Genomic DNA, 72,089 nt, shown 5'->3' with positions numbered 1-72,089 from the left:
ACTTATTATCATTATAATGAAGAGACAAAGCACTAGAAATTTCAAAAAATTACATTCAAACGCATAAAATTCATGAAGTAAGACACTTCGATATTGTTTTTAAATAAAGAAAATATTAAGCACCGAACAAGATTTGAACTCAGAACCTTTCACTTAGGAGTCTCTCTCTTTTTTTTTTTTTTTTTAATCTCGTTTTGGTCGATTTCGTTCGTTTTATCTGCTTGGGGCGGACGTCGAAAGACACCCATTTTAGTTCGTTGTTGATGCATTAACTCAGTTTTTTTATTACAGAGGGCAGCTAGCCCTCTGACCAAACACACTGAGTTACCATGCCGGCGCAGTCAATCATCTTAACCGTTACACTAAAGCAACTCGTCATTCAATAGAAATCCTGGAGGACTCTAAACTATCAAGCAAAATACTGACAAATACTGTTGGTATGCCTATGAATTATTATTCACGTTTCGTCGAAGTACAATAGGAAATAAACAATTACCACTGTTCTTTATTGCGAAAAAGCGGTTCGTGAGAATGGTACAAACACCTTTCCTTACTATCACCTGGATTAGGAGGCTTATTGCTTGTTTGGTTTAATGAATTAATAGAATATGAAGCAATTGCTCTAAAGAATGCTTTTTCCAAACTTTCTGTAAAAGAAAGAGTGCTATCAACACATTGCTTTTGTTCAATTACTTATTTTTGACTGAACGTTTCTAAAACTGAAGACACGTGTCCGTGCTGTGCATTGCAGTCGAGCTCTGGCAACGTCGTTCATTGGCTGACTGTGTTTTGAGACGTAAGATGTGCAGAACTAACCTAAACTCGGCCGCCGTCGTAAATGACGCGCACTATAGTCGCAGTCACGTCTTCCCACTCCAGGCACAGTCTTCCCGTGAACCAGATAAGCAATGTCCGGGCCGTTCTTCATGTGTCAAGTGGCGCACTCTCGGTATTGACAGCCTCTGACGACCTCTCTGCTTCGCAGACATATATTTGCATTCTAGGCCGTGCTACTGCACTCAGCAGGCTGCAGGAACAAGACAGCACAAAACGGCTCGTAACCGTGCTCCCGGGCCGCCTCCTCCATGGCCCCGGACCCAAGCTCCGGCCGATCAACCGGTCACAGCAAGCCTGCAGGAGTAGACTACCAGGGAGCCAAGTCAGCTCCGACCAGCGCAGCAATGGAGCATTCGACGCCACTTGCCTTGTATTGTCGGCCGGCTGCCAAAGTCATTTCCTTTCCTGTCCCATTCGCAAATAGAGCGAGGGAGAAACAACCGTCTGTATGTCCCCGTACGGTCCCTGATTTCTGTTATGTTATTTCCGTGGTCCTTACGCGATATGTACGCTGGCGGAAATAGAACTGTAGTCAGCTTCAAATGACGTTTCTATAAATTTTCTCAATAGTGTTCCTCGAAAAAAGCGTCGCCTTCCCTCCACGGATTCTTATTTGAGTTCTCCGTGATACTTGCCTGTTGTTCGAATTCACCGGTAACAAATCCCGCCTCTGAATTGCGTCGACGTCTTCCATTAATCCGACCTGGTGCGAATGCAAAACACTGGAGTAGCACTCAAGAATGGGTCGCACAAGTGTGCTATATGAAGTCTCTTTCACAGATGAACCACACTTTTCCGAAATTCTCCCAGTTAAACGAAGATGGCCATTCACTTTACCTGCTACAATCCTTACATCCTCGTTCCATTTCATATCGCTTTGCAACTTTACGCCCAGATATTTAGTCGATATGTGTCAAGCAGCACACTGCTAATCCTGTATCATATATTACGGGTTTGTTTTTCCTAGTCATATGCATTAACTTGCAGTTTTCTACGTTTAGCCGCGCGGAGTGGCGGCGAGGTTAGAGGCGCCATGTCACTGACTGCGCTGCCATCCCACAGGAAGTTCGAGTCCTCCCTCGGGCATGGGTGTGTGTGTGTTGTTTTTATCATATTTTAGTTTAAGTAGTGTGTAACACCTTAGCAGTTTGGTCACACAGGAAGTTACACACATTTGAACATTTTCTACATTTAGAGATCGCTACCATTCATGACGCAATTAGGAATTTTGTCTAAGTCGTCTAGTAGTCTCCTACAGTTAGTCGACGACGACACCACATTGTCCGCCAGATCATTTAACTACATAGAATACTGGAGCGCCCCCGTTACACTTGTATTACATATTGGCACCAAACCGCGACCAGAAGTATTTTACAATGCGCGGTATGAGTGAAGTTTTACTCACAGTTACAATAAAAATGCGGCTGATCTGCTGGCTCTGTCTATATAACATGCCTTTATCTTCTAGTATCACTTGAAAATGGATAAATTAGTAGGAAAAATACACTCCTGGAAATGGAAAAAAGAACACATTGACGCCGGTGTGTCAGACCCACCATACTTGCTCCGGACACTGCGAGAGGGCTGTACAAGCAATGATCACACGCACGGCACAGCGGACACACCAGGAACCGCGGTGTTGGCCGTCGAATGGCGCTAGCTACGCAGCATTTGTGCACCGCCGCCGTCAGTGTCAGCCAGTTTGCCGTGGCATACGGAGCTCCATCGCAGTCTTTAACACTGGTAGCATGCCGCGACAGCGTGGACGTGAACCGTATGTGCAGTTGACGGACTTTGAGCGAGGGCGTATAGTGGGCATGCGGGAGGCCGGGTGGACGTTCCGCCGAATTGCTCAACACGTGGGGCGTGAGGTCTCCACAGTACATCGATGTTGTCGCCAGTGGTCGGCGGAAGGTGCACGGGCCCGTCGACCTGGGACCGGACCGCAGCGACGCACGGATGCACGCCAAGACCGTAGGATCCTACGCAGTGCCGTAGGGGACCGCACCGCCACTTCCCAACAAATTAGGGACACTGTTGCTCCTGGGGTATCGGCGAGGACCATTCGCAACCGTCTCCATGAAGCTGGGCTACGGTCCCGCACACCGTTAGGCCGTCTTCCGCTCACGCCCCAACATCGTGCAGCCCGCCTCCAGTGGTGTCGCGACAGGCGTGAATGGAGGGACGAATGGAGACGTGTCGTCTTCAGCGATGAGAGTCGCTTCTGCCTTGGTGCCAATGATGGTCGTATGCGTGTTTGGCGCCGTGCAGGTGAGCGCCACAATCAGGACTGCATACGACCGAGGCACACAGGGCCAACACCCGGCATCATGGTGTGGGGAGCGATCTCCTACACTGGCCGTACACCACTGGTGATCGTCGAGGGGACACTGAATAGTGCACGGTACATCCAAACCGTCATCGAACCCATCGTGCTACCATTCCTAGACCGGCAAGAGAACTTGCTGTTCCAACAGGACAATGCACGTCCGCATGTATCCCGTGCCACCCAACGTGCTCTACAAGGTGTAAGTCAACTACCCTGGCCAGCAAGATCTCCGCATCTGTCCCCCATTGAGCATGTTTGGGACTGGATGAAGCGTCGTCTCACGCGGTCTGCACGTCCAGCACGAACGCTGGTCCAACTGAGGCGCCAGGTGGAAATGGCATGGCAAGCCGTTCCACAGGACTACATCCAGCATCTCTACGATCGTCTCCATGGGAGAATAGCAGCCTGCATTGCTGCGAAAGGTGGATATACACTGTACTAGTGCCGACATTGTGCATCCTCTGTTGCCTGTGTCTATGTGCCTGTGGTTCTGTCAGTGTTATCATGTGATGTATCTGACCCCAGGAATGTGTCAATAAAGTTTCCCCTTCCTGGGACAATGAATTCACGGTGTTCGTATTTCAATTTCCAGGAGTGTAGATATCTTCAACCTCAGTTTTCATCGTTTGCACAGAGTATTCGTAATGTCGAAACAGTGGTACTACCCCCGATTGAAACATAATTTTTGAGCAGTTCTTCAAAAAATTGGAATCTATACGGGAATACTGGAGATTTTTTGCAGTAGTCAACCACGGCAACGAACGGTGGGGGGGTTAAGTTTTCTTCTATTTAGCTGTTTATTCTAATGTTTTGATTCTATGTATCTTGAAACTGACAGAGTCAACATCTTCTTTCGGTTTCTACGTTTTTACAGGAAATACGGGGAACATAAACCGAAAATCGGTTACTTCAGAAACAGGCAATTTTGAGCGCATTTACCAGGCTGGTTAAAATGACGCTGACAGTAATCTATATAACTGAAAACTGGTGTTTTCAGCGATAAGCGCCGTCCCTAAGCTGCAGCTGCAGGCACTGCGGTCAGTCGCCAACGGACCGCCGGCAATGGTGTGGGGAGAAGCGTTGTCGCATTGGACTTGCAATTGGACTGCTTACGTTCAAAAATGGTTCAAATGGCTCTAAGCACTATGGGACTTAACGTCTGAGGTCATCAGTCCCCTAGAACTTAGAACTACTTAAACCTAACTAATCTAAGGACATCACACACGTCCATGCCAGAGGCAAGATTCGAACCTGCGACCGTAGCGGTCACGCGGTTCCAGCCTGTAGCGCCTAGAACCGCTCGGCCACTCCAGCTGGCGGACTGCTTACGTATCTTAGTGCAAGAAGAAGAGCATGACTTGCTTGTGTTATGATGGTTCCTCAACAGTAAGATCGGAAAGAAGGTTAATAGCAATTTGTGACCAGATGACGGTGACAGCTGTTATGACATTATGATTAACAGGCACCTTCTAAGCGATGACACAAAATATAGACTATTTCAGATTAAATAGCATTCATTCTGTTCAAGTTTTACAGCATACGAAAGTGAAAAACTAAAAATAGTGCAAGCAGACCAACAAACCAATCATCGCTCCTGAAGAAATCGCAGTGAGGACATTGTTTTATTCTCAGCTCCACAAATTTTTTGGGTGCAATTATTTAAAATAATTTTTTTTTCTCTTCGTAGCGGTAGACAACGTTTTCATACATCACGGAACGGTAAGTAATCATTTATTAAAAGGAAAGATTTTCATATGTTAATTTAATCCTTTCCGATTACATGTTTTCTTATTTCCCCATTAAAGTAAAGACTGTGAAACGTTTGGAAGGTAGCGATTTTTTGTCACTCTTGCATATTATTTAGAAAACAATTTTTGCATGGTGCTAAACCGCTGTGATGAAAGATCTTATTTACTTTCCCACGATCGACAGATTTACAGCAACAAAGAGGGGAATAATTTAATTAAATAATGCTCTTTACAACGTCAAGCTGCCTTTAACAAACTTAAAAAATATATAAAAAACCGCTTTAATTTTATACTCGGTGTCCCAGCATAAATTGTCAGTATGCAGGGACACGACAGAAATTTATTCCAATCAATTGTTCTTCTTGAACCTTAGATTGTGGTAAAAGTTACGTTGCATCTAGGACTGTTGTTTTTCAATATTTGTGACAGCAATATTCAGTTGGACCAAGGAAAGTCTAGCGCACATGGACTGTAAAATGCAAATTCTATGATTTATGAGCTCTCCTTCATCTGTGATACTGTGAAAAAAAATCTCTTCTCCTGCTTGCTCTTTGTTTCCATATTTTGGGAGGTCGTGTGTGGATCTGAACAAGAAAAAAAGGCTTGGAAACCTGAGCTCTAAAGTGCATATCTTAAGAGCTGTGAGCATTTTTTTCATTTTCGCTACTGTGGAACACATCTCTTCTACTGAACAAGTCCGAGCGGCCTAAGGCGCTGCAGTCATGGATTGTGCGGCTGGTCCCGGCGGAGGTTCGAGTCTTCCCTCGGGCATGGGTGTGAGTGTTTGTCCTTAGGATAATTTAGGTTACGTAGTGTGTAAGCTTAGGGACTGATGACCTCAGCAGTTAAGTCCCATAAGATTTGACACACATTTGAAATTTTTTTTTCAGCTGAACAAGTGCTCATATCTCCATAAATACACATTTTAGAGTCCATGTTTACTAGACAATTTTCTTTCGTTTTGATTTGTTCTACCTCCTCCGAACATATGGAAAGCAAAGAGCTTGCGGTAGAAGAAACTTGTTTCATAGTGTGGAACATGAGGAAGTGCTAATAGCTCTTAAAGTATACATTTTACAGATCATATTCACTTGACTATTTTGCTGCGAATCATCTTTCCTGTCACATCCCTGAATACAGACCATTCCTCCAGGGACACCCTACGTTAAAATAAAATATATCGTGCCCTTAAGAACACCAGTCTCAGATTATGTCGATATGTTGAAATGCAGTCTTAAACTTCTCATTTTCCAATTAGGATATCTTCATAGCCATGCCCACGCTCAGTTGAAATAAATACACAGCACCTTCTTTCGAAGTTCCCTCCAGGAGTTGTTCTTAGAATTGTGCGGATGCTCTCAGTTCGCCATTTTCTTTTCTCGTGCAAAATGTGTATCTTCTTCTGAGTACTGGTTCGAATGGCTCTGCGCACTATGGGACTTAACTTCTGAGGTCATCAGTCCCTTAGAACTTAGAACTACTTAAACCTAACTAATCACACACATCTACGCCCGAGGCAGGATTGGAGCCTGCGACCGCAGCGGTCGCGAGGTTCCAGACTGTAGCGCCTAGAACCGCTCGGACGCGCTGGCCGGCACTGAGTACTGGGATCAGGAGCCTCGTTTATGCGCACGGAAGTCGTTTGTTCACCTTAGACTTCTCAGGCCCATCCAGATGAAGTGGAATTAGTCACCATTTTTGAAGCAATGCTGTCGATCTTCGCTTCCGACAGGGAGGGTCAAATATTGAAGACAGATCTGCAACAAAAATATCTTATTTCATTTAGTTAAATATATCAATAAGAGGCTAAATTTATTATTCCCAATGACAAAGAAGTGAAAACAATTGGCTGACGAGCATGCCTAAAAGGAACAAATTTCCTTATTGTCTTTCATGTTGAGCTGTATCCAGGCGAGCCAAGGGATCGTACAAAACTCACCTTGTTCGAAATATTTTTCCTCTGATATGAATCTCTAATTATTTCACCATATGGCCTTGAAAATTTCGTTTAAAAAGTCTTGAGATATGCATTTATTAAAAATGGCAGCACACCAGCAAAATTCTACTTTTTCCGGATTTGCCAACAGGAGGATGTTACTCATCTACAGTATTCCACTTCCCAGTCTCTTCAGGAAAAATCGGTAGCATTGTGGAATAAGCACTCTCCTCATTTGTCTAATTATCTACTCCTGTTTATGGCAGTGTCTTCAACAGAAAGACGTTTTGAACAAATAAAGTAATCTCTGACCATATGACAGTTTCGCAGCTGTGACGGTACTGTAACAGAATGCTTTTGTACGTATGATGTTTAAAGACCAGGACACATTGATGAGTAATTCACAGAATATTACTCCCAATGAGCGTCGCACTGCAGTACTCTTTGGTTACATGTCATTCATCACTACGGAGAAAGCCTCTGTAGCATGACTTCTGCCGCAGCCCCATGAGTGAAACTCACTTGCGTACTTCTGGTAACACATCCTTAGTACACTGCCAGGCAACTTGGAGAGCTGCAAGCTTATCATTTCATCGTTTCGTTCCCTTATTGGGTGATTTCAGATCTTCCATGTTTGTTTCTGTTTCGTAGTAAACAGGAGCTATTTTTATCGCATTGTGTTCCTGATAGCGATTTCTTGTGTATATATCACTCTCTGAATAGCATTGTAGATGTGTTACTCGCATTCTGCTTCATTTTTGTAGGCATACGTGATATTGAGTGGGGTATATCATTACATGTTTGTTTGCTTGTTTTTTTGTTTTTCATATAAAAGAGACGCATAGTGTTCTGGGTACGTTTGTTGCTGCCTACGAAACCGTTTATGAACTGCTCAGTTTAAATGTGTTGTAGGTCTACTGTTCGTACTCTATTTTATTTCACATCCGTTTTCCTTACTTTTCCTCATTTAATGGAAAACTCCATGTTAGTAGCTTTTGATAGAAAGTATATTCAACTACATTACATCTTGTCACGGAATGAGTACGTATTTCTGCTTTGAATTGTGTCACTTATTGCACTGAGTATGCTTTGTAGTCTTAGTGACAAGGTACATAGTTAGTGTGCCAAGTAATATTTTGTAGCAACAATAGTACATCAAAATGCGTATTTGTACAAGGAGTAGTATAGAACTCCACTACTGCTACTAAATTTCGTAACCACCAGTTATACAGAACTCATTAGTAGTTCATTGAGGGAAGCAAGAGAGAGTAAATTATTAGCTTTTAAATTTTCTTTGAAGTGGGAGGATGACTATACTACGTTGATTTCGGTTAAAATGTATTGTTTGTATTACCCGTTCACAACACGTTTACAACCCGGCTTGACTGCTGTTTCATTTTTAGTATTTGAAAGGGAGCATCAAGAAGCAACACTATTCGGAGCAGAAATGCATACTCATTTCGTCATAAGATATAAGAGAGTTGAATATTATACCAATTCTGTAAAATGTTGCTAATTTGCAGTTCTCCGTTAAAAGTAAGAAAGAAGGAAAACATTATCCTTACTGAGTAAAGTAGAATACATGCATTTAAATCGAGTTGTTCACCGACGGATTAATAGGCAGCAACGAATGTGCACAGAATACCATGCGACAAAAGCAACTCACGTTTCATATGAAACAGAAACAGATATGCAGTCATTCAATCCACTCAGTATTACGAATGCACCCAACAACAAAGTTGAAAGCGAGCAAAATAGCCTCAGCGCAATTCAAAGAGACATTTACACACGAAAAGTGGTAATGAGGAACACGATATGATGAAACCAGCTTCTGTATCTTGTCAGACGATTCTAGGTTTCTGACGTCTGCTAAGACGCAGATCTTTCCGCTTGATTATGGGCATAGAATTGATGCTGCAATAGTGGGTCTTATAAATGAATAATTTATTTTTGTCAAAAGGTGAGCTTGACATCATTCACAAAATTTTCATGACTGTAATTTCTATCTACAAGAGGTTAATCTTACTTTTTGATTGACATTTATCGAATATATTACACTGCAATGTCTTAAAACCCTTTGTATTTTCGGGTACACACTTTACCACTAGTCTACGTGGACAGCTATGAAAGATAAATGAAAAACGCCCTCTGAATTGTGTATTTTGAATTAAAATTAAGTACTTTTCCACCATGTATTCTCATAAAAAGTTCCCTGCCAGCCATAGGCTTGCACAACGCCCCCATTTATTTGTATCAAGTAGCAAACGTTTTCAGTTAGCCAACTATAATTTCTCGCTGAATTGCAAGTTATTTACCCAATTTATTTCCTCTCCCTTTTTGAGTCATCAGTCAAACTGGTTTAATGCGGCCCGCCACGAATTTCTCTACTATGCCAACAGTTTCAACTCAGACTAGCAGTTTCAACCTACGTCCCCAGTTATTCGTTGGCTGTATTCCAGTCTATGTCTTTGTAGGGGATCTCCTTGTGGGGTAGTAGACGAAATTAAACATGAATAAGATATTTTACTGTGACAGTGACGGTCAACTACCACCTACTACTGAATCAAAAGCGATATTGTAAATAACTTGTATTTATTGTAAATTATCTCACGATAGAAATTAGATCATATTGAACAAATCATGAATGAAAACAAATTAAACAAATTGTACACTGTTCTTAGATATACTACTCTGGTAAGATTGGCCCTCAGCTCTTAATGCTAAGTTCATGCGAAGTTAGATTTAATTATGCCCCTGGATAAGCAAATGGTAAATGGGATCTGACTGTGTTCCTATAATCTCAATATTAAGTTGATGCGAAGTTAGATTTAATTATGCCCCTGAATAAGCAAATGGTAAATGCGATCTGACTGCGTTCCTATAATCTCATTTGTGTCTGAAATAATACGCACTTCGGACACCACCACCAAGAAACAAACCAAACAACATGCAAAAAGACAAAAAAACCAATAACGAACCGTAAGCAAAACTGCACGGACGCTCAGTGGATGGCAAGAACACGATCCAACAACTATTTCTGAACTTTACTGCCGCTGCTGCAAGTTTTACAATACCGCCTACCAGCGTGCTGGCTCCGTTGATACTGCTGGGGCGACGACTGCAGCTGCGAAGTCGCCGAATTAAGATGTTTCTCAAATATCTTTGAGCAGAATAAACTACTCAGAAACTACTAATACCACAAGCCCTATATTTCCTGTAAAAGGTATACAACGCTTTCAAGACTGGCTCAACAACCTTTAGGGTCCAGCCTAGTGTGTCTTGTACTAACGTGCGATACCAGTATGATAGCTCTGTGCACTGGCTGACTACGTTCAATGGTGACTGCCAGCCTATAAGGCGGAATCAGCTGCAATTGTACTAGCAGTCAGTGCAATGCCTATCGTGGACGCTGATGTCCTACTGTAGCTGCAGACACTAGATCATACACAGCACAGTATTCAGAATCTAAGTCCCTAACTCAGAGCTACCTAACTTCGTGACTGTCCCCTTTCAAGGCACAAGACGCTCTCAACCTGTCGCTCTCAGCACGATACCCTTGCGACAATCTTGCCACCAAACTCTAATCAGCCAATCCCGACGCTGCAAAGGCTTCCCACATCTCCCTCGCGGAGTGATATAATTTCTCCACCTATCCAAAAATTTCTCCGTCCAAACAGCGGGCGCTGACCCTCAGCGCTTCCCGCACTTTCTTATGAACTGCCCAACCAGAGCTCAGCCCATTTGCCGCTAAAACAGCGCGCGACCGGGCGGCGCCAGCGCGTACGTTGGACGCTCGCTGTCTGCTCCACATTCCCCCTATCTCTCTCTCACCTGGCACCCGGCGGCGTTCCTTTCTTTTGATGCTTGCAGGTCAGTGGCCGCATCCCCTGGGAACCCCGGCCGCTGCACAATGCTCTACATCTACATCTACATTTATGCTCCGCAAGCCACCCAACGGTGTGTGGCGGAGGGCACTTTATGTGCCACTGTCATTACCTCCCTTTTCTGTTCCAGTCGCGTACGGTTCGCGGGAAGAACGACTGTCTAAAAGCCTCCGTGCGCGCTCGAATCTCTCTAATTTTACATTCGAGATCTCCTCGGGAGGTATAAGTAGGGGGAAGCAATATATTCGATACCTCACCCAGAAACGCACCCTCTCGAAACCTTGCGAGCAAGCTACACCGCGAAGCAGAGCGCCTCTCTTGCAGAGTCTGCCACTTGAGTTTGCTAAACATCTCCGTAACGCTATCACGGTTACCAAATAACCCTGTGACGAAACGCGCCGCTCTTCTTTGGATCTTCTCTATCTCCTTCGTCAACCCGATCTGGAACGGATCCCACACTGATGAGCAATACTCAAGTATAGGTCGAACGAGTGTTTTGTAAGCCACCTCCTTTGTTGATGGACTACTTTTTCTAAGGACTCTCCCAATGAATCTCAACCTGGTACCCGCCTTACCAACAATTAATTTTATATGATCATTCCACTTCAAATCGTTCCGCACGCATACTCCCAGATATTTTACAGAAGTAACTGCTACCAGTGTTTGTCCCGCTATCATATAATCATACAATAAAGGATCCTTCTTTCTATCTATCTTCCGGCGCTCGCCAGCCTTCGCCTCTCCGGCTGTGTCCGACCACTCCTCGCCTCCACTGGCAACTTTACTTTGCTTACACCTACAGCATGCAACTACATATTATCATTACCAAAGCCCGTATTATTTCAGACATGTGTTTAATCATCACGTATCTCTCTTTCTAATCCACCAAATAAGACTAATTAACCATTATATGAGTTTATTTATCTCAAATATGCAGAATAATCTGCGAAATGAATGTCACAAATGAAAGCCACCTTTCATCTTCCTCTACTGTTTTTTCTTTCTACAGCTACCCCAGGACAATTTAAATTATTCTCTGCTGTTCCACCATCCTGCCCTTTCTTCTTTTCTATGTGTTCCGTAGATTTCTTTCCATGAGAATTCAACGGACTACCTCCGCATTTCTTACGTTATCACTAGACCTAATTTTAAATATTCTTCTGGAGCATCGCATCTCAGTTGCTAAGATTCTACTCTGTTCCGTTTTTCCCGCAGTCCATATTTCACTACCATACAATTATGTGATATAGATGTACTTTCCCAGAAATTTCTTCTTCAAAGTAAGGCATATATTTGATATTAGTAGACTTCTCTAGGCAAGGAATGTCCTTTTTGCAGGTGCCACTCTGCTTTTTATGTCCTCCTTCCTCACTCGATCATGTGTCACTTTGCTGCCTACTTAGTAGAATCCCTCAACTTCGTCTACTTCGTGATCCTCAAATTCACAGATTAAGTTTCTCGCTGTTTCCCTTACTGCTACTTCATATGTACATATTGTATATTACCCATCTTCCCCTAATTATTACGCCTATTTTTTCAGAATTTCGAATATCTTTCTCCATTTTACAATGTCGAACGCCTTTCCAGATCGACAAATCCTATGAATGCGTCTTGATTTTCCTTCCGTCTTGCTTTCATTGTCAACGGCACTTTCAGAGCTGCCTCTCTGGTGCCTTCACCTCTATTAAAACCAAAGTTATCATCAACTAACACAACCTCTATTTACTTTCCCATTCTTCTGAGTATTATTCTTGTCAGTAACTTCGATGCATGTGCTGTTAAGCTGATTGTGCAATAACTCTCACACCTGTCAGCTCTCGCTGCTGTAAGATGTTACGGATGATGTTATTTCCCAAGTCTGATGGTCTGTCTCTGGTCTCATCCATTCTAAATATCAACATAAATAGTCGTTTTGTGGCCGCTTCCCCGAATGATTTTAGAAATTCCGATGGAATGTTACGTGTCTCTTGTGGTTTGCTTCATCTTAAGTCTTTCAAAGCTCTTTTAAATTCTGATTCTAATACTGAATCTCCCATCTCTTCCCTGTCGATTCCTGTTTCTCCTTTTATCATGTCGTCAGACATGTCCTCCCTCTCATAGAGGCCTGTAGTGTACTTTTTCCACCGATCCACTCTCTTCTGCATTGAGCAGTAGGATTCCCATTGCACTCTTACTCTCAACAGAGATTAATGATTTACGAATTAGTAATCCAAACTCGTTCAGGTTCTCTGATTGAGGACTAATAAGAGTCATTTTAAGGATTTTAGGTGAATTTTAAAGTGCCAAAAACTTTTGTGGATTTTGCAATGAATTATTAATAACTACTAGATGTTACCATGGTTTTTAATTGTATTAATCTTTGTCGAGTAGACATCATTTTTGAGAAATTGAAACCATTCATCTAGCAGGGCGTTTGATTCTGTGGTGACAGTTCTGCCTAATATTAATAATCATAACAGATTATGAATTGCAATTCTAATCAAAAGAAAAGTGGGAAACAATAGATTGAGAATACTTGGTTAAATCCATATCAGAAACTATAAATTGTTCCACTGCCTACTGGAATCTGTGAAGTGTAAGAGGTGCTCTTGCGCACATTATTTATTAAAGTTTTATTTTATCCTGGTTTATGTACTGCGTGTTATTAGAGTTGAGTGGAGTGTAATTATTGTTCGATAATACCGTGATTGACATCAAATTACGGTTCAACAATGAATCGTATTAAAAGGAAGTTGAACTTCTAAGTAGTTCACCACTACTATCGAACTTCTAAATTCCGCTGAGTATCAGGTCCTGCGGGCACAGTACAAGCCTTGAACCCTAAATCGCCGTCATCATGCATCTCACCAAAGGAACCCTGGTCTAGGGACAGAGTATTTGAATGAAAATCAAAACGACCATGGTCCCGCGTTCGAATTTCACCTCTCCGTAAACAATGAGTAAAAACCAACAGCACTGGAGCCAAAGACTTCTGACATCAGATGTTATGGCATACAGAGGTTCAGTGCACTCTCTTGCCCTTGGGGTTGGAAACTGCTCCTAAAAGGCTGAAGAGTGAGTAAAGATCAACATCATGAGGATGCAGTTGTGGTGGTTTCAACTTTAGATGTTAATTTTCTAATTAAAAGGTAACATATTTGATAGATTTGTGCGATTTTTAGCAACCGCAGCATTTACAAGGGCGTGTTAACTATTTGCGCGGACAGCCAGGAGGCGACGGAGAACGTACTGTCCACAGTCTCCACTCCATAGGTTCACTTCTCATCTCGCCTGAACAGAAGTAAAATGTTGTAACTCTCTGAAAAAATGCACAGGAGTCAGGAACCACGACGATAAATAAAGGTCTGCTGTCGTTTAACGAAGCGGTACGTTATGATCAATGTTCACATGCACGAGGATAAGTATAAAAATCATTAAAGTTTGTCCTCTCATACTCAGTACTCTAAAACATTTCGCAAAAAATTTCAACTGTTTGTTCTCATTCATGAAAAGTTAGCTGCTGCTCTTAAAAGCGAAGAACGGTTTCAGATGCTTGTCATGCCGTTTTCTGTAACGTAGCGGGCGGCACACAGAACAGAATACGGATGCGAAACGCTGGCTTCCACAGAAGGTTCTTAATGGAAAGTAACTTCCCTTTCACACAGTTTCACCACTTGCATGCGCTATTACATTCGATTTGTAACCTCCCCCTCACTTATCGAACTTAATGACACTGAAAAATTAAACCGCGTTCACCTAATGGAAATTTGGGAAAGCAATCGTCACCGAAGTTAATTTGTCGGTAAAGAGGGAGGAAAGAGTTACATCTAAATAAAGGAAAAATGCAAATGAAATTGGTAGAAATTAATTTTGAGAAAAGGGTAAAATTAATATAAAAGTAAATGTGCGGTCGTTACGTTAACAATTAATTGGTGTTAATTCGATATTAGAGATTTGGGGAAAATTACGGTCGCCAATCATATGGACAACTACTATGATAACTGAAAATGAAAGATTAATGCACATATAATTAGCACTAAAAGCGTGGCAATTGAAAGTTGCCACGTGTTGTGTGAAAACTGAATGTTTGTCAGAAGTAATATATTTCGCTACACTCTGACTTAATTTAGCAAAAGAATTAATAAAACTGGAAAATTGAAAGTTAATTTAGTGACTGAAATTAATAGTGAACTTTGTTTCTGAAGCACTACGAAATTCAATAAAATAAGGTTAGTCTGGGGCTACCTCAACAATCATTTCAAAAGCTACTTGAATCTACGCAATTTACAAATAAGAGATTTAACTTTGAACTTGAATTAAATGATTCTGAACAATTAACAACAGTAAAATTTTGTACGTACCAAGCTGAGCTGCAGTCACGGGTAAGCTAAAATATGGTAACAAAACTCGCACTCTTAATTTCTGCTTGTGTAATCTAAATATTGTAGCCAGCTATGAATACTTTAACTGAACTTTGAAATTAAAGCAGTGAAATGAAATGATATTACTTTAATGCTGGCGTATGAATTTCAACATCACTCGGGCTCATTCCAGAAAAGGAAGGGACCCTGCTTGGTAATGCAATTGGGACAATGAGCAACAATGGTTCATGCTAAGTTGCTGTATTTTTGTAATGCAACAGTTTGAAAAGCTGAGGTCTGCCATACAGTTCTATAACCTTACGTGCATTTAGTCTCCTTGTTGGTTGATTGAAAGTTTGCAGTCGTCGATCGGGGAGCTGGCGAAAGTCACTCATTGTCGCTGTTGCAGAAGCTGGATGTTGGCGCGCCTTCTTCTCGACACGGTCACCAGGCGAAAATGGCTCTTGATGTGCGCCAGCTAATGCTTCCCGTCCGCGACACCGTGTCAGAAACTATCATAGCAAGTCGAGCGCAATTACATGCTGCCAAACCCCGTAAGCGCGGCAACTCGCGGGAGCGTCACACAACACACCTGCTCCACCGCCCTACTCCAGCTAGACTCTCTGCCCGCGCTCCACGCGGCAGAGTTAACACTCCCAAAGATCCTAAACACTTTGGTTCTCCACACGACCTATCGATGTAGTCGTTCGATAGCATAGTTTTCCCTAGGCCAGACCCAGCTTAAAAATACAAATAATATTTACAAAACAAACCAATTATATATATATATATATATATATATATATATATATACAAAGAGTAAAACAATTGCAATATATAAAGACACAGAAATGTGATATCTTCAGGTAACAAAATAAGGAAAAAAATTTATAGTACAATAGATGGAAATAGGAGGATATGCATTTCCGGCGTTAAGATTGAGGAACAATATCAGTCACTATTAACGCCACTCGACGCCGAAGCGGACGCGAAAAAGTTTACAGCGAAGCGTAGCGCATTCTCGTAAGACTGACGCCGATCGAATACCCCTTCATGTGCAGAAACATCGCTGTCAATATATGTTCGGTACGGACGCCTTAGGTAACGCTTACTTTGAAACTGCTTCTAGCGTCGGCAGTTGAAGACTAACAACGATCTCAACTTTTCTGTAAGTATCTCTGTACTTTATTTATGTTCTGTTAAATTTTTATCTTGATAGATCGTAAATTTTGAACGCCAGAACTTTGCAAATGGAACCGACGGTAGATGGTGGCCTCTGAACTATCTCTGTTTTTATTCCCTGTTCCTTGAAGCTTAACGCTATTATCTTGAAACTTGGCACACCTTCAGTATTACCTATCAGTAAGATACTGCTTTCATCGTGGCTTCGTGTCTTAATAACAAAGGTTACTTAATCTAGCAAGTTTTCAGAATTTAAGTACATAATTTGGTTTCCTCTTAATAACCTAAAAAGTTGAGGAAGCATCTTCCTGGAAATTTCTACAGTGTATTTTTGTGATAACCTAATTCCAGAAGTTCAACTCTATAACTTTAATATTATACGCCTCTGGGTTCTTAAAAACGTGGAATAATTCAAGAAGTAAAGGAAGTAGTCTCCTGTAAACTTATACCATCTGTTCTCATGATAAATTGCATCTCATTCCAAATGTAGAAGTTTCTCGTTTTAATAATAAATAAGAGGGTTGCAACTTAAATAGTGGCAAGTATTTATTCACAACCGCTACAAAAGAGTTACATGTTTGAACCTGTTACTGTCCTTCAAAGTAGTCCCCAACGTTAAGTAGAACCCGTTGCCAGCGATGTGGAAGGCGTAGTATACCGTGAGCACAGCCTGTTCTGTTGATGGTGCTTCTGGAGCGGTTTAAAGTTATGGTGATTCTCGTGTACGACTGTGATGGTGTTATCCTAACGTATTACGTTCCTCCACGGCAGGCGGTCAATGCACAGTATTACTGTTAGGTTTTGGAGCATCACCTGCGACCAGCTTCGCTAAAGAAGCGGCGACACATTCTGCACAATCCACCCATCATTTTGCTCGACAGTGCGAGGGCGCATACAGCGCAAGCTGTGGCTACTCTGTTCGATCGATGGAACTGGGAAGTACTTTACCATCCACCACACTCCCCGGACTTAAGTCCTTGTGACTTTGATTTGATTCCGAAGATGAAGGGCCGTGCGGGATTAGCCGAGGGATCTAAGGCGCTGCCGTCATGGACTGTGAGGCTGGTCCCGGAGGAGGTTCGAGTCCTCCCTCGGGCATGGGTGTGTGTGTTTGTCCTTAGGATAATTTAGGTTAAGTAGTGTGCAAGCTTAGGGACTGATGACCTTAGCAGTTAAACCCCATAAGATTTCACACACATCTGAACATTTTTGAAGATGAAGGAGCCACTTCGTGCCATTCGCTTCAGAAGTGTTCCAGAGATTCGACAGGCAGTAGACCGCTCCATTCGCACCATCAACTGACAACGGATTTTGCACAACGATGGTGACTACTTTGTAGGGTAGTAACAGGTGCAACATGTAACTCTTTTGTATCGGTTTTGAATAAATAGTTGCCACTAACTTTCAACACTCGTAATTAAAATTGAAAAAAACTAGATATTTGAATTAACAAATTAGTGAGTCATGTTTAGATTCACAATCAACATTTTCATAGTCTTACATAATCTGACCAAGTTTTGAAACGACGTTCACACATTTAAGTTTAAAGTAAGTACATGTGCAGTCTCTTTGGTGGTGGGTCACAGCATATGCTCTGGCGCTGTTTGACTGATCTTGACCAAGCGACGGAGATAAAAATCAGTACCTTGCCTGCCCTAATAGTCTGGGCTTGTTTCTCTAACTTTTCCTTATTTTATTTTGTGAAAATGTTAGTTTGGAACAAAATTATATATTGTAAGTGAGAACCTACTGTAACATCCCACCTCTATAAAAAGTTGTTACTGGTTATTTTCTCAATTAATAGAAGCCATACAAAAAACCAAGTATATAAGCTCGTGAGACCGTTTCTGATATTTCTACAGCTTGGTTGAAAAACTATTTTACTTTGTAACTCAATGTATCTGAAAAGAAAGAAAACAAACACTACACACTTATATACTGGGTACACACATCACCGAAAATGGTCACTGGATGAGTGTGTACGATCACCCACTAATCCATTCGGGTGGATGGAGGAAGTTACTATGGTGAGCATTCTTATCGTCCCTCCATGATTAAACAGGATAAAGGGGAGAAGTCACTTTGGTTGGCGTCCTTTCTCGCTGTTCTCTTCTCAGAGTTTACAGTCTGTATTTACACGATGCTTCTGAGAGAAAACATAGCCCCAGCTTCTGTTCTCTTACCATACTAATGGAGGACAAAATAAGTACTAAATTTATTTTCCTTTTCTTGTTCACTTAAATAATGGATATAGAAGACAAGAAAAAGGAATTTTTCTGTTTAAAGTCAGTATCTTTTTCCAATATAATTATATCCTTCTGCTCTCTTCTGAAACTTCAGCATTTCAACAGAATTCTTTAAGGCAACATCACCTCACGTGTGTATTGTGCACAATACTGTTATATCAAAACCGATAACAACACTTAAAGTAGGAAAATTCTTACTCATTAATAAGTTATTTATAAACTTCAACCCCCATAATTACTTACTCAGACAGGGAAGAAGAAGAAATGAAACCATAAAATTGAAATAAGGTTTTATCCAGCTGCTATTGTACAGTATGCCTCATTGTCTATCCGCCTAAGAGTGGCAGATTGCCCACATACTCTGATTACTATCGTCTACCAATGTCTTGAAATCCACAAGTCACCTTGCTCAAGTAATCCCAGATCACCAACAATCACTTTTATATACTCCTGGAAATGGAAATAAGAACACCGTGAATTCATTGTCCCAGGAAGGGGAAACTTTATTGACACATTCCTGGGGTCAGATACATCACATGGTCACACTGACAGAACCACAGGCACATAGACACAGGCAACAGAGCATGCACAATGTCGGCACTAGTACAGTGTATATCCACCTTTCGCAGCAATGCAGGCTGCTATTCTCCCATGGAGACGATCGTAGAGATGCTGGATGTAGTCCTGTGGAACGGCTTGCCATGCCATTTCCACCTGGCGCCTCAGTTGGACCAGCGTTCGTGCTGGACGTGCAGACCGCGTGAGACGACGCTTCATCCAGTCCCAAACATGCTCAATGGGGGACAGATCCGGAGATCTTGCTGGCCAGGGTAGTTGACTTACACCTTCTAGAGCACGTTGGGTGGCACGGGACACATGCGGACGTGCTTTGTCCTGTTGGAACAGCAAGTTCCCTTGCCGGTCTACGAATGGTAGAACGATGGGTTCGATGACGGTTTGGATGTACCGTGCACTATTCAGTGTCCCCTCGACGATCACCAGTGGTGTACGGCCAGTGTAGGAGATCGCTCCCCACACCATGATGCCGGGTGTTGGCCCTGTGTGCCTCGGTCGTATGCAGTCCTGATTGTGGCGCTCACCTGCACGGCGCCAAACACGCATACGACCATCATTGGCACCAAGGCAGAAGCGACTCTCATCGCTGAAGACGACACGTCTCCATTCGTCCCTCCATTCACGCCTGTCGCGACACCACTGGAGGCGGGCTGCACGATGTTGGGGCGTGAGCGGAAGACGGCCTAACGGTGTGCGGGACCGTAGCCCAGCGTCATGGAGACGGTTGCGAATGGTCCTCGCCGATACCCCAGGAGCAACAGTGTCCCTAATTTGCTGGGAAGTGGCGTAGGATCCTACGGTCTTGGCGTGCATCCGTGCGTCGCTGCGGTCCGGTCCCAGGTCGACGGGCACCTGCACCTTCCGCCGACCACTGGCGACAACATCGATATACTGTGGAGACCTCACGCCCCACGTGTTGAGCAATTCGGCGGTACGTCCACCCGGCCTCCCGCATGCCCACTATACGCCCTCGCTCAAAGTCCGTCAACTGCACATACGGTTCACGTCCACGCTGTCGCGGCATGCTACCAGTGTTCAAGACTGCGATGGAGCTCCGTATGCCAGGGCAAACTGGCTGACACTGACGGCGGCGGTGCACAAATGCTGCGCAGCTAGCGCCATTCGACGGCCAACACCGCGGTTCCTGGTGTGTCCGCTGTGCCGTGCGTGTGATCATTGCTTGTACAGCCCTCTCGCAGTGTCCGGAGCAAGTATAGTGGGTCTGACACACCGGTGTCAATGTTTTCTTTTTTCCACTTCCAGGAGTGTATATATACATTAAAATACAAACTGCCTCAAGAGGCACGGTCCTATATTAATACAGAAGCCCCAAAAGTGCAAAAGACTCACATAAAATGTAAAATAAAATATGAGTCTTTTGCCCTTTTGGGCCTTCTGTATTAATATAGGACCGTGCCTCTTGAGGCAGTTTGTAGTTTAATGTGTTCCGAATAAGGCGTGGTTATCCGCGTGGAAACCAAGGTCAACAACCGGTTTCTATTTGCTATCGAGTTGGATTCTTTATAATCACTAAATATTTTGTATTAATCTGCTTATTTGCATCAACGCTTAAAAAGAGCTTCTAGCTGAGGCTACAGCTATCACGCACGAACATTCCCGTTTATGAACAAAAAGAACCTGTTCTCTTGGAATCAGAGGAAATTTGCAATAGAAAAATTCGTCCCTAGCGTGCTAATCGCAACCAACATAAACGTAGCTAGACTTATCGCTCCTGAATTTATAGGTAATGGCCCAAGTCCTCTTCCCAGGGCCGGCCGCGGTGGTCTCGCGGTTCTAGGCGCGCAGTCCGGAACCGTGCGACTGCTACGGTCGCAGGTTCGAATCCTGCCTCGGGCATGGATGTGTGTGGTGTCCTTAGGTTAGTTAGGTTTAAGTAGTTCTAAGTTATAGGGGACTTATGACCACAGCAGTTGAGTCCCATAGTGCTCAGAGCCATTTGAACCATTTGAACCTCTTCCCAGGGCGATCTGCAGTGCTTAATGGTCGAAAAGGAACTATGTATCTCTTAATGTTCACTACGTTAGGAACCAGACTTTCAAACAAACTTGTGTCGATATTGCACTTTTACAATAATCACTTCATCGTATTGGACGGCTGTCATTCGGCCTTGCAGCGGCGAGATCACAGCGCCAGTAGATAGTCTCTAGGTTCCGCAATGGCCGTCTCACACGCTATCTGCCTTGCTGCCTCGGATTTTTAGAAGCAACCGTCCTTGACTGGACTTCTATAGCAGATGCATTGCAAACGTATCAACAAATCCGCATACAATTTTGAATTAATTTCTTTCATAATTTACGATTATTTATGTAACCTTGCAAACATGTGGAGGCGACGGGTAGACAAAAACACTTGTCAGACATTTTGACACAGTACCAGCAGATGTCGTTTCTCTTGACATTTGGACACAGCTTCGTACTGCAATGTAGTAAGCAAATTCGTATTTATGAACTTTACAGAGAAACTTATACAATTGGAATGAAGAACAAGTAGTAAACGGCGCCCTTTAGGCTGCTCTCAACAAGGAAATTACTCTAAAATACACTCCTGGAAATGGAAAAAAGAACACATTGACACCGGTGTGTCAGACCCATCATACTTGCTCCGGACACTGCGAGAGGGCTGTACAAGCAATGATCACACGCACGGCACAGCGGACACACCAGGAACCGCGGTGTTGGCCGTCGAATGGCGCTAGCTGCGCAGCATTTGTGCACCGCCGCCGTCAGTGTCAGCCAGTTTGCCGTGGCATACGGAGCTCCATCGCAGTCTTTAACACTGGTAGCATGCCGCGACAACGTGGACGTGAACCGTATGTGCAGTTGACGCACTTTGAGCGAGGGCGTATAGTGGGCATGCGGGAGGCCGGGTGGACGTACCGCCGAATTGCTCAACACGTGGGGCGTGAGGTCTCCACAGTACATCGATGTTGTCGCCAGTGGTCGGCGGAAGGTGCACGTGCCCGTCGACCTGGGACCGGACCGCAGCGACGCATGGATGCACGCCAAGACCGTAGGATCCTACGCAGTGCCGTAGGGGACCGCACCGCCACTTCCAAGCAAATTAGGGACACTGTTGCTCCTGGGGTATCGGCGAGGACCATTCGCAACCGTCTCCATGAGGCTGGGCTACGGTCCCGCACACCGTTAGGCCGTCTTCCGCTCACGCCCCAACATCGTGCAGCCCGCCTCCAGTGGTGTCGCGACAGGCGTGAATGGAGGGACGAATGGAGACGTGTCGTCTTCAGCGATGAGAGTCGCTTCTGCCTTGGTGCCAATGATGGTCGTATGCGTGTTTGGCGCCGTGCAGGTGAGCGCCACAATCAGGACTGCATACGACCGAGGCACACAGGGCCAACACCCGGCATCATGGTGTGGGGAGCGATCTCCTACACTGGCCGTACACCACTGGTGATCGTCGAGGGGACACTGAATAGTGCTCGGTACATCCAAACCGTCATCGAACCCATCGTTCTACCATTCCTAGACCGGCAAGGCTCTGAGCACTATGGGACTCAACTGCTGAGGTCATTAGTCCCCTATAACTTAGAACTACTTAAACCTAACTAACCTAAGGACATCACAAACATCCATGCCCGAGGCAGGATTCGAACCTGCGACCGTAGCGGTCTTGCGGTTCCAGACTGCAGCGCCTTTAACCGCACGGCCACTTCGGCCGGCTAGACCGGCAAGGGAACTTGCTTTTCCAACAGGACAATGCACGTCCGCATGTATCCCGTGCCACCCAACGTGCTCTAGAAGGTGTAAGTCAACTACCCTGGCCAGCAAGATCTCCGGATCTGTCCCCCATTGAGCATGTTTGGGACTGGATGAAGCGTCGTCTCACGCGGTCTGCACGTCCAGCACGAACGCTGGTCCAACTGAGGCGCCAGGTGGAAATGGCATGGCAAGCCGTTCCACAGGACTACATCCAGCATCTCTACGATCGTCTCCATGGGAGAATAGCAGCCTGCATTGCTGCGAAAGGTGGATATACACTGTGCTAGTGCCGACATTGTGCATGCTCTGTTGCCTGTGTCTATGTGCCTGTGGTTCTGTCAGTGTGATCATGTGATGTATGTGACCCCAGGAATGTGTCAATAAAGTTTCCCCTTCCTGGGACAATGAATTCACGGTGTTCTTATCTCAATTTCCAGGAGTGTAGGACGTCGTCTACTGCATGCCTCAAGTGTTACAGTAACGGTAGCGTTCTTGCTGTCCCACAAGCACACCCGAAAGACGATGGAAAGCCGTAGCGCTGTTGTTCTCCAGACTGAAGAAAATACTCATGTCCCACTATATAGGCCTACACTGGACTATCGATAACCATTCTTCCCACGTACCATCTGCTAAATGATCAGGCTGTGGTGTCACTGCCAGACACCACATTTGCTAGGTGGTAGCTTAAATCGGCCGCGGTCCATTAGTACATGTCGGACCCGCGTGTCGCCACTGTGTGATCGCAGACCGAGCGCCACCACACGGCAGGTCTCGAGAGACGTACGAGAACTCGCCCCAGTTGTACGACGACGTTGCTAGCGCCTATACGGACGAAGCCTTTGCTCTCTTTTGCCGAGAGACAGAATAGCCTTCACCTAAGTTAATGGCTACGACTTAGCAAGGCGCCATTAGCCTTAGATAGCTTGTATCTAAAGATTCGCACTTGTATCGCCACAATCTCCAGATGTCTCATCAAGAACGATGTATACAAAGGAAGGAATAAAAGTTAAGTATTAGAGGAGCTGCATAATTTTCTTATTAGAATTCCACTACTTATCCTGTTCCAGAATTCACGCCCGTCTGCGTTAGATAGCGTGCATTTCGGCCTCCTCTATCTACAAGGTGTTGGCACATTTACCAACACATCACAGGCAATGGAGAAAACTGGTTCTCGTATACACCATCCTCTCCACCGCTCGGTTTATGGTGCCTTCTGCAAATAGTGTTAGAGGTCGGATACTGAGAGGCAAAATATTTTTATCAACCTAAAACTTATTAGTCTGCCTCCGTAGCTAAGTAGTCAGCGTGCCCTCTGCTATGCGAAGGACTCGAATTCGATCGTAGGTGCTGCCGGGGACTCTTTCTTGGTGGGAGGGCTGGCACTGAACACACTCAGGCTTGAGGGTGGCTAGCTGAGGAGGTACTTGACTGAGAATTAATGGCTCCAGGGTCAAGAAAGCCGACAACGACCGGGGGAGTGAAGTGCTAACCACATCTCCCTCCATAATACATCCAGACGATGCCATTGGCAGAATATGGTACGGGAGTCGGTTGTTCCCCTTTGGCCCATCTGGGCCCCTATGAGAATTTTTGCTTTGCTTTGAAATTTATAACCAAGAAGTTCACAGATGTTCAATATCTTAAACATGGCTGAAGCAGCAACTGTTGAAAATATTCACGGTAAATGATAACAGCCAAACGGTTGCAGAATAAAGATATATTGAAATCCTTGAGCAAGATTTCGGTTTTGATGCGCGTGAGTATGTACCCATGGGTTTCAATGTGCGCGACTGTCTCACGCATACCACAAGTGCCCTTTCTCGGTGAAACTGTCTGGCCTACGGCATCCACACCCTCTTCACGCCACTTCACAGGCTAAGTACTGATAATATTCCGTGGTCGCATCGACCTCATCTTATGTACCTCCACTGCAGAATGTGATTTTAGTAAGTGACTAAGAGTTTTTGTGCTTGTAATTCTTTGGTAATTTTCAGGGTTACTTACAGCTATAAGTGTTTTTTTTTTTTTTTTTTTTTGTCTCAGTTATGGTGCTAAGCTTTTGCTAATGAAGGTGCCTTCCTGTTCAGGTGTAATTTTACTTCTGATGAAGTTATCTTTAGACATACCGAGACCGTGGTCAAGGATTTAAATAAATCTTTATTCTGCAACTGTTTGGCTGTTAACATTTACCGTGGAGATTCACAGATTTTGACAATAAAAGCAAAAATAATTTGGAAATGAGCGTTTAAAACTGAATAAAACCACGCACACAGGTATGACTCCTCCAAAAGTAGAAGCCGCCTTCACAAATCGATATGACATAATCGACAACTAGCAAATAGTGACCGAAATTTCAGAACTAAACAATGTGTATGAATAACGTCTCTGTAGGGATTCACAGATTTTGAGTAAGTTTGTCATTCATTGTCAACAAAACTTGTACTTGGAATCCTTGGAAACACACCAATGTCTTGACCTACGTTACTATAGTGAAGAATTTATACTGCCATTCTACTGCTTCTGCTACACTTTATCATGATAGTGAGGAACTTAGGATGGGTAGAAGAATGAGGCAAGGAGACTCCATATATGTAAGACTAATCCTAGCAGTCCTGGTGAATAATTTCTTGACGTTAAAATTTAAGAAAAAATACTCGTTATCATATCTGAATTAATTGTATTTTGCAGGGTTATATTGTACATTGTGTCGCTAGTGCTGACGAACTTTAATTTTGGATAGAAATACTTGATACAAATATAATGTAGACTAGAAAAGTCAGTTATAATAGAAGCAAACTGATCTGCTGTGAAAACATCGAAAAGAGGATAATACAAATCAATGGCTCTGAGCACTATGGGACTCAACTGCTAAGGACATTAGTCCCCTAGAACTTACAACTAGTTAAACCTAAATAACCTAAGGACATCACAAACATCCATGCCCGAGGCAGGATTCGAACCTGCGACCGTAGCGGTCTTGCGGTTCCAGACTGCAGCGCCTTTAACCGCACGGCCACTTCGGCCGGCTCTACAAATCAATGAAAGCGACACATTTGCGGCTTACACTACTAAACACTATTTATGTTTCTGGTTCCTCAGTTCCAATTGTACCAACGACAGTTGATAAGCCATTCAGTCCATAACAAGAGAGAGACTCAGGAAATTACGCGTATTATGCATGGCAGCGGTATTTTGTGAAGAATTTTCCCACGTCCCGACAGATACCACCTGAAATTACAATAGCGCTCCTTTTATCCAGAAATATGCAGTAAAATCAGCCACCATTCAACTCTAGTCCTGCAGAGTAACTGCCATTAATCAGCTGGTCCATCCATTTATTTATAGAACACGCAATAGCCAGCTTTTCTCTGATCTCTTCCATTTGAAATAGATTCGCTGAATTAAACGCGACCCCCGAAAAGAACACGTGGGGAAATAATCGGTTTTAATGTGCACCAGTGAGCATGTGTCGCAGTTTTGAATTCCGGAGCATAAATATCGGCTTAGATTTAAGCTGTCGTTTGTGGGTTCCAAACTTTACTGATGCTTTGCCATACACAATAACGATCAGCGGAAATATGCATGCTTGTTTGTTCACAACTCAAATAAGAGAACACTAACTGAGCTTTTATATGTACTGGCTTGGATACGTACGTGAGACAAAGAGACTGCCTGTTGTAGACTAATTATGATATTATGAGCTATCCATTAGATTAAACAAAAATAATCCTCAACGGCATTACTCTATAAGGAAAGTCACACCAGGGTAACATCCTAACTTTCAGATCGCTTAGAGTGTATTTGTACAGGGTGTTTCAAAAATGACCGGTATATTTGAAACGGCAATAAAAACTAAACGAGCAGCGATAGAAATACGCCGTTTGTTGCAATATGCTTGGGACAACAGTACATTTTCAGGCAGACAAACTTTCTAAATTACAGTAGTTACAATTTTCAAAAACAGATGGCACTGCGGTCTGGGATACTCTATAGTACGATATTTTCCACATATCCACCATGCGTAGCAATAATATGGCGTAGTCTCTGAATGAAATTACCCGAAACCTTTGACAACGTGCCTGGCGGAATGGTTTCACATGCAGATGAGATTTACTGCTTCAGCTGTTCAATTGTTTCTGAATTCTGGCGGTACACCTGGTCTTTCAAGTGTCACCACAGAAAGAAGTCACAGGGGTTCATGTCTGGCGAATAGGGAGGCCAATCCACGCCGCCTCCTGTATGTTTCGGATAGCCCAAAGCAATCACACGATCATCGATATATTTATTCAGGAAATTAAAGACGTCGGCCGTGCGATGTGGCCGGGCACCATCTTGCATAAACCACGAGGTGTTCGCAGAGTCGTCTAAGGCAGTTTGTACCGCCACAAATTCGCGAAGAATGTCCAGATAGCGTGATGCAGTAATCGTTTCGGATCTGAAAAATGGGCCAATGATTCCTTTGGAAGAAATGGCGGCCCAGACCAGTACTTTTTGAGGATGCAGGGACGATGGGACTGCAACATGGGGCTTTTCGGTTCCTCATATGCGCCAGTTCTGTTTATTGACGAAGCCGTCCATGTAAAAATAAGCTTCGTCAGTAAACCAAATGCTGCCCACATGCATATCGCCGTCATCAATCCTGTGCACTATATCGTTAGCGAATGTCTCTCGTGCAGCAATGGTAGCGGCGCTGAGGGGTTGCCGCGTTTGAATTTTGTATGGATAGAGGTGTAAACTCTGGCGCATGAGACGATACGTGGACGTTGGCGTCATTTGGACCGCAGCTGCAACACGGCGAACGGAAACCCGAGGCCGCTGTTGGATCACCTGCTGCACTAGCTGCGCGTTGCCCTCTGTGGTTGCCGTACGCGGTCGCCCTACCTTTCCAGCACGTTCATCCGTCACGCTCCCAGTCCGTTGAAATTTTTCAAACAGATCCTTTATTGTATCGCTTTTCGGTCCTTTGGTTACATTAAACCTCCGTTGAATACTTCGTCTTGTTGCAACAACACTGTGTTCTAGGCGGTGGAATTCCAACAGCAGAAAAATCCTCTGTTCTAAGGAAGAAACCATGTTTTCTACAGCACACTTGCACGTTGTGAACAGCACACGCTTACAGCAGAAAGACGACGTACAGAATGGCGCACCCACAGACTGCGTTGTCTTCTATATCTTTCACATCACTTGCAGCGCCATCTGTTGTTGAAAATTATAACTACTGTAATTTCGAAAGTTTGTCCGCCTGAAAATGTACTGTTGTCCCAAGCATATTGCAACAAACGGTGTATTTCTATCGCTGGTCGTTTAGTTTTTATTGCCGTTTCAAATATACCGGTCATTTATGAAACACCCTGTATGATTAACACGTACGTGCTATGCCTTCCATTAGGGGCGATATACTTGCTTCTTGTTGTCATGCTGCTGATGGCAAGGACACCGAGAATCGGAAACCTGACTCTGTAAAATCAGGGAATATTAGAATACACAGTAGTGTTGCCACAGAGGTACGCCCATGGTAAGAACATGCTGAATTACAGTGAAACTGATTAACAGTTATATAACTTCACATTTAAACATCTATCATATGGAATGCATATATATGAGATATCTTGGTAATACGAGCACGAATACAAAACGTTACGTGATCCTGTTATTATGCAATTAGCCTTTTAAGATACCACTGAGGACATCTCATTATTCTTGACTGGTCGATAACAAAATGTTGATAGTAACTGTACAATCAAACCCTCACAGGTTCCGAATCCATTGAGGACATGTCATTATTGTCCGCGAAACGTAGGAAGACGGAATACATCCACTTCCTAAATTACCACAGACGGTATAACTATGGTTTTCAGTCCTGTTTTCTATTCCGCACATAAAACAGGTACTTTGAATACATGAAATATCCTGACTTTTACTTTAGCTGCAAGTTTCAAAGCTGTATTATTGAGTGTATAGCTTACAGATCGCCCATTATAATAGAATAAACGGCTCATGCTATATAATTTTATTTAACGAAATATTTCAAATTTACGAGCAACTAAAACCATGAACCATTCAAAATTCGAGCCCGGTAATAATTACTGGGTTTAGGAAAATGCTACAAATTGTTATGCATTTACTGAAAGGCTGCTGATAATCTCACCGCTGAGGGCGCATAAGGTTCAAACACACAAACATATTCCTGAACTTACTCTCTACTTCAACTCAGGCTACATTAGATTGTTATTCCATACTAAGGTCAATATTTGAAACAAGCGTTAAGGCTACAAAACAGAAATACAGAAAATTTTTTCGCAATTTTGCTCCCATAAAAATCGTCAAAAATTCAATTAATTCAAGTGTACTCTCCCATTACAACATTAATAAACACTTTCACTATTATAAATCACTTGGAGACCACGAATGAATGATATTTTCATGTTAAATACATTCCTAACATTTGAATTCGTATGTCTAGATAGATGAAGGCCACGTTTGGTGGTAACAAACCAAGCATTCTGTGCAAATAATTTATTTCTCTAAGCATGTTTTTTCAGTAGAAAAAATAAAAATAATATCTACAAAATAGTAAATAAAATAGATTTTTCATAACAGTTCAAAATTTCGTCCCCGGGACGAAAATACGACTTGCAAGGGGAAAAAAGCACGAACACCATCGGATTTATTATAATGACCGCTTGAGAAAACCGTTGACAATAGCGACTGCACGCCAGAAACTACAACACAGGGCAGAAATGAATTCCAGTATTTGAAAAGGAACCAGTACTCATACTAAAAATAGTAGGTTGTTGATTTAACTGCTGCAGCTGCTTACCTGAGTGTAAAAAGATGAATTCTCTCGTACCCGAAAGCTAAAAGTGATACGCACAGCGGAGCAGGAACGATATTAGGATCGATTACCTTACGAAAAGTAGAGTCGAAAGATTCCTATGCGGCTGTGCAAACAGAAACTGAGGAAACCATCATGTCCTAGTCAGAAGCTGTTTTGTCGCACGAATGCGTTATTTAGTTTTAATTAGGTGCGTAGGGGATAGCAGCCAGTCAAGGAATATTTTAGGGAATTAGTTTAAAAAATTTATTTCAAAGGCCCAGTGGAACCTCTACAAGTTTTCTCCCTGAGTTACGCCGTGTCTACATGACACAAGTCGCCTACCTTTCAAAACCGAGGCAGTTATGTCCACTTTAAGCTGGTGACAGAAGGCGCCCTGAAACCTCCGCTGAAACTGCTAGCGAATTCACGCCACTGGTTTTACCCAATAGCGTGCGCGGGATACCGATCACGTATGTGGACGCTGGAGTATTCTGCGATGCCGAACACAGTTGCTTCCCTCTCTTTGTAATTCAGACCTTGAGCAAAACAGACGTCTTTTTGCAAGGCAGAGCCTCTAGCTCTGCTTTTCACGACCGGCTACCAACGTAAGTTCACGAAAACCGCTTCCCGTACCGTTGCACATTTTAATTACACTACTGGCCATTAAAATTGCTACACCACGAAGATGACGTGCTACAGACGCGAAATTTAACCGACAGGAAGAAGATGCTGCGATATGCAAATGATTAGCTTTTTAGAGCATTCACACAAGGTTGGCGCAGGTGGCGACACCTACAACGTGCTGACATGAGGAAAGTTTCCAACCGATTTCTCATACACAAACAGCAGTTGACCGTCGTTGCCTGGTGAAACGTTGTTGTGATGCCTCGTGTAAGGAGGAGAAATGCGTACCATCACGTCTCCGACTTTGATAGAGGTCGGATTGTAGCCTATCGCGAATGCGGTTTATCGTATCGCGACATTGCTGCTCGCGTTGGTAGAGATCCAATGACTGTTAGCAGAATATGGAATCGGTGGATTCAGGAGGGTAATATGGAACTCCGTGCTGGATTCCAACGGCCTCGTATCACTAGCAGTCGAGATCACAGGCATCTTATCCGCATGACTGTAACGGATCGTGCAGCCACGTCTCGATACCTGAGTCAACAGATGGGGACGTTTGCAAGACAACAACCATCTGCACGAACAGTTCGACGACGTTTGCAGCAGCATGGACTATCAGCTCGCAGACCATGGCTGCGGTTACCCTTGACGCTGAATCACAGACAGGAGCGCCTGCGATGGTGTACTCAACGACGAACCTGGGTGCACGAATGGCAAAACGTCATTTTTTCGGATGAATACAGGTTCTGTTTACAGCATCATGATGGTCGCATCCGTGTATGGCGACATCGCGGTGAACGCACATTGGAAGCGTGTATTCGTCATCACCATACTGGCATATCACCCAGAGTGACGGTATGGGATGCCATTGGTTACACGTTTCGGTCACCTCTTGTTCGCACTGACGGCACTTTGAACAGTGGACGTTACATTTCAGATGTGTTACGAGCCGTGGCTCTACCCTTCATTCGATCTCTGCGAAACCCTACATTTCAGCAGGATAATCCACGACCGCATGTTGCAGGTCCTGTACGGGCCTTTCTGGATACAGAAAATTGTTCTACTGCTGCTCTGGCCAGAACATTCTCCAGATGTCTCACCAATTGAAAACGTCTGGCCAATGGTGGCCGAGCAACTGGCTCGTCACAATACGCCAGTCACTACTCTTGATGAACTGTGGTATCGTGTTGACGCTGCATGGGCAGCTGTACCTGCACACGCCATCGAAGCTCTGTTTGACTCAATGCCCAGGCGTATCAAGGCCGTTATTACGGCCAGAGGTGGTTGTTCTAGGTACTGATTTCTCAGGATCTATGCACCCAAATTGCGTGAAAATGTAATCTCATGTCAGTTCTAGTATGATACATTTGTCCAATGAATACCCGTTTACCATCTGCATTTCTTCTTGGTGTAGCAATTCTAATGGCCAGTAGTGTAGTTGTTCGACCTCCTCGACTGGCCTAAACCTGGTAACTACCGACCCTAGGCGCGCCCATTGTACTCCGTACAGTGAAATATATCCTCTTCATTGTACTTAATTTCCTGTTTTGTCATGTAACGGCAGCGCTTGATGCGCACTATCAAATCCTGACCGCTCGACCTCCAGCACACTGCCGCCACGAGGTATATTTAACAATCTTCTTCGCCCTTCCCCACCACTTTGTACGTTAACATTGGTCACAGAAATTTCCGTCCCTATCCCCAAACCAGGCAACTGCATTGCCGCAGTGGATACACCAGTATCCGTCAGATCACCGAAGTTAAGTCCTTTCGGGCGTGGCTCGTACTTGGATGGGTGACCATACGGAACGCCATGCGCTGTTTTTCGGGATGCAATTAGCCTCGTGATGCCAACTGAGGAGCTACTCGACCGAATAGCTCCGGTCAAAGAAAACCATCGTAACGACCGGGAGAGCGGTGTGCTGACCACACGCCCCTCCTACCCGCATCCTCATCTGAAGATGACACGGCGGTCGGATGGTTCCCGATGGGCCACCTGTGGCCTGAAGACGGAGTGCTTTATCCTCAAACCACGTACTCACTTACAGGTGCATTCTTAGTGATTACATTAGCGAATGAAGCTAAACGGATGTGGAACTTCAAAGATACACCCTTGTACTTACAAAAGCTCCTCAACAACTTTGGGAGCGTTAAGTATTCTAATTGAAATGTTTCGCATGTTAAGAATATATACAAGAGAAAAGAGACATTTTTGCAATCAAAATTAGTAGACTACAGAATTATGGCTCTAGATTCTAGAAAGAATTACATTTTAAAAGTCTAACAGGAAAACATTTTGGTCATGTTGACCACAGAGGTGAAGCACCATGATTCGTCAGTCACTTACCGACCTCAGCAATAGCAGGAGCAGCGGGTTAGACGCGTGATAAATGGCTCACTTCAGTGCCCGTCATGTAACCTCATCACCTTCTCAACTTCTGGCAGCAAAATGTTGTAGCAGCATTGTGCCTCGCCTAGCCGCAAGCTTCAAACGCTGATTTGGAAAGGTCATGGAATGACATTGCTCCCCCTTTTAGAAGAATGGTATTACTTCTGGAAAGTCACTTTCCAGTTTTCGATTTGTGTGCACTACTTCTAGTTGCTGTTACGCTAACCCACTCTGGTTTACAATGTACAATGATGTAAGAGCTATTTATTCGCAGATCGTAGCGCATTTGATAGTTGAATTTTTGACAAGGAGTTCAGAACAGTGTGTAGTCTTTTTGTCATAAATAGCTGTAGTCTGCACGGACGCCAGTCAAAACCAAGATCGTACTCCAAGTTGAAATGCCTGCTACCATTACTTTGTGGTGATAATTTCTGCAGTATTGTTGCACATTCTCAAGCAGTTAGTCCGCACTAGTACAGCCGTTCTCCACTACAATCATTTCGTCTAAAGAGGTTGGCTTCAAAGGTACTGTTCAGATGGCTCAAGTTTGGGCACGTAGTATATCTGAAGGTTCTCAGGCCAGTGCAGTAGCGGATGTGGTATGTAGTATCCTCTGATATGGTTGCTGAGAGATGAAAAGTTGGTTTCAAATGAGTACATCGTTACCTTATAACTCCAGCTATTTTGTACTGCTAGGTCACCGCTACTGGCAACAATTCGTGATAACCACCAGTGACATGTACACAGAATACGAGTATACCCATTGCGGATTCACTTTCTCGATATATGGCTACGATACTACGATGTTTCGCAGACATCCTTCCACTTCTGTTCTTCCCAAGAATAATAATTTTTCCACCCCACTTGTTTCTGTGGAAGACTGGATCACCTGCGACAACGTTACAATTCACTATTCATCTGCAGTATTTCGACGTCAAATATATTAGATTACGATAAGCCAATCCTAACCTCCACGGAATTATTTACTAGTAAACAAATATCTTCTCAGCTGCTCCATTAACAAAACAAATAAAAAAAAACAAAATGCACCTGTGGCAAAATACTGATTAAACACTCCACCAGTGACCAGTGAGTTCTGTAATCATCCCTCTTTTAAGAATATACAGAATGGCCTCTCGAGTTGCAACTCAGAGATTCCAAATGTGCTGAGAATCATGTAAAGCCCTTACTAAGTATCGCAAAAAATTGCTTTATAGGCGCTAAACCATAAAACGCCTAAGTACCCATCAGTGTGAGGATAAGAATAAAATCACTATGATCGCCAAAGTGTCTACAAAGCAACCAAAAGTAATTAACACTCCAAAAATTAATCACAAAAAATGAACACATAAAATACGATATGGAGCCTCAAGATTAATATCTTCATACAAGGAAAAAATCGACACAAGTAAAGAAATTCCTTCATAAGGACTGCACTCGGTCCCTCCCCAAGATTTCATCTACGCGTAATACAATTTAAGTCCCCAAACCAAAGAAAAAATCCATTCTCATCATCTGTCGTTTACTTGTAAAGGCAGTAAACACTAGCATTGCAGTGATAGCATAGCAAATAAATCCAAGTGAAGTACATATACGATTCAAGAAAAATACCACCGTTACGTAAATAGTTACACACTATCAGTCAAAATATCACAGCAGTTTCGTTATAGTTTGTTCAATATCCACACAATTTCGTTTCGGTGGTGCCTGACGCACTCAATATACCTTTAAAAAACCACCTAAACATAGTACTGCTTTCTTGATCTCATCGTAAGTGCTACCGCGCACGTATTTTCTGCACGTGCGGTTCATTTCTCCTTCACCTTTCTTCCACCCTCCTCCCTCCGTCTTTGGGAGTCCCAGAAGTGTGGACGGCAATGAAGGTGGTGGGTCCCTAAAAGGACGCATGCTTCAGACCTGCACGACGATCGTACGCATTGCCAACTGCAGTTTGACACGGCGGAGGAAACTTCAGCGTGGATCTCTTTTCGGCCTCGTGCATTACGGACTCTCTCTGGGATCGTTCGGTGAAGAGGGGACACGTTTCTTTAAAATTCCGTTAAAGTAATTTAGGTTTTCTCTTATTATAAAAATGTGCTCATAAACCTAACAAATTCACATTAATATCTTTAGTGTAATGACTTTGGACGCTTTATGTTCTATTATTTCAGTGTTGTACGAGGGCCGTTCAGAAAGTAACCTCTGGTTGATTTAAAAAAATACACCAAGTTAAATAAAAATATTTTAATATATACATCTTACAACTACATCTTTGCACTATTTTTCTACATAGTCTCCATAGCGATTGAGGCACTTGTCGTATCTCTTCACAAGCTTTGAAATTCCTTCTGCATAAAAATCACCCGCTTGTGCCTGGAGCCAGCCTGTGACCGCATCTTTGAGCTCTTCGTCGTCATCAAACCGCTGTGACCCGAGCCATTTCTTCAAATGCATGAAGAGGTGATAATCACTTGGCGCCAGGTCTGGGCTGTAAGGTGGATGGTTGATAACGTCCCACTTGAAGGACTCAAGAAGGGCCGTTGTTCTGCGAGCAGAGTGAGGACGGGCGTTATCGTGCAAAAAAACGATACCGGAAGTCAGCATACCACGGCGTTTGTTCTGTATAGCCCGTCGTAACTTTTTTATTGTTTCACAGTACACGTCTTGATTAATGGTCGTACCACGTTCCATGAATTCAACCAACAACACCCCTTTGGCATCCCAAAACACCGTTGCCATCAGTTTTCTGGCAGAAAAATCTTGCGAGGCTTTTCTTGGTTTGGTAGGCGAATTTGAATGTGCCCACATCTTTGATTGTTCTTTTGTCTCAGGGTTCACGTACTTAATCCAGGTTTCGTCACTGGTCACGATTCTGTTTAACAATGGTTCTCCTTCGTCCTCATAACGTGACAGAAAGTCTAATGCAGAGGCCATTCTTTGAGTTTTGTGGTGGTCGGTAAGAATTTTGGGCACCCATCGTGCACAGAACTTACGGTAACCCAATCTTGCTGTCACTATCTCGTACAAGAGAGTCTTAGAAATCTGTGGAAAACCAGTAGACAACTCCGACATTGAGAAACGTCGATTTCACGAACTTTTGCATCAACTGTCTGAACGAGTTCGTCAGTCACCAATGATGGTCTACCACTCCTCTCTTCATCATGAACGTTTTCTCGTCCACTTTTAAATAAACGTACCCATTCACGGACAACTCCTTCACTCATAACTCTTGGTCCGTACACGGCACAAAGCTCACGATGAATAGCTGCTGCAGAATATCCTTTGGCTGTAATAAACCTTATGACAGCACGCACTTCACATTTGGCGGGGTTTTCTATTGCAGCACACATTTCAAACTGCCACAAAAACTAAACTAGCGCAGGTACGACGTTCACTCGACCACGGCTTGATGCCGACTGACCTGTTGAGTGCGTGAACGCACAGATGGCGTCGCTACTCCCCCCACAACCCGCACTGTGACCAATCGGAGGTTACTTTCTGAACCGCCCTCGTATTTTAATCCGTATAGAGAACACACGATAACGCGGTAGGTGTTATGCAAAAATCAAAATTTTTAAATCATTTTTAATGTGAAAGCTGTTTTAATTTTAATATTTTTATGAAATTAAATCCTCGTCAGTGTTCTATACATATACAGTATAATGCGCACAAACTTTCTTTATAAATCAATTATGCAAGTATTGCTAGAATCCGCTTCGTACATATAGAGGGCATTCTTAAACGCTGCGGGCGTTTGCACTGTAAGTAAGCTTTTTAGGTTTTTATGTTGGTAACGCCACGTATCGCTCTTTCTGAAAATCACTGACTGTGCTGTGTGCAGTCTGTGGCTGGTTGGACTCATTGTTGGAATATTCGCTTGTGTAGTGTTGGGCAGTTGTATGTGAACAGCACGTAGCGTTGGGCAGTTGGAGGTGAGCCGCCAGCAGTGGTGGATGTGGAGAGAGAGATGTCAGAGTTTTGAGGGGTTACTATAAGCTGACTATCTGGACATGTGTCCGCCAGAGAAAGGAAATTTGTAAAGATGGCTGTCATGAATTGATAGATATATATGATGATTTTTGAACATTATGAAGGTAAATACATTGTTCTCTATCAGAATCTTTCATTTACTAACTATTACTATGAGAAGTTAGTGCCTTCAGTAGTTAGGATCTTTTATTTAGCTGGCAGTATTGGTACTCCCTGTATTGCAGTAGTTCGAATAACGAAGATTTTTGTGAGGTAATTGATTCATGAAAGGTATAGGTTATTGTTATTCAGGGGCTTTCTTTTGTAGAGACTATTGAAATTCAGATTGCGCTGCGCTAAAAATATTCTGAGGCAGTTTCGTGATGATCAGAATAAGTAAACAGAAAACTGTTTGAGTACGTTGAGTTTTGCGCAGCTGTTTGAAAATCAAATAACGTAGAAATTACCATGACAGTCATTCATAATTTTTTCTAAGGCGGCGTTTCAGCACCAATTAAATTTCTCACAAATTATTAATGTAAAGCGAAAGCATGCGGTCGTGTTTTTAGTGTATGACATTGAACTGACGGTTTATTTACCTCAGGTTAGTCCGTAAGTAATTTATTTCATTGTCTAACAAATCTCAATAGGTGCGAGCGATCTTTCTGGATACCGGTATATTTGAAATAACAAGTAGTGCTCTTCCAACTGAAGAATAAGACAATTTAGTATTAATAAGGTCTGCGGATGCTGTCTAGTGTCCCGTAAGCCAGTATTAAGTGATTTGAGAGTGGAGCGCTTGGGTTTTTCTGTGGTGAGTGGGCCGTGTTGATTCAAAATATCTGTATTGATTACCTTTATTCCTTACTGTTGTATCTTCACAATTCCAACTGTTAAATCTGGAATCGCGGAATGCTTGGGAGGAGACAGGAAAGCTGGCGCCATAGCTCGGTGACGATGGCACGCGTCGTTGGTGGCGGGAATATGGCGGAACGCTTCTGAAACAGGAAACAATCTTGTTCTGTACCAGAGACTTGGATAACTAATATGCTAGGTTACAAAGATTGTCTACTTTTGTCAGTGTAACTAGCTACCAGAATGGTCACTTAAAAATTCTGTCAATAATATATTAAATTAAGGAGGTTCGTGAGCTCCTTAAATTACAGGTAGGGGTGTATATGTGAAAACCCAGTTTGTTTTTGCTGCATAAAAGAAATGTTTACTTCTCTTTCAGCTTCAAAAATTAGCCAAAGCTAATTCATAATGTTTTATCAACGAATGTACTATTATGAAACACAAAAACTAAATAAGTTAAAAATTAAAGAACATTTTATGCTTGCACAACAACTCATTAATTTCTCAAGAAGTGCGGGTAATGTGTAAACGCCTTAAAATTGTGGGAAACTGACTACTTCAAACGAAAACTATTAAAAATGTTAGAAAATATGTTATTTTATATTAAATTTAAATTACACAAAAATATTTTTAAACTCAACAGTAATAGAAAAATGCTTCATAAGCAAAGTTCAATTGCAAAAATCGCATATGTAATTATCTCCTTCATTTCCGGCTCACAAAGAGTGACTCCAATCCTCACACACTTCGCACTTAATCCACAATTCTCCCCGAACGTCTTTGGAAAACGGTCCTCCACAAAAAATACAAATGGCAAGTTCTTCAGTAGGTTTTTCTTCCCCGACTGGGAGATCCAAATCTGACTCGCCTGAAGAGACAGTAGGTGCATTGGGCTCTTCATCAGAATCCTCAGATAACTTAAGCCGTTTTGCATGGTTCTCTAGGAGGAGCTTCACGTTTTTTTCTTGCCTTAGAAAGCTTCTGTTTACCCTTAAGTAAGGAGTCTTCAAGGCCGGTTTTATAAGGTGAAGATGTCAAAACAGCAGATGAACTTGGCTTACGACCTTTGTTGGAAACCTTCTTCTTTAGAGGAGGGATTGGCATGATATCTTGTGGAGACGCACACGTGTTTGATGAGGTATTTGACAACGATGTTGATCTTCTGCTTTCTCTTTGGCCATCTTCACTTGGGCTGTCTGTAGTCGCAGGTCTGAATGCGTTCTGAGTGTCTTCTGGTCTGAGGTCATTACTTCCAAATGGAGAAGATAGATTCTCATAAGTTCCTCTCAGACTTCTGGCCTCATCCAAAGCCGACGTGGCAGCTATAAAGTCGATTTCTGCAAAAAACGGTCCTGTCACATGGGAAAATTCCAGTCTCCAAAAACCATTTTGCAGCAATAGAGCCAGTCTGGGACTTTAGGTAGGCTTTCCCAAACAACTCAGATGTGTCAAGTGGTCCTAAGGGCCGGCTGCTGTGCCGCAACCATAGGTTTTTAGAGTGCCCATAAATGTCTTATCAAGTGCCCGAGTTTTATGAGAGGTGTGAGACGGGATGCTCACGATTGTAACATGGTTCTCCCTTGCACGTTCTATAACTTGAATGATTCTGGCACGACTGTTATGCCCATCAAGAATTAACAAAAGATTCTTTTGAAGGATGTGCCTTAGAAATGAAGTGGTCAAACCAATCGGAGAAGAGCTCAGTTTGATACCAACCTGAAGGATGGCATTTACCAATTGTTCCAGGTGGAGTTCCTTTCAGTAGAGTCCAGTTCTTCCTGAGGATGATCATCACTAGTGGTATAAAAGTACCGCCAGTACTCATGCAGCTGATGTGAGGGCACCTACTTGACGTTTACCTTTCAGTCCAACTACATGTGGTATTCTGCTCTGGACGACAGAGAGCCCAGTCTCACGCACATAGTACACACAATCAGCACTATAGGAGTGTTTACTGTACTCAGCTTCCGAAAAGGTATACTCACTCGTGACTCAACTCTTAAATACACTCCTGGAAATGGAAAAAAGAACACATTGACACCGGTGTGTCAGACCCACCATACTTGCTCCAGACACTGCGAGAGGGCTGTACAAGCAATGATCACACGCACGGCACAGCGGACACACCAGGAACCGCGGTGTTGGCCGTCGAATGGCGCTAGCTGCGCAGCATTTGTGCACCGCCGCCGTCAGTGTCAGCCAGTTTGCCGTGGCATACGGAGCTCCATCGCAGTCTTTAACACTGGTAGCATGCCGCGACAGCGTGGACGTGAACCGTATGTGCAGTTGACGGACTTTGAGCGAGGGCGTATAGTGGGCATGCGGGAGGCCGGGTGGACGTACCGCCGAATTGCTCAACACGTGGGGCGTGAGGTCTCCACAGTACATCGCTGTTGTCGCCAGTGGTCGGCGGAAGGTGCACGTGCCCGTCGACCTGGGACCGGACCGCAGCGACGCACGGATGCACGCCAAGACCGTAGGATCCTACGCAGTGCCGTAGGGGACCGCACCGCCACTTCCCAGCAAATTAGGGACACTGTTGCTCCTGGGGTATCGGCGAGGACCATTCGCAACCGTCTCCATGAAGCTGGGCTACGGTCCCGCACACCGTTAGGCCGTCTTCCGCTCACGCCCCAACATCGTGCAGCCCGCCTCCAGTGGTGTCGCGACAGGCGTGAATGGAGGGACGAATGGAGACGTGTCGTCTTCAGCGATGAGAGTCACTTCTGCCTTGGTGCCAATGATGGTCGTATGCGTGTTTGGCGCCGTGCAGGTGAGCGCCACAATCAGGACTGCATACGACCGAGGCACACAGGGCCAACACCCGGCATCATGGTGTGGGGAGCGATCTCCTACACTGGCCGTACACCACTGGTGATCGTCGAGGGGACACTGAATAGTGCACGGTACATCCAAACCGTCATCGAACCCATCGTTCTACCATTCCTAGACCGGCAAGGGAACTTGCTGTTCCAACAGGACAATGCACGTCCGGATGTATCCCGTGCCACCCAACGTGCTCTAGAAGGTGTAAGTCAACTACCCTGGCCAGCAAGATCTCCGGATCTGTCCCCCATTGAGCATGTTTGGGACTGGATGAAGCGTCGTCTCACGCGGTCTGCACGTCCAGCACGAACGCTGGTCCAACTGAGGCGCCAGGTGGAAATGGCATGGCAAGCCGTTCCACAGGACTACATCCAGCATCTCTACGATCGTCTCCATGGGAGAATAGCAGCCTGCATTGCTGCGAAAGGTGGATATACACTGTACTAGTGCCGACATTGTGCATGCTCTGTTGCCTGTGTCTATGTGCCTGTGGTTCTGTCAGTGTGATCATGTGATGTATCTGACCCCAGGAATGTGTCAATAAAGTTTCCCCTTCCTGGGACAATGAATTCACGGTGTTCTTATTTCAATTTCCAGGAGTGTATGTGAACACTAGGTACCAATCTTAAGGGCACCACACAAGCAACAGGAGCCACCAAACAAAAAGATAGTAGCAATAATTTCTTGAACTGGCTGGCTAGTGGCCACTCCTTCAACTGCACCCAAACTGTTGTCCACATACAGCATTGCCTGTCTAGTCTTAATGACTATAACGTCAGTTCAACTAAGTTATTATGCGAAATGAGATCCTAACCAACGGGTACTGAAACATGATGGCAAAGGCGATGAACATTGTAATGGCGACACCTACCCCTCCAAAACGTGGTTTAGCACCCAATAGGGTTCTCCATGCAACATCAAAATACACTACAGCAACACTCAAACTGCAGTAGATCAGCCGCGGTTATTGTTGAGTACTAAATGCAGCTAACGCTACTACTACAAGTTCTCCTTACTTCAACTTTATTGTTGATTTATTATTATTTCTTTATCTTTAGCCTTAGCTTTTTTTGCTTCTCGTTTAGAAACTAATCGAGCTCCTTAGGATTTTGCTGAGAGTGAGTCATTTATAATAAAACCACAGAGCGACCACGGCGCAGACCAATCAAACAATAGTGTAGCCAAAAGCGAGTGCATTCATTAAAGATAAACAAGGCCGAGCAGCCTATAGCAGCAGATCAAACATAAATTCAAATTTCCCTCCGATTCCATTCCATCACAGGTCAAGTCACCGGCACATAGAAACAAGGCACCTAGACTCTGAGACGATTTAACCTTACGTGGCACAATCGAGTTAAACAGTGATGTACCAACACTTAAAAAAAAATACAGCAAACTTAAGAATCATGTCCTCTAGATAGCGCGCTGCCTTCACTCGACTGTCTGCACGAATAGGTAGCTCCTCTTATAACGAGGTCAATATGAGTTCTGACTCAATGCCACGATACTAAGCTCCAAAAATACTGCTGACAGAATGAAAGAGAAAACCCGATTTCCAAATCCGTTATCCCGATATCCAAACCCGTAATTTCAAGTGCTCAGGAGCGCGCACAAAGCCATAACCTATGCAAAACTTCACAACGTTGGCCCTCAATTCCATTCCACAGGAAACCATCCATCAATAATCACCGTCAAACTCTGAGCCAAAACACTCCAAGCAAACCCACCTACTTGGAAAGCACTGAATTGTAAACCCCATCATTCTGCTCCAAGCAACAGACTATCGAAAGAGTACGACGACAATACCTATTTAGGTGCCCTCACGTATCACCGACACCAGGCAGAATCAAACTATCGCCCACCTACCGACCGCAACCAATATTTCCGACGAGCTCCGTACTGTTCAACGCCGCTGTAGCAAGCACCCCGTCCGCTGCCGTGGGGCCCAGGTCGCGACACCAGGTGCGAAGTAACGTCAGCCCCAGAGAGAGCACCGCTGCGTCACATGCTGGAAATTGTGCGTTTTCAAACTTCCGAATATGAGAAGCAATCAGCAAAACGGTGACAAATACGTACAGGTTTGATATCCCTTTGCCTCTACACTCTTGTTCTCAGTGTTCAACCCTGCTATGTCTGTTATATTGCGGTCTCTTCGTATGATATCTGAATAACAGAATTGTAGCATTTTACGTAAGTGAAACAGATATTTCTCCCTTAGTGGTCAGTTGTTCCTGCATCTGTTTCTTCCAAAACCGTTCCTACATCCACGGCTCCACCCACCCACACAGGAAAAATCTACGTACACCTTTCTCTGTATATCTGATTAGAAACCCCGTAAATACGTCTGTGCCCTCTGATCTGCTTCCTAAAGGACTCTATTTGTGTCGTTATTGCCCGTTAATTGATAGGTATTAAGTTTAATTCTCTGTATCCTGTGTACGAAACTTTCGACAGATTCTTCTGCTTGTGTGATACCCCATTTAACTGCTCGCAATAGAATCGATACCATGTGGAATGTAGAGCACGCAGAAATAAATTGAAGAAGAATGAATTTTAAGTGAGACTGTGAAAGGGGGACTGGATAACTGTCATTCCATGAGACGAAACCTGTATCAGTTAAGTAATTAATACAAACCACTACTTGTACAGAATGGCTTATTACAGCCTACGATATGCTACCCTTGGTATTAAAAGAAACTTTTAATCCGTCAAACATGACAGTGTAGGAAGGCAAATGTGGACAGGGAGAAAACTGGAAGAGAACAGTTGTGTAAATACTATAAATATTTTATATTAATGTGTTGAAATTTCTTTACATTAGGTTCCAGAAGATCATTAAGTTCGTAGAAAGCTGGAACCCTGATTCGGTGATCAGCGTAAGTTTCTGTCAGATATTAAAATTTATTGGTACACCAACAAATCACTACACCAATCTTCATGTTAATGCACTTTGAAGCTGAAATTCTGTAACGAACGGCGTCATTCGGCGGTTTTTGTCATTTAAATTGTATTCTGTGGGTTATCCAGTACTGTTACTGTTTAACAAACGCTTACATCTCTAGTCAATATCCATAATAACAGTAGTAGTTGTGTTTTACGGTCTAGTGGTATAGCGTGAGCCTGCAAAAGAAAGGTCGAGGGATCGGACAGGGTCAGTCCACAGAAGGTTTAGGTTTCCCTGTAACGTAATCTTCACCTCAGTGATGTGAAGATTAGCCAGGAACGACACGTTGTTCTGATCAGACGTTGAACAGTGGGTGTGCTTCCCCCGGTTCAGTTACTGCGGTAGGTTAGGAAGATGTAAGTCCCCAAAATGGTGATCACGGAAATAGCACATTGTCTGATGTTATTAGAAACGTAACTCATGACTGAAGACTGATAGGCTAACCATTTCAGAATTGTCGAAGGAGGCTCATGACATATTGTGTGAAGAAAAATCCACCAGCATCTTCGTGGAAGGAAGTTTTACTGAGTGACAGATCACAAGCCACTGATACAAACTTTCACTAATTCCTAGCTAGTGCCTCCATGCGCATCGTTGACGCAGCAGTTTTAATCTCTAATACTGTCAAATTATCAGTATTAAATCATATACAGATTGACAGGTAAACATCCCAGTGCAGACACCATCTCCCCTCTACCAGTTTGCAGCGAAATTGCGTTTGACTCATCTGAAGGCTCTTATTACCATATTGACGTGCGCATACTAGTCTACAAGTTCTTCCTCATTACAACCATACCATTTGGCCACGTTTTGTCAATGCAGTTTGTAATCCAGCGGTTGGCCGATACTTAGCGCTTCAGCATGGCTTGTTTACGTAAAAGGGTGCCGTGCCATTCTGCTTCACTCAGGATGTGACTGGTCACGTATGTCAGTACCACAATCACTACAGAAGCAACATCGAGACCATTGTGGCATAGGGCTCACAAAGTAGGTCGCCTGACACACCGCACATGAATTCGAATGGACTCACAGTTTGGAGGGTTGACCTCTTATAGTGTACCATGTACGGAGCACATGGCTGCTCCACCTCAAAGGTTCTTGGCCTAAACCAAGCGGTCCCCATCAGAGACTACAGACTGATTTTGCAGGTTCATTTTGGAACAGCCATTGAGTAGGTGCTGTTGACGCATATAGCAAATTCCCATTTGTGGTGTCCATGGAATATCATAAAATTCTCACACCAGTTTTCTGATTTAAAGGACCGCAGTTGAAGTCGACAGACGTCAAGGAATTTTATACCAGTGATATATAACACGTGACAAATGCACAGTTTCACCGCAAACTAATGGGAACATTTAAGTAGCAAATGGACAAGTGCGGTTCCTTTCATACACAGGAGCAAGATCTTGTGATCTTCCTGTCCATAATGTTCACAAAAACGCAACAGCAAGTCGCCTGACAAATTGTTCCAGGGACCCCGACACAGAGCACAGCTGCACCCACCATAGAGTAGAGCACTTAATTTAATATCAGTGATAATGCTCAAATGGTTCAAATGGCCCTGAGCGCTATGGGACTTAACATTTGAGGTCATCCGGCCCCTAGAACCTAGAACTACTTAAACCTAACTAACCTATGGACATCACACACATCCACGCCCGAGGCAGAATTCAAACCTACGACCGTAGCAGTCACGCGGTTCCGGACTGAAGCGCCTAGAACCGCTCGGCCACCGCGGCCGGCTCAGTGGTAATATCATTTCAGACTCTGTGGCAGAAACAAATGCTGGCGAGAGGACATCATCATTCGGGTCTTGGACTGCTCTCTTGTAAAGGGTTCGTGCCGGCTACATACAGGGTGTTTCAAAAATGACCGGTATATTTGAAACGGCAAAAAAAAAAACTAAACGAGCACCGATAGAAATACACCGTTTGTTGCAATATGCTTGGGACAACAGTATATTTTCAGGCAGACAAACTTTCGAAATGACAGTAGTTACAATTTTCAACAACAGATGGCGCTGCGGTCTGGGAAACTCTATAGTACGATATTTTCCACATATCCACCATGCGTAGCAATAATATGCCGTAGTCTCTGAATGAAATTACCCGAAACCTTTGATAACGTGTCTGGCGGAATGGCTTCACATGCAGATGAGATGTACTGCTTCAGCTGTTCAATTGTTTCTGGATTCTGGCGGTACACCTGGTCTTTCAAGTGTCCCCACAGAAAGAAGTCACAGGGGTTCATGTCTGGCGAATAGGGAGGCCAATCCACGCCGCCTCCTGTATGTTTCGGATAGCCCAAAGCAATCACACGATCATCGAAATATTCATTCAGGAAATTAAAGACGTCGGCCGTGCGATGTGGCCGGGCACCATCTTGCATAAACCACGAGGTGTTCGCAGTGTCGTCTAAGGCAGTTTGTACCGCCACAAATTCACGAAGAATGTCCAGATAGCGTGATGCAGTAATCTTTTCGGATCTAAAAAAGGGCCAATGATTCCTTTGGAAGAAATGGCGGCCCAGACCAGTACTTTTTGAGGATGCAGGGACGATGGGACTGCAACATGGGGCTTTTCGGTTCCCCATATGCGCCAGTTCTGTTCATTGACGAAGCCGTCCAGGTAAAAATAAGCTTCGTCATCAATCCTGTGCACTATATCGTTAGCGAATGTCTCTCGTGCAGCAATGGTAGCGGCGCTGAGGGGTTGCCGCGTTTGAATTTTGTATGGATAGAGGTGTAAACTCTGGCGCATGAGACGATACGTGGACGTTGGCGTCATTTGGACCGCAGCTGCAACACGGCGAACGGAAACCCGAGGCCGCTGTTGGATCACCTGCTGCACTATCTGCGCGTTGCCCTCTGTGGTTGCCGTACGCGGTCGCCCTACCTTTCCAGCACGTTCATCCGTCACGTTCCCAGTCCGTTGAAATTTTTCAAACAGATCCTTTATGGTATCGCTTTTCGGTCCTTTGGTTACATTAAACCTCCGTTGAAAACTTCGTCTTGTTGCAACAACACTGTGTTCTAGGCGGTGGAATTCCAACACCAGAAAAATCCTCTGTTCTAAGGAATAAACCATGTTGTCTACAGCACACTTGCACGTTGTGAACAGCACACGCTTACAGCAGAAAGACGACGTACAGAATGGCGCACCCACAGACTGCGTTGTCTTCTATATCTTTCACATCACTTGCAGCGACATCTGTTGTTGAAAATTGTAACTACTGTAATTTCGAAAGTTTGTCCGCCTGAAAATGTACTGTTGTCCCAAGCATATTGCAACAAACGGTGTATTTCTATCGCTGCTCGTTTAGTTTTTATTGCCGTTTCAAATATACCGGTCATTTTTGAAACACCCTGTAGGTGACATCAATATCAGCTGCGCAACTGATGACTGCGTGTTCCTGTCACAGATGAAGTCCTTTGGCACTTGCAGCCCCAGCCGCCTTCGCCTTCCGTAGGTCCCGCGCGGCCGGGTCCGGATGGATAGCCCATGGGCTCCGTCACGGTGCGGTCGACGACATTACGTAGTCAGCAGCTCCCGGCAACGGAGATCTGATCCTCTCTGCAGGCCTCCATAGGTCACCATTCGCCGTTGCTTAGTCATCAGTGCGAGAAGGTGCTCCGTACCTGAGCGCAGATTTGCAACCTGTGTCCGGTTTCTCAGGTAATGTTTCCAGTCATTCACTAGACGATTGTTTGTGTGTGGGCAGGAACTGCCTCCTGAGTAATACCTGAGAATATACAAACGACCCCCTCCCCCACCCCCACCCCCTCCATCACTTTAACAGTGAAGCCAGTTCACATCAACGGTGAGGTGGCTTCGAGAGAAGAAATTAGTTACTGTCGCTACACACACCACGCCAGGCGTATCAGTACATAGTTCCTTGGGTGACACCAGAAGTTTCCAGTACTGACGCTAGAGGCGACCACATAGCAACCGGCGGCCGTAAACCGTTGGCAGTCATGCTGACTCAAGCTCCTTGGCTGTCACAGACAGCGTCATTCTCGTAGTGTGAAGGATGCCACCACAATCCACCATAAGCATCTCCTGGATCGTGAACAACACATGCGAGTACACAGACTCTCTCTATTAGTGTCTACGTTGTAATGGACAGGGCCATGGAAGAGGACTCTCTGAACTGCGCTTGGGATCTGACTGCATATCTATTCGGTGACTCACTGAGTAAAGTAAACAATTTTTTCATAACAGCTCTTGAGTCTCTCTCCGCTTTCTGTCTTTAGACCCCACGCATCACTACAGCATAGAAATTATTGATTTGATTTGGCTATATTTATTATTCGCTTTAAACTGTAGTGTTGTATTTGCGGGATCTACCTACGTTGTTCTTTGTCTACAGCAGCAAAGTCCTTCTGATGTGTGAAGCAAGCGAAATGATGCGTTCCGACATATGCATGTTACATATGAAGTGTAGTAACTCAGTGAAATGGAGCAGGCACCCACGAGACCTATTAATTTACTACGTGTTTCATGTTAGAATAAAGTGACATACAAATTAAACACTGACCAAGACCAGTTCCCATTCAGATGTGCTTCCAAGTACACAGTTAGATAAAAAGTAACTTGATACACCTAAGCAATGCGCAACTGACAATTTCTTAGCATCAGCTGCGGACCCACCGGTATAAAGGAAGACTGGTAATGTTGACAGTAGAGATGAGGTAATCGCAGAACGGATTGGCCACGAGAGCTTAGTGATTTCGAACGTGGTAAGTAAACTCATACAAAAATTCCGTCACGTGCATGGGGACCCTTCTAATGCTGCCCAAGTCGACCGTTGGTGATACGATTGCGAAATGGAAACACGGAGTAACAACCACGGCTTAACCATGACCAGACTGACCTTGTATACAGCCGACCAGGAACTGTCAACCATTACCAAGGGTGGTTGTAGAAAAATTCCATGAAATAAGACAGATAGTTCAAAAGTAGTACCAGCAGTCCATCCAGCACATTAACTGTACGTAGGGAGCTAAGAAGAAGGGTGTACAGTGATCGAGCAGCCCCTCATATGACACACACGTCTGCAGACACATTTCAGAGGGGGTTACAACTGGATATATCAAGAAAGATTCGTTTGGAATTTCGACAGTATTTGAGTGAATAAACGATCATTACATCTTCATTAGAGGAAATTCAGTCATTGGCTAGGCCACGTGAACGTCGGAGAGTGTTTAGACCGTATATAAATTTTTTTTGGTGTTACGAATGGGGCAGTGTACAAAGAGATGGCAGACACCAACGTTGAAGATATTTCAAGACATTTGCTCAGTTGGATCGGCAATGCCTTAACAGAAATCAACAAGAATGGAATTTTCAAATGCAGGGTAAGTCTTACGGGCAGCAGTTAAATGGCGCATCGGGCAAGGTGTCAATTGTGCCACGCTCACAGCAAGAGTTAGCGCATGTAGGAAAGCAGTGGGAGACTTTTTTCTGGCCACCTATGTGTGGATAAATTATGTAAAATATTGTTGATTACCGCTTCTCAGGTATCGGTTGCAAGTAAGCAATTATTGCCAATAGTTTAAGTGCACCACGCTGGACGTTAAGTGGCGTAGGCGGAGGGTTTGTAAATTCTCTCGGTGTCGGAGTGTTGAAGTTTTGAGTGTCGATGATCAGCTTCCTAATGGATGCAAGTGATGTTCTCTTGGTCAATGGATGCAGCTATTATTCCTGTGGTCAGGACGTTATTCTCAGACTCAATTCTCTGGTAGCACGTAGCGCCATAAAATGCTTCAAATTGCTCTAAGCACTACATTTAGAACTACTTAAACTTAACTAACCTAAGAACATCACACACATACATGTCCGAGGCAGAATTCGAACCTGCGACTGTAGCACTACACTTAGAACTACTTAAACTTAACTAGCCTAAGGACATCACACACATACATGCCCCAGGCAGTATTCGAACCTGCAACTGTAGCAGCAGCGAGGTTTTGGACTGAAGCGCCTGGAACCGCTCGTACACAGCAGCCGGCACGTAGTGCCATAGTTGACCTGGAGCTTCATAAGGTAGAACAGGATGACACTTTGTTTCAGCTAGGCGTTCCAGTCACAATACCTTCACTGTCGGAAAGTCCGCACCACGGCCAGGTAAAACCAGTTAAACCGCGTACAAGGTGCCATAACGTCATTTCCTGGGGCCGTGTACCGAAAAGTAAAGGAAAAGAAACTTCGGTCGATGTTGGTACTGACCTCCAGTGAACTCGTTGTGTGTCAGTGAACCTTTGACAGATAACGAAGTACGAGATGCTGATAGTTGTTTTAAACGATGCAGCGTGTCCCACGTTCGGGAGGTAGACGGCACGACGGTAGTACCTGTCAGGATCAATAATTTGTCCCCGAGAAGGTAAGGTTGTCGCTGGATACCCTGGTCCAGAATTTAGAAGTGTTGCGTGAGGATGAACTACACTGAAGTTACAGCAAATTATAAAATGCCAGGATGGTCTGTCGACTGGCCAGCGCTAATGAGTAAGGTAACACATCTTGAATCGGAGGCCAAATTATTACCGGAAAAACTGTTTAATTCTTCGTCGGGTCAGTTACCCACAACATCAATTGTTCAGTACCAAATTTCTACTCAAAGTGAAGCACCCGTCTACGCACCAGAATAATGATTTCCAAGGCATTTACAGCCAATTTTTAAAGAGTTTACAGATCAGCATCTTGGAAATGGCATCAAGAAACCTTGTTGTACTCCATGGACTGCTGCCGTTGTAATGGCGGTAAAGTACATCCTTTGTTACTAGCGGTTCCTCAACCAGAAAACAATATCCGATCACGTCAGTCTTCTGACTGGTTTAATGCTGCCTGCCACTAATTTCTCTCCTGTGTCAAACTCTTCATCTCAGAGTAGCACTTGTTACATACGCCCTCAATTATTTGCTGGATTTATTACTCTTTCTGTCTTCCTCTACAATTTCTGCCCTCTACAGCTCCCTCTGTTAGCATGAAAATCATCCCCTGATGTCCTAACAGATGTCCTATCATCCTGACCTCCTTGTCAGTGTTTTCCACATATTCTTTTCCTCTCCGATTATGCGCAGAACCTCCTCATTCCTTACCTTCTCAATCCACCAAATTTTCAGAATTCGTCTGTAGCACCTTATCTCAAATGCTTTGATTCTCTCCTGTTCCGGTTTTCTCACAGTCCACGTTTCACTACCCTACAATGCTACGCACCGGACCTACATTCTCAGAAATTTCTTCCTCAGATTAAGCCCTACGTTTTTTGATACTAGTAGACTTCTCACGGCCTGGAATTCCCTTTTTGCCAGTGCATCTCCTTTTAATGTCCTCCTTGTTCTGTCCGTCATTGGTTACTTTGCTGGCTAGGTAGCAGAATTCCTTAACTTCATCTACTTCGTGACCATCAATCCTGATGTTAAGTTTCTCGCTGTTCTCATTTCTGCTACTTCTCATTACTTTCGTCTTTCTTCAGTTTTCTTTCAGTCCATACCCTGCAGTCATTGTTCATTTCATTCAGGAGATTCTGTAATTCTTCTTCACTTTCACTCAGGGTAGTACTGTTATCAGCGAATCGTATCATTGATATCCTTTCACCTGTTATTTTAATATCACTCCTGAACTTTTCTTTTATTTCCATCATTGCTTCTTCGATGAACAGATTGAACAGCACGGGCAAAAGACAGCATCCCAATCTTACACCCTCTTCAATCCGAGCACTTAGTTCTTGGTCGTCCACTCTTAATATTCCATCTTGGCTGTTGTAAATATTCTATATTACCCCTCTCTCGCATAGCTTAACCCAATCTTTCTCAGAATTACGAAAATCTTGCACCATTTTACATTGTCGAATCCTTTTTCCAGGTCGACAAATCCATAAACGTATCTTAATTGTTCTTTAGTCTTGCTTCCATTATCAATGGGAAAGATCAGAATTACCATTTTGGTTCCTTTACCCTCCCTAAAGCCAAACTGACTGTCATCTAGCGCATCCTCAATTTTCTTTTTCATTCTTCTTTATATTATTCTTGTCAGCAACTTGGATGCATCAGCTTTTAATATGGTTGTACGATAATTCTCATTCTTGTTAGCTTTTGAAGTCTTTGGAATTGTGTGGATGATATTTTTCAGAAAGTCAAATGGTATGTCGCCAGACTCATACATTCTACACTCCAACGGGAATAGTAGTTGTGTTGCGACTTCCCCCAATGGCTTTATGAATTCTGATGGCATGTTATCTATCCCTTCTGTCTTATTTGATCTTAAGTCATTCAAAGCTCTCTTAAATTTAGATACTAGTACTGGATCCCCTCTCTCTTCTAAATCGACTCCTGTCTCTTCTTCTATCACATCAGACCCTTTGCCGTGGCTGCACACTTCGGACGTCGTAGCGCCTACTGCATCGGCACCCCACTTTACGTCGAACCATCACGGGATGCCTGCATCACACGGTGTATATTCGCCAAGAAAGCCTACGTCGTCTGTGTTGTGGAAAGAAAGACTTACCGGCGGGCACAACACAACACAGCACCAGGTCTCCACCAACAGCCACCAGGGACCGCTGCCAGTTAGCGGAGCCTGCAGAACAACTTCAACAGAGGTCGCAGCTTGCCTAGGAACCACTTTGCTAAACCAGGAACGTGATCGCAAATGGTTCCGGCAGATACATCCGCCAATGGGCTTCATAGAGACGTCCATTTCTCTTCAACTGTACTACCTACTGAGCTATTCCTTATTGCTGTATCTATAGCCTACCGGCAAAAGGCATTTCGACTCACCGCTCGGAAGGACACAGAGCTGCCACCCCGGCAGTCACGGCCAGACTCCTCTTCTAGCTGGTCGTTCTCTTGGTATAGTCGACGAACCTCTTGGCGTTGTAAAACTGTTTGTGTTCGCTCCCCATGAAGAAACGGGTCTTTTATTGTTATTTGATATTTTGTATTTGTGAAGATCCGCGGTTGGCCTAAAGTTCTTTTGCATATTGTATTATTGTTTCGTTTTGGTAAGTCCAATAAACTATTTTCAGACTTGTGTTTTCCACGTTTCTATTCTACTAGCACAGATACTTCATCTTCCGCCTCATAGAGGCATTCATTGTACTCCTTCCACCTATCCAATTTCTCCTCTGCATTTAACAGTGAAATTCCCTTGGCACTCTTAATGTTGCCACCCTTGTTTTTAGTTTCACTGAAGGATATACTGACTTTTCTTTATGCTGAGTGAGTCCTTCCGACAATAATTTCTTTTTCAAATTTGTCTCACTTTTCATCCAGACATTTCGTCTTAGCTTCCCTGCACTTCCTATTTATTCCATTTCTCAGAGAATTTTATTTATGTATTGCCGAATTTCCCTGAACATTTTCTCACTTTCTTCTTTCACCGATCAACTGAAGTATTTCTTCTCTTACCTTTGGGTCTTCGCAGTTACCTTCTATGTACCGATTTCTTTCTTTCCATCTTCTGTGATTATCCATTTTAGAGATGTCCATTCCTCTTCAACTGTACTACCTACTAAGCTATTCCTTATTGCTGTATCTGTAGCCTTAGATAACTTCAACCGCATCTCGTCATTCCTTAATACTTCCGTATTCCTTTTCTTTGCGTATTGTTCTTTGTGACTAATGTCTTTAACTTCAGGCTACTCTTCATCACTACTATATTGTGATCTGAATCTATATCTACTCCTTGGTGCGCCTTGCAATCCAGTATCTGATTTCGGAATCTCTGTCTCACCATCATGTAATCTAACTGTAATCTTTTCGTATCAGCCGGCCAAGTATACGTACTGCTCTTGTGATTTTTGAACAGATTATTCGCTATTACGAACTCAAATTTGTCACAGAACTCAATTAGTCTTTCTCTTCCATCATTCATTGTCCCAAGCCCAAATTCTCCTGTAAACCTTTCTTCTACTACTTCGTGTACAACTGCAATTCCAGGCCCCCATGACTTACTTACTGCATTACCTTTTCAAAATCCTCAGATACTTTATCTCTTCTTCTTCTTCAGCTTGAGACTTCGGTATTTATACCTAAACTATCGTTATTGGTGTTGGTTTTTTGTTGATTCTGATAAGACGAACACTATCACTGAATCGTTCACAGGAAGAGACTCTCTGCCCTACCTTCCTATCCATAACGAATCCTACTCCTTCACATCCTACGCCATACACTGTGTGACAAAGACATTGGACAGCATGGGTCAGTGCCAGTACTTCATAACACTGGATTTGTGTAGTGGCTACCACCAACTGAAAGTGACACAGGTTGACCGACCGAAAACGGCATTCTCAACGCCGGCTGGACGCTTTACGTTTCGTCGCATACCTTTTGGGCTTGGCAACCTTGTATTCAGAAGTTATTCCAGAAAATTTGGAGGAGTTGCGCGAAGTCTGCACGTATCCCAGTTGACGTTGAGTTTAGAGAAATGTCATTTTGTATTTGCAAGAATTTCGTTTTTTGGATCACATTGTAGGGCAGAATGGAATTATTACCGATCCACAGCTAGTTGAGGCTGTTTAAAATGTTCCAACACTTACCAGGGTAATGGAATTTAAATTTTATTTGGGTATCATGAATTTTTAACTTAGGTATATTCCGAAATTAGTAAAAATTACAATCTCCCTCACGCAGTGAAGTTTCATTGGACAGCTGAGATTGGTGCGGCGCTCCAGAAGTTATAAGATCTTTTGACATATTATCTCGTTTTGGTCTATCTGGATTTTTGAAAACCGTTCAGTCTCTCTTGTAATTAGTGTGATTTTGCGCCAGTAGTTATTTTGTATATAGATGTACAGGAGCGCCCTACTGCGTTCGCTTCACGGCAGCTCAATAATCCTGAACGAAATTATTCCACTACAGAGAAGGAAATGCTCACAGTGATTTTTGGACCTGGGTACTGTCGTTGTTACCTATATGGTAGGCGATTTAAAGTGACGACTGATCACACAAAGCTTAAGTGGGTTTTAGGACTTACAGACCAATGAGTAGGTTGTCGAGATAGGCCGTGCATTTAAGCGATTTCGATAACAAGGCAGTACATAGGATGGGAACGTGGATTGATTCAGTCGCTTGATACGCCTATGGAACACCCAGGCATAGACGTAAGCGAATGGAGGGCAGCACAGAGTGCTAACTCGAGCTGTCGGTGGTTTGCTAAACAACAGCAGTTTTGCACGGAGAACTGAGTATTATATCGAACGATGTCAAACGGTCCATGGTTAGTGGTGCTCTAGAGCCCGGGTGACGAAGTGTTGAGGCAAGCCAATGATTCCATTTTAGTGGGACATTCGGGTCAAAGAGCAAGGGAGAGAAGGATAGCGCAGAACTATTGCGGGATGACGCATATGCAGGATGTGGACCATTACGTGAAAAAATGTGTTCCGTATACACAAAGAGCAGAACTTAACAGCAGAAAATTAAAGTACGGCTCTTTACCGTAGGGTTGGAAATTCTACGACCCATAGGACAAACAATATCAAGGAATCCTCAAGTATTACGCATTATTCACCATGTTTCTCGTTACGTTCCCATGGTAGTTTTACCGGACCAGCATGCCACGACGGTATACGAAATAGGATAATATGACGGGTCACCAATATATGCTAAGACCTAGAGCAGGGATACGGACTGACACTAGGATTTTCTTTCCTCCCAGGACGCACGTTCCTACTCCGGGACGAGAGCAGATGGAAGCAGCATCTGGGAGCACATTCAGTCTATAGAGGAGAGATGGACCATAGAGTCTTCCTTATGTGTTAGGACAATTGTACTACGGGCGTGTGGCCGAGGAAATAAAGGTACGTCCTCTGTCGGGAGATGATTATGTCGGATGGCCAGTGGAAATTAAGCGTAAATTGCAACAATTTGGCACTCGTGAACCAGATTCGGAGACTGGAAGAAACGTTAGGGAAATTGCACGGAATATCGCATAATCAGTCAGGGTATAACGGCACACAAGGGAAGTATCGTCTCTTGCGATTAGAGTTTGCAAAGCTACAGGTGCAGCTCCGACAGATTAAGGGTCCTAAAGACAGTATTTGGTACAACCGAAGCGGATGACATAGCTAACGTCAATAAGGCATTACAGGAAGTGCGGAAGGAGACAGAAAGCAACGTGCAGGCAGTGAATTTGCACGAAATCCAGTTCGCCAATTTGGAAAGGAATGTGCTGAATAACGCTCGGCATCTTCGTGATTTGGCCCCTGCTCTAATTTCGCACATTAGGCCATCTGCCGAAACCACCAGTCAGGACTTGCGTGTAACTGTTGATCGCTTGAACAGTGAGATTCTTCAGGCTTTCCGGGCGATCTAATGACATCTTCGATTGTCGGGTGTTCTGTAGGATATCAGCGTCGTACTTGCATGATATTTCGGTATCGTAACTCGTTACCTTCATCAGGTGCGACTTAGGCAGAACCCAAGATGTCGCTTGAACGATATTCATGCACAGTTAATGCCTGTCGCATAGCTACGGAGTCTTGCTGACAGTTTGACGGATGCTTGTGTTGAAACTGCGGAGTTGCATGAACCACTCTTCTACGAGATTCACATATGCGCATACCCAGTAGCGTGGAAGTCTCTGCAGAAGTACGTCCGACTAAAGGAAGTAACCGTGTAAATATTCTACACATCCAGTATTGGTAGAGGGTTCAAAACGACGTAAATAGTCAAGTGCAAACAGATGAGGGGATGCATTCTTTCCGTAGAAGGGGGGATTGTAGAGGGTCGAATAATTAGAGCGATTAAATTATTTAAAGGTAGGAGTTTTTTTTTTCATCAGTCTAATGACTGGTTTGATGCGGCCCGTCACGAATTCCTTTCATGTGCTAAACTCTTCATCTCAGAGTAACACTTGCAACCTACGTCCTCAATTATTTGCTTGACGTATTCCAATCTCTGTCTTCCTCTACAGTTTTTGCTCTCTACAGCTCCCTCTAGTACCATGGAAGTCATTCCCTCATGTCTTAGCAGATGTTCTATCATCCTGTCCCTTCTCCTTATCAGTGTTTTCCACATATTCCTTTCCTCTCCGATTCTGCGTAGAACCTCCTCATTCCTTACCTTATCAGTCCACCTAATTTTCAACATTCGTCTATAGCACCACATCTCAAATGCTTCGATTCTGTTCTGTTCCGGTTCTCCCACAGTCCATGTTTCACTACCATACAATGCTGTACTCCAGGCGTACATCCTCAGAAATTTCTTCCACAAGTTAAGGCCAATATTTGATATTAGTAGACTTCTCTTGGCCAGAAATGCCTTTTTTGCCATAGCGAGTCTGCTTTTGATGTCCTCCTTGCTCCGTCCGTCATTGGTTATTTTACTGCCTAGGTAGCAGAATTCCTTAACTTCATTGACTTCGTGACCATCAATCCTTATGTTAAGTTTCTCGCTCTTCTCATTTCTACTACTTCTCATTATCTTCGTCTTTCTCCTATTTACTCTCAAACCATACTGTGTACTCATTAGACTGTTCATTCCGTTCAGCAGATCATTTAATTCTTCTTCACTTTCAGTCAGGATAGCGATGTCATCAGCGAATCGTATCATTGATATCCTTTCACCTTGTATTTTAATTCCACTTCTGAACCTTTCTTTAATTTCCATCATTGCTTCCTCGATGTACAGATTGAAGAGTAGGGGCGAAAGGCTACAGCCTTGTCTTACACCCTTCTTAATACGAGCACTACGTTCTTGATCGTCCACTCTTATTATTCCCTATTGGTTATTGTACATATTATATGTGACCCGTCTCTCCCTATAGCTTACCCCTACTTTTTTCAGAATCTCGAACAGTTTGCTCCATTTTATATTGTAGAACGCTTTTTCCAGGTCGACAAATCCTATGAAAGTGTCTTGATTTTTCTTTAGCCTTGCTTCCATTATTAGCCGTAACGTCAGAATTGCCTCTCTCGCCCCTTTACTTTTCCTAAAGCCACACTGATCGTCAACTAGCGCATTCTCAGTTTTCTTTTCCATTCTTCTGTATATTATTCTTGTAAGCAGCTTCGATACATCAGCTGTTAAGCTGATTGTGCGATAATTCTCGCACTTGTCAGCTCTTGCCGTCTGCGGAATTGTGTGGATGATGCTTTTCCCAAAGTTAGATGGTATATCGCCAGACTCATATATTCTACACACCAACGTGAATAGTCGTTTTGTTGCCACTTCCCCCAATGATTTTAGAAATTCTGATGGAATGTAATCCATCCCTTCTGCCTTATTTGACCGTAAGTCCTCCAAAGCTCTTTTAAATTCCGATTCTAATACTGGATCCCCTATCTCTTCTAAATCGACTCCTGTTTCTTCTTCTATCACATCAGACAAATCTTCACCCTCATAGAGGCTTTCAATGTATTCTTTCCACCTACCTGCTCTCTCCTCTGCATTTAACAGTGGAATTCCCGTTGCACTCTTAATGTTACCGCCGTTGCTTTTAATGTCACCAAAGGTTGTTTTGACTTTCCTGTATGCTGAGTCTGTCCTTCCGACAATCATATCTTTTTACATTTATTAAATTAGTTAAAATGTGGAGAAATACTGGGAACCATTATTCATATGTCTGTTACATTCCGTTGCTCAGCTCGGTGGTATGGTACCGTGACACAAGTGAGTTGGCACAGCATCGAGTTAAGCAACACAAAAGAGAACGGCAGAGAACATGACAAGAGGCAACTTGCCACACGCCAGGGTGTCAACAAAATGGCTCAAATGGCTCTGAGCACTATGGGACTCAACTGCTGAGGTCATTAGTCCCCTAGAACTTAGAACTAGTTAAACATAACTAACCTAAGGACATCACAAACATCCATGCCCGAGGCAGGATTCGAACCTGCGACCGTAGCAGTCTTGCGGTTCCAGACTGCAGCGCCTTTAACCGCACGGCCACTTCGGCCGGCAAGGTGTCAACATCGAGGGTGGTAATCGGGTCATTTGCTCCAGTCTAACAACACTAGAATATTTCACCCACCCACTGTGGAGGAAGAACCCTAAACAGCAGGGGCGGAATTTCGTATTAAAGGACCAACAGCCAGCTCCTAGTCATGAGATGTTGGAGCGACTCAGCGCCTCCACAAGTTCGGAGACGTCAGTGTAATCGCAGCCATGGTAATAGTCGTACTGCAGGTTGCCGCCTAGCAGGCGCCAGAGCAACGCCGGCACTGTAGCCAGCTCTATCACGAGACGCCGTCAGCAGCCAGCCGCATGTAACAGGAGTCACCGCCTACGGAGCGGTGTGGTGACGCGTTGTCACCATCTCCCTGGGACAGCCCCCCCAAAATCAAGGTGACAGAGACTGAAGCCGGGGACTGTGGCCCGCCGACGCCAGACCACAGCCGCCTGGGATGGTAGCTGAGACAGGGCACTTACTTGTCCCACCGCCGCCGCCACTACACCCCCCCAGCCGCAATCACAGCAGAGGCCTGCGGCGCGTGGTTCCAGCTGCCGTGGTATGACGTAGCAAGGCTGAAGCGCCGCTGTCGAGAAAGCAGATTTAATTTACGCCAGCGCAGCTATAGGCACAGCAGCAGGCGCACCTGTGAGCGTCCGACGGCCAACTTTTATCACTGTCGACAATATTACGAGCGGAAGCAAGCCTCGCCCAGTCGATCAACAGCCTATGCATTGTAGATGATCAATAAATGTTGTTATTCTGTCATCAAGAGTCATCCGTGTACACACTCCCACCATCCTCTTTCTCGCGCCCAGCACAGAACCCTCGTTCGAATCCAGCGACAGACAGTGGATTCCCGTGCCTGAGTACATATCTTATGTCACTGCTAAGCGTCATTTGAGTTGGTGTAAAAAGCGACACAAGTGGACAGTGGATGACAGCAAATGTATTTTCTGAATGTCACTATGCCCTGTGTCTGTCCGGTGGACAGGTTTTTGTGTGGAGAATGCCTGGAAAACTTTAGGTGCCATTGTTGTCGAGCCAACAGGAAAGTACAGACGGGGGTTGTGTTGCATTTATTTCATTCATTTATTTATTCATTTCATTAACAGTGCATAGTAACCCACCGCCTTGAACTGTAAGGTGGGTCCGATGCTTCTGAATCTCACAGCAAAAACCTCTCATTGTTACAAACTTATTAGTATACAGTTGTTAATGCTTTTTTTAAATAATATAAAGAACGTAATATATAAAGATTTCTCTGGGGTTACAGCGAATTGAATACTTAACAGTTGTTAAAATGATTCCATATAATTTGTTACTAACTAGTTGATGAGAATATAATTTAAATAATGCAAATGTCAAAGAAAAATTTAAAATATAAAATGTAATACATTGAGTGTGGTGAAAATAATTTGCAGTATGTAGATGGAAGTGATATGCTGTATTTGGATGTGTAATATAGTCTACGTAGCATGTTGATTGACAAAGGACTATTTCTACCTGTTTCGGTGCAACCTCGAGCTGTTCCCATCTGAAATGGTTTGTGCTAAAGTATGTTTACACAGATTATAAAGATTAAATACTGATTGAGCACTTCATTCGTGGAATACATAAATCACAGCTGTACAGTCTTGCTCAAAAGTATCCGAACGACCTGAATTGCATTTCGCCTGATTCGCATGCAACCCGCATAACTCAGCTGTCTAGCAGGAACTCTAATACCTCCTCGGTAGAGTCGTTTGACTATTGAAAATGGTTCCAACAAGTCACCACTACAAAACCCTGTTCTGTATCGCAATAACTCAAGATGTAAAGTTATACCACGATACTACAAATATCAGGGAACACCTTATCACAGAGAAGACTGTCCTTAAGGCTTGTAAGCTCACATTTATTACAATAAATGACATACCTGAAATGTTACCACTCCCATTATGACGTCAGATAGGCAATGAACGTAGTAAGTTCCTCGTATTCACGATTTCCTCTTCAAAGTAACATACCGTACTTATTATTTAACACAAAATGACATTAACAATTTAAGTAATTCACGAGCAGCTAATTGAGAATATGTATGAACTTCAGATGACACGAAGAACCGTCTCGCTCTGCGTATGGAATCAAACCCAGGTCATGCAGATTAAACAAAGATTTCGTGACTGACGGAAACTAACAGTCATTTCTGATTAGGCACACAGAGAGTGATACACCTCGATTTTAGACAGTATAAGTTAGCAAATATCAACTTTAAATTACATAACGCAAACATTTTTAACAGACGTGAATTCGTGCCCAGCATCTATTGTCCCTGTTAAGGAACTACGAGAGATGTTAAATATTGCTTCTTCACAAGTAACTTACTTGAGATGCCGTGAGGTAAAGCTTTGTGTTGGACAGGGATTCGAACCCAGAATCTAATCGGATTCATATCGAAGCACAATCAACTGTGACACATCGCATTTTCTCGGCAGTAGTTAGATGTTGTAACTGAAATGACGAGACGAAACATTAATTTTTTCCTTCCCAGGACTCCAACCCGGCATCTATCGCTGTTATATTCTAGAGAAAACGAACGTTAAATACGGGTTTGTTGCACCAGCAGCGATATGTGAGCTTGTTTGAACTAGAAATCATATGACGTAGAGTTCAGTGCTGAATGGGAATAGAGGCCCACACATATCGTTGTTGACTACACACAAAGAGACGTCAGCTACCAAATTTTTCTCCACCATTAGTGGCGGCCCAGGATTAGAAACCCATTCGCGAACAATATGTGGAGATGTTGAGGAATCTGCAGTTTTGAACAAACAACAAATTGTAGCCGATCTGTCTTGTCACGAAGGGATCACGTTCAGCTTTAAGGGCGGTCTGAGTTGCATTCGCAGTTCAGAATCAATTTTATTGACATACAGAAGCTCAAATGAAAGATGGAATAAATGTCCTGTGACCCAACATGGCGTTTGTTTCTTGACTAGAAATAAATAACTAGTATAAGAAAGGTTACTGGTGATAGTTTCTACATGTCGCAACTCCAAACTTTATTGTGGTTCAATCTAACGTCTACTTGGTAAAGAAGGAATATCATCTTTAATGTGAATATCAGACCACAATGCCATTATATCTTCTTCACTTGGTGTAGCCAGAAGAGAAAGGAATCTGTCTCTTCTTATCTAAAATCATCGACAGAAGTCGGAATCGAACCCAGACCACAGGTATACGAACCTATCATCAACCCAACAGACCACCAAATCCTCTTCTCTCTTATTAATTTTTCTATCGTAACGTTGTTGCGCCACACTGGATGAGAATTCTGACACATACGCTCCCTGTAGTAATTTGTAGCATGTTCAGTAAATTCATTTACTTGGTTGACCGAATCACAATGAACTAGCTGCCTTGGCTACCCAGTGCATACATTCGACTCTGTTTTGTAATCACCGAAATAAAATCACGTAACTGCCACCTACACAGAACTGCCAACGGTGTAGAATGCAGAAATTTAAATAGGAAGTGTTCCTTTCCACTTGAGCTAATCTATTGCGCTATCTGTTTGTTGAAAACTTCGTGCAGTGCAAAAGAAATGCTGTAACTGTTTGTCTCTCAGAAGTCTAGACGCAGCCATATGCATTATCTCACAGCACTGTGGAATGCAGAAGTTCTGGAGGAGTAGTTGTTGAGTTCTGGAGGTGCAGCAGTTATATGTAAGCTAGTAACGGAATGGTAAGTATCGTGTGCTGTAGAAAAGATGTAGGAAGTTCGAGTACATTCACTGCTAAATTTTTTTTAAATGCAATTCTGCTGTCCGCTGGGAAGTTATCAATGTAGTGGAACTTTGAACATAATTGCCTTAATTTCTCATCCCAAAATAGTCACATGTGGACAAAGAGCTAACTTCTGCGACATTTTGTTCTTCTCGGGTTTAATAGACAGCCAGGCAGCAGATGCCTCTCGAAACTTTTGTATTATGCATGAGGAGAGCGCATCGTGCCAAAATACGTCATAACAGTACTTTCTACATTAGGTGTCGTGTGGTAGTGGCATTTTATCCTTCTTCAAACTTTGTTTGATAGATTTAACTCAGAACAAGTTTTCTACATCCATGTAATCAATAAACTGCATGTGCATTGTCAGCCCGTTAGAGATAACATCAGAGAATTCACATATAGCATGATGATTAATTTCACTCTCATGTTTACTATTGTTTTAACAACACTAAAGGAAATCGTATGAAAATTGTGCACTGTATTATAAGAAATGAAATAAAACTACCCACGACAACCTTATGACGAAAGTCTGCTTTATTAAAACTGAGTATCTGTACACAAGCGTGCCTCTATCGACACAAATTAGTAATATTCTACTCACATTTTGAATGAGTCTGTGTTTAATTGGTATGCTGTGTCATACTCAAGAGGTATGCAAATGTGACATTTCATAAATAATGTTATGTATTCCTAGAAACCCAAAATTTGCTTGTCAGCAGCGGAAAGAGCCGTTAACTGTTGTGCAGCATTGTAAGTTTTTCACCGTTGCACTATTAGCTAAAAGTATTTTCTTGCAATTTCCTTATCGACGTTTGATCTGACTGCTTGTAGCTCTTTCCCAGAAGGGATAAAAACGTTACATTCAGTGAGACTGGAACTACAACTTACAACACACGCTTTTTCACAGCTCAGCACATTACCACAGAGCTGGCAAAGAGGCGCATGTCTTACTTGATAACAATATCGCGCTGCCTTTCTTCAGTTATTTGCGCCTAGAAATGGCTGTCGAGTACTGCCAAACCAAAAGGGAAGAGATCTTACTGCCCTCCGATATAAGTCGCTGTCAGTTCTTCCATATGATTTGGTCGACATGACCGTTTCAAGTTGTGTATGACAGATAATGTTTTAAAAAATCAATTGTTGTCCTTTGCATTAAACAGAAAGATTTTCATTCTAAGCTATCCAAGTACAAAATTTTCGCAATATTAGTTCAAATTTAATATTCGCTTCTATAATGTAGGAAAGTATTTCATAGTTGCAAAACTCGCATCCGACTCATTGACCTTACACTTCGTTTTACCTGATTTTGTAATCAGTTAAATAAAATAACATGACCTTCCAGTGGGAGACATTTCGTCCCCCTTTTCCTACAGTGAAGGTTGTCAGTAAGCTTTTTGCCTTCCAACCAGCGAAATGAGGCAGAGCACAGCCGGTAGAGAATTCACAAACCACGATTTAGTGCCGTTAAGACGAATTCTTTAAACATTGTCGTAGGTGAAGGAATTTAGTTTCTTCTTAAATTGTCTTAAGCAGTAACGTTCACAGATATCTCAAATAGGAAAAATCTCATTATCCAGGTACGAAGGTTGTTAAACAAACTTCCCACAGTTTGTGGCAGGTTGATCTTTTCGTCTGACAGCACTGTGTAAGTATTTTGTCTAAGAGGTATCACAAGTGGCCGGCCGAAGTGGCCGTGCGGTTGAAGGCGCTGCAGTCTGGAACCGCAAGACCGCTACGGTCGCAGGTTCGAATCCTGCCTCGGGCATGGATGTTTGTGATGTCCTTAGGTTAGTTAGGTTTAACTAGTTCTTAGTTCTAGGGGACTAATAACCTCAGCAGTTGAGTCCCATAGTGCTCAGAGCCATTTGAATTTTTGAGATATCACAAGTAGTGTTCCTATAGCTGTGAGAATCATTGGTTGAAAACGAGTTTAACACCAATGGGTACAGTACTGCTAAATATTCAAAATGATTATGAACCTACGTCTGAGTTCATCCACAAACTGTGGCGTATTTATAATATTGAAGGTAGACTGTGTGTCCTTGTCTTCCTTGAGTGGGCAGTGGAAGGCGTTTACACACACGTATACAATACTATGAATACTTCGAACGCTATAGTTAACGTTTCTCTCATAAATTACTTTTTTTTTAATTCTTCCTGGTCTTCAACATTCAATATGTGCTGTAAATACGGTCTTAGACCAAAAAATTGACCGGCAAGTCGTTCATGTAAGGTGGACAATACAGACGTGCTTCTCTCAGAATCCTATGTCCGGCAATATTCTCGATCTGGCAACATTGTAGACTGCGGTACTTCCCAGAGGAAGTCTTCTCTGCAGTCTTAGCACATCATTCTTAACTACGACGGTAGTCTTGAGGTAAAACGCGAGACTAGCTATTATGAATTCTGGCGACCGAAAGCACACGTTGACAATATTTTTATCGCCACCTTTCCTCTCGGTGCTGAAGCTATGAGTGTAATTCAAGCGAATCTACAGTATATTTCGCTTTCTGTCATATTGGTAATAACAGTTTGTTGCAACAGTGTTTCAGCGAGAGATTTCTTGACCGACCATCTGGCCGGTATGCAAGGAGAATCCCGTGCTTGTGTCATAGGAAGATATGGAGAGAAGGCGCTGGGTTAGGTTAATTTGCAGTATTTTCTCCTACCAGTTGTGTCAAACATTCAAGTGTATAATCTTCCCTCACAATTACAGTTTCCCACAAAATATATACGAGTAAAACACTTACCTTGGTAGTTTGTGACAAAAGATTATTTCAGTACAATGAAAAGTCCTATGCCCACCTTACACGAAAAGTAAGATAACAAACACTTTACACGCCGAAATCGATTGCATCTATGTGCAGTCTAGTGATCATGCAAGTAGAATTTCATGAATTGCTCTATAATGTGGAAAAATGTTAGTGCAAATGGAAGCTATAAGAAACACAGTTAGCTAATGAACCCGTGCCACGTAACAATCAATTCGTTTGAAAATTCAGAAGAGAAGAAACTAAAAATTACGCCCATTAAGGCAGAAACTAAAGTGTAGATGCGGGCATTGGGCGGATCTGCGCTTTTTCATCTTCAGATCTATACAAATAACTAACCAGCGTATTCATTGCTTTCGTAATGTTTCCCTCTTGTTTAGTCTTCTAATGATGTACTAGATCCGCACCCATGAGTCTGATTGTTTCTTCTTATCCTCTTTGTGTGTTATTCCTCGGTGTTCAAAAAGCAAAATATTATGCCTGCTCCCACGAGGTATTAGAACGAGGTCGCAAGAAGGCTAACGAATTATAATCAAAATACACAGAGACGCCAATTTGTCTGTCGTCATGGTGTTAAGTCGACAGAAATAAACATCTTCGTCTTGTTATGCAAATATTTGCGCTGTATTTTACATTAAAATTTTGCTATCAAAATTAAAATAGGAGAAATTTTTCTTTTTTCACAGCACCTTAATCGCTGAAGTGAAGTTTCGCTGAAATTAACCAACATCTGCTTTAAACAAAGTCGTCTTCCTGTTAACACAGTAGACTCAGTACCACGTTCAGTTCCTATTCTCTTCTACAATTGCATTTAATCGCCGATGAACAGAGGCAACAAGCTATCTAAAGAATCTGTCACTCTGTGACATCTATCCCCACGCAGCGTGAACTGCTTCTGACAACGCTGCTTTGGATGTTGGTGCAGGTCTTTTGCTCTTTACAATTTTTTCTAGGCGCAAGTAAATGAAGAAAGGCAGCGCGTTATTGTTATCAAGTAACATCTTCATGAATTACTTTAGTTTTAATGTAATCTACGAGTAATTGCTGATGTTTGATATTAACATGAAAAGGATTCCGTAGACAGGGAAAGAACCTGTTCTTCGGTAACTACTTCTATAATGACCAAAAGGCATTAAGTGATCTTCAAGCACATGTCTTCCAGCAGCGGTATGAAGAAAATGATAGTAATAATGACGGTAATAATCGAATTATCCGGTAACTTCACACTTCACAGTGGATTTTCTCGAACTAAGAAAGTTGTTGAATTTGTGAAAATTTCAAAATGGCTTCACATCGAGCCTAAGATGCCTGGAAAAGTCTTTACATCCTGCTGACATGAGAATTGCATAATCTCCGCGTCAGAAGCTTGCTTCTACTCAACCATTTAATAAACTCGCATTTTTTTCACCGTTACTAATTTTGTAAGCTAAGCACATCATTCGTCACAGCACACTCCTGAGGCTGGGAAATGTGGCCACAATGGTCTGGTGGAACGAACTATCACAGGTGCAATGCGTAGGATCAGGCACTTACTTTTAAAGGGCAAAAACAGTTAAAGTTTACCTCTGGTAACCTCAAGAGAAAGACGTTATAATCCAGAATCCGCATTAAACATCATGTTCCTTTATTACCAACTGGGCGGAGCCGGTTTACGTTGGGAAATGACATAGCGGAAATGATGGTAAACAGAAATACACTCGCCAGTAAACTTACTTACATTAGAAAATTTTATTTTATTTGATGAACCGATAGCCATTTAAAGGAACAAGGCTCTTATTTTACTTGTACTTGAATGAACTAGAGACGTTGAAAAATTTGGTGCTGGACAGTGATTCGAATTCGCATCTCCTCTTTCGAGGATCTGAATCTCTCGGAACAGTATGGTTCAATCATTTCGTTCCTTTTCCCAAAACTGCAGTCTTCTCTACGTCTACTCCAAAGGTAAGTATGTGAGTCCGAATCCTGATCCAGTTCAAAAATATTCATAAAACCATTCAAGCCCTATCAGGTGCAACCGGCGTGCTAGTGAAATTTAACGTGCACTTTTAATGTCCGTTCATGTTGTAGTGGACTGGCAAGACAGCCAAGCCACTCGGAGGTAGCCGAAAGGCACGCTTTTAAGCTCATGCAGATTAGCGTGAGGTCTGGAACAAGGTAAAGTAATTATCCTATAAAGGAAAGAACGTAGTTCCTGGAATACTTAACTTTAATCCACAATTGGAGAACATCGCTCTTGTTTAGACATTATTACAGTCTCAGTATAAACTGGTAATGGCGCCTTGCTAGGTCGTAGCAAATGACGTAGCTGAAGGCTATGCTAAGTATCGTCCCCGCAAATGAGAGCGTAATTGTCAGTGTAGCATCGCTAGCAAAGTCGGCTGTACAACTGGGGTGAGTGCTAGTAAGTCTCTCTAGACCTGCCATGTGGCGGCGCTCGGTCTGCAATCACTGACAGTGGCGACACGCGGGTCCGACGTATACTAATGGACCGCGGCCGATTTAAAGGCTACCACCCAGCAAGTGTGGTGTCTGGCGGTGACACCACATTCCTCCCCCGCAAATCGGCGTACGGTTGTGTTATAAGGCTTCCGCCTGCCGTGGGGAGGACCCAATGTTGACGTATGCGACGAGGTGTGGAGCCTAACAACAGGAGAGGTTGTGCCACCCGCACCCGGCCATTCGGTCCGAGGGGAGCTAGGAAACGCCTGAAAACCTAGTCCAGGGTGCACGCCAACATGCGGTGTATGCGCCCGTAGACAGACAGGAGGAGCCGAAGGGTCGACCTCCATCAGAACGGGGCACCCGACGGGCGAAGACGACATCTGGTGCGGAGCGGGCAAGAGGTCCATGTCGAAGGACAGCTGGTCACGGGAAGCGATCGGCGGCGCGTGACCCAGGGAGGCGCTTGGCGGCTGCAGCGAAGCGTCCACTGCGGGCGTCGCCGGCGGGAGAACAGGCGGCGGCGGCGGCGGCGCGTCGCCATGGGGCAAAATGGAAGGCAGCGTCGGTAACACCTGGGGATGAGGCGAGCCAGTGGATGGGTCCCCAGGGCGCTGACCGGACGGCACCGTCGCTGAAAGCAGACGGGGAGCGGCAGAACCCGGGCGACGACAGAGGCGCAGCTGATTGAGATGCCGGCGCACCTCACCAGAGGCCCCCAAAACCAGATACATAGCGCGGCCGAGGCAGCGAAGAATGCGCCCTGCGAGCCAACGCCGTGAACCTCGATAGTTGCGATAGTATACAACGTCGCCTGGAGCAAAGGCAGGTGGCAGCCGCTGCACAGGAACCTGATGCGGCGGATGCAGCAAAGACATCAAGGTTCGATGAGGACGACCGTGGAGCAACTCAGCCGGCGAGCGACCATGTCGGGGCTGAGAGCGATACGAAGACAAAAAGAGCAACAACGCGTCCTCCCGAGAATGCGACTCTTTCAACTTCAACATCTGTGACTTGAAAGTCCGGACCAGTCATTCAGCGGCACCGTTTTACTGAGGCGAAAACGGCGCGGATGTCAGATGTTGAATACCATTGGCCTTGCGGAATGACTGAATTTCTGCGGACATGAATTGTGGGCCATTGTCGGAAACAATAGTCTGTGGAAGACCTTCTATGCAAAAGATAGCAGATAACGCTTGGATGGTGGCAGATGACGTCGTGGAAGGCATCCGGACAACAAAAGGAAAATTACTGAAAGAATCGATCACAACCAACCATCGAGCATTCCAGAATGGGCCAGCAAAATCGATGTGCAAGCGTTGCCAAGGGGAAGTGGTTTTAGGCCATGCAAAGAATTTCCGCGGCGGTGCGGATTGTTGTTCGGCACACGCCATGCAAGAAGAGCACATATTCGTAATCGCAGCATCGATTCCGAACCAAGTACAGTGCTGGCGAGCAAGTTGTTTCGTTCGCACTATACCCCAATGTCCTTGGCGGAGAAGCCGTAAGACTGAGGACTGTAACGAACGTGGGACTACCACGCTGGACGGATCATTATCAGAACGCAACATCAAAACACGTCGTACAAAAAGTCTCTCCTTGTAAGCAAAAAATCGGCGAACCAACGGATCCTCGATCCATGACTTCGACAAGGGCCATTGCATAGCAACAAAACGCAAAACTAAAACAAGGACAGGGTCAGCAGCTGTGGCTGTAGCTACACGACGAAAATCAATCGGAAACGATTGGACCACGTCATCGGTTTCCAAGTCAATGAACATGCAAGCAAGTTCGGAGGAATCGAATGCTCTATCCTCAGCAACAGGCAAATGGGACAACGCATCGGCGTTGCCGTGCTTAGCTGTGGACCGATACAAGATATCGTAGCGGTACTGCGAGAGAAAAATAGACCAGCGAATGAATTTCTGCGCTGTACGTGGAGGTACAGGCTTGTTCGGATGAAAAAGCGACGTCAAGGGTTTGCGGTCTGTGATGATGGTAAAGTGACGACCATACAAGAAATCATGAAACTTTGTAACACCAAATACGAGAGCCAAAGCTTCTTTCTCGATCTGTGAATAATTTCTTTGCGCAGACGAGAGCAATTTGGACGCAAAGGCAATAGGGCGATCATGTGATTCATCTTTGTGCGCAAGCACAGCACCGATCCCGAAATCCGATGCATCTACCATCAACAAAAGGGGTTTCTGGGGATCGAATGGCGTAAGGCAAGTAGTGGAAAGCAACGCCAATTTCAACTGGCGAAAGGCGCGTTCGCATTCCGTCGTCCAGACGAACGGAACATCTTTACGGCGTAAGCGAAGAAGCGGAGCTGAAATGGAAGAGGCGTGGCGAACATATTTATTATAGTAATTGATTTTTCCCAGCACACTCTGTAGCTGCTTCAAATTCTGCGGCGAAGGCAAGTCCTGTATGGCACGGAGGTGCCTGGACTCGGATGTATGCCTTGGGCATTGAGTACATGGCCCAGGTAGGGTAAGTCCCGAGCAAAAAACACACATTTGTCCTTCCGCAAACGAAGACCATTTTGTCGCAAGACCTGAAATGATGTTCTGAGATTGGCTAAATGTTCTTCTTGTGTCTTTCTGGAGATCACAATATCGTCCAGATAGTTTCCTGCAGTAGGGACCGACGCACAAACAGTTTTCAGATACTGCTGAAACAATGCAGGGGCGGATGCGCACCCGAATGGCAGTTTTTTGAATCGATACAAACCCAGATGCGTGTTAACCACGAAAACTCGCTGGGATTCTTCGTCCACCGGTATTTGCAAGTACGCATCCGGGAGGTCCAACTTCGAAAAATATTGATCCGGGCACAGTTTGTCAAAAAGATCTTCCGGACGGTGTAAAGGTAAAGTAGCAATCACGAGTTGTGGATTCACTGTAGCTTTGAAGTCCACACAAAGTCTCAATTTTCCTGAAGGTTTTGGCAAAATTACTAAGGGTGAGGCCCAGAGAAAGCCTGCACACGTTCAATTACACCTTGTGATTCCAAATTGTGTGATGTTCTTGCGACCTCATCACGCAATGCGTGGGGAACATTGCGCGCTCTTAAAAATTTCGGTTGCGCGTTGACTTTCAGTTCCAAATGTGCTTTATAGTTCTTAGCGCAACCAAGGCCCGGTGCAAAAATGTCTGCAAATTCGTCACATAGATGAGAAACACTGGCTGAAGGCACAGTCTGGTTCACGGAGAGGACCTGATTTACTATAGACAAGTTAAACAACTGAAATAAATCTAAACCAAGCAAGTTCACTGCAGAAGAAGAACGAAGGACGTAAAATGACACAAGTTTTGTTGGTCCCTTGTATGTTACACGAAGGCTGCACTGTCCTAATACAGGGATATTCTGACCGGAATAGCTAGTTAACTTAACATTTGTGGCACCCAACGGAGGTGTGCCCAGTTGTTTGTACGTGTCGTGATTGATCAGAGAAACTGCAGCTCCGGTATCGAGCTGGAATGGTATCACGTTGCCATGAATGTCCAAGTCTACAAAAAGTTTATTGTCCTGCGGACGACAAGAGCGACTGTCTTGTGCAATGTGAACAGACACTGGTACAGAAGCACTTGCGACTTGACGGGATTTCCTGCGACGTCGACGCACACTATTTGTGGGATGAACACAGTCACTGTTAGAGAGAATGGAATTAACTACATGAATGTCCATGGGCGAAGGTTCACGAGCCTGAGAATTCTTGGTTCGATTCCGATTCCAGCGCGAAGCAAAGGGCCTGGAATGGTTGTGAGTGTCCGATATAAGCTTTTTCTGGCAAACACTCTGAACATGTCCTTTTTTATTACAGAAAAAGCAAATAGCTTGGCGTGACGGGCAATTGTCACGCGAAAGTCTAGTTGCACACTGCGGACATGATTTTAGCACTGCATTTGCGTGCTTGCGCGGCACACGTAGCGGAGAGCTTGGCGGCAGCTGCGCGGACGGGCGCGAGGGCTGTTTACTGTTCCGTGCAGCGCGCCCAGCGGGCCGGTTAATGTGACACACAGCTGGGGAAGGTTCAAATGATTCCTGAGCAAAGTCAAGCGTGTCTTGCCGATCCAATATGTCTATCACTTGTTGAAGGGAGGGATTGACTAGTTTCAAAATCTGTTCCCTTATACGAACATCAGAAACGTTCTGTGCAATTGCATCACGTACCATAGTATCTGAATAAGGGAGTCCACATTCACACTCAAAAGCACAATCCCTAGTAAGGCATTGCAAAGTTGCAACCCACTCCCGATTAGTCTGACCGGCTGTACGTTTTGTACGAAAGAACGTATACCTTTTGGCAACTACATTGACTGAGTCTTTGAAATATGCATCTAATTCCAACAAAATTTCGTCGTAGGACAGAGTTGCTACGTCGCATCGGGGAAACAATTTCACTATCACTCGGTTCATCTGGACGCCTACACACGACATTAAGAAAGGCCGCCGCTCGTTACCTTGAATTCTGTAGGCGGCGAGATGGAATCCAAATTGGCGTGACCACTCCGTCCAGCTTTCCAGTGCCGCATCAAAAGGACGAAAAGGTGGTGCAACTGCGTGTTGTGGCTGCGGGAGCGGTGAAGCGGCGGCTGCCGCATCGTGTTGTAGTGCACGTTGACCCTGGACGAGCTGTCCAATGGCATCCAATAAGGCCTGCGTCTGCTGATTCTGCAAGCGATAAAATTCGGACAGTACATCTGGAGATAGTGGCGAAGCCATGACACAAGTAAATTAGTGCAGTATAAAGAAGAAGACCGTTTGTACACTCGTCGCCAACTGTAGTGGACTGGCAAGACAGCCAAGCCACTCGGAGGTAGCCGAAAGGCACGCTTTTAAGCTCACGCAGATTGGTGTGAGGTCTGGAACAAGGTAAAGTAATTATCCTATAAAGAAAAGAACGTAGTTCTTGGAATACTTAACTTTAATCCACAATTGGAGAACATCGCTCTTGTTTAGACATTATTACAATC

The sequence above is a fragment of the Schistocerca nitens genome, chromosome 6 (genome assembly GCF_023898315.1).
Source record: "Schistocerca nitens isolate TAMUIC-IGC-003100 chromosome 6, iqSchNite1.1, whole genome shotgun sequence".
Classification (NCBI taxonomy): Eukaryota; Metazoa; Arthropoda; class Insecta; order Orthoptera; family Acrididae; genus Schistocerca; species Schistocerca nitens.
The sequence above is the reverse complement of the archived record's forward strand: the minus strand, read 5'-3'. Positions refer to the sequence as shown.